A 72,089-nucleotide genomic window follows, 5' to 3' on the forward strand; every position below is an offset into this window, starting at 1 on the left:
CATTTACTTCACAGCCCCAATTTTAGAAATAAGACTTTAAAAGAAGCAATTTCATGAACAGAAGGTAGCATATTGACAATAGTAGTTATACAAGAAGTAAAGCCAAAACAGTACAAGTTGATAATCATCAAAGGGTTGTTGCAAGCCCTTATTTCCTTCATCCCACAGATCTAGGTCTCAAGATCGTGCCTAATGTCTTCAGTGGGACTAGATTTAAGGGTTGGAAAAGATCAGTTTCAATAGCATTATCGGGTAAAAATAAAATGGGATTTGTTGATGGTTCAGTCAAGAAATCCACAAGTAATGCTATGTATGCCAAAGCATGGGACAGGGTCAATGATGTTGTACTAGGTTGGCTTCTTGAGAAAATCTTCAAAAGTGTCTTATGGTTTAAGACTACTAAAGAGGTTTGGGACAATCTTGAAGAAAGATTTGGCTCAACTTCTTCAGCACAACTCTTCTCTGTTGAAGAACAACTTAGCAAGGCCTATCAAACAAATGATATGACCATTAAGGATTTCTTTACAAAATTGAAGGGGCTATGGGATGAAATTGATGCCTTGGATCCGTTACCCATATGTTCATGTACTGCTTGTGAACTTTCACAAAAGACACTAAAAAGTCAGCAAAGAATAAGGTTAATTCAATTCCTCATGAAGCAGGATAGTAGGTACCAACACTCAAGAAGCAACATTCTTATGATGATATGATGAAAGACATGCCCATTGTTGCTGAGGCTAATAGTATCTTAACATAAGAACAAACCCATCAAGAATTCAACAAAGGAAGCATAACAGATTTCCAAGAAGCTCGTGTTGTGTGTAGAACTGAGAAAAGAAAACACCCTAATGATGACAGAAATAAATCCAGGACTGACTTCAAGAAAAAGAAACCTAACACACAACTTTTCTGTGACCATTGTAAGATTCAAGGTCACACTATTGATAAATTCTGGAAAATTCATGGATATCTATCCAATTTTAAGTCCAAATCATGGAAGAGGAATGATTCAGTCATGAGTAGGGCAAATAACACTTCACTTGAGACTAATGTGCAAGAAACTATAGCTGAGCCCAAGTTTACTCAGGAACAATACAATCAATTACTGTCTTTGATCAGTAAGCAGTAGGCTTAAGTGGACAATAAAGATTCCACCACTACCTCAACACACTTTGTAGGTAATTCTTGTTTAAAGTCTCAATGTTTTAATTCTTGGATTTTGGATAGTGGTGCATCAGACCACATTTGTTTTGATAAAGATTTTTTCCATGAATTAAAGAAACCACATGACAAGGAGCACTTCGTTGTTATATCTAATGGTAAAAGAATCAAGGTTAACACTACAAGATCTGTCAAACTTGCAAATGGTTTGACATTAAAAAATGTTCTATATGCTCTAGGTTTTAAATTCAATTTGATATCTGTCAATGAACTTGCTAAAGACATGAAATGCAAAGTTTGGTTTTATGATAACCAATGTTTCATACAGGGGCATTCAATGATGAAGCATTTGGTTCTTGGTAGAGCTAAGAATGCTCTCTACTACCTAGACCCTGTTGGCCTAAATCGAAATACTGATGATAAAGTTAAGCACAAGAGTTTTAGTGCAACTACAATCAACACTCAAAGCATACAAGAGCTCAAGATTTGGCATCTAAGATTAGGGCACTTGCCCTTTGAAAAACTTAAAGTTTTGTTTCCTACAAATAAAGGAACACATGTAAAAAGTCTCTGTTTTTGTACTATATGTCCAATGGCAAAGCAAACAAGAAATAGCTTTTCAAGACATACAATTGATAACCGACTTCTAGCACGTTGTTAATACTAAGAACCAAGTTATACAAACAATATTTATAATCACCCTAATACTACTACAACGAGTGTAATGGTAATTCGAGGGTTGAACCACAAGGACAAGGGATGCTAGACTAAAGACTTGGTGTGGGAAGTTTATATGGAAGGTTGGTTGGTGGGTGAACTTAACTAATAACAAGAATAAAAAGGGAAACTCAACAATGAAAGACAAGCGGGGACAAGATTACGTCCACCCTCGGATGGTCTATTGAAAATAAACATAAGCTAGGTTAAGGGAGCTCGAGCGATAATCAATCAAGACACTCTAAATATCGAGAGGAAGTTGTTGACCCTATAAGCCACACGAACGACCTATAATCGTCCTATATCTCTCTAAGAGTGGCAGGACAAGATTCGAATCAAACATCTATCAACATCAACATCATCAACCTCAAACCTAATCCTAAACATTGAAGACAAGACCAAACCTAGGGTTTCTCTAACCTAAAACCCCTAAAGAAACTACTCTAGCATATTGAAACTAAAAGCAAGAAACATGGAAAGCATTAAAGGAATTGAAGAACATGAAAGCATTAATTCTAAACTAAGAAAGCATTAAATGAAAGCATTAAAGGAAAGCAATAGAGGAAAGCAAAAACGACATCAAAGCATTAAAGAAATAAACTTACATAAATGAAGTGACATGAAAGTAGAAGAAAGCATAAATGAAGAACAATAAATCTACACTAGGGAAAAAAGTAAAGAAAAGCAATGAAAGAATGATGTTCTAGAATGAGGCACAAAGGCACCCACACTAGGCATCTCCTCTTTTACAGAAATGAGGGGTATTTATAAGCTAAGAAACAAAAGGAGTAAAATGCCCTAAAAGCCCTCGGAGTTTGGTTTGTGAAGAAAAGAAATCGCACAGTCTTGGGCTTGAATTCGGCCGAATTGGAGGTACATTCGCCCGAATGGGCACCCATTCGATTGAATGGGGCTCCAATCGGTTTTTCCAGCAAGTCTTTGGCAGATTTCCATGGGGTTTGCAGCCATTCGCCCGAATCAAAGTGTGGTTTGCCCGAATCAATGCCCATTCGCCCGAGTGGTGCATCAATTTGGCCGAATGGTTATCTACATGGCCTTTTTTCGTCTTTTGAAGCTTTGGATGCCTTCCAGACTTTGGGGGGACCTTGAGGAAGACTTAGAATGCTTGGGAAAGCTTCGACACGCGTGTCTAATCTTCGGTCAAAGCATCTAAGTCTCGTACCCAACGTAAAATACCTTGAACTCTCCGAAAATACCTGAAATTACCTCAAAACACCATGGAGACAAGAACAAGGTAAAATCATGCGTAAAGTGTGTAAAAACCATTCTAAAACGCGAGACTCGACACTACAATAAGGAGATAAATGTGCTCTAAAAATGAGCACATCAACAATAAATACATTTGAAAGTTTTCAACTACTTCATGTAGACATATGGGGTTGTCTCAAATATGCATCAAGATTTAAGTGTAATAGCTTTATCACAATTGCTGATGACTATTCAAGATACACTTGGATATTCTTAATAAAAAATAAATCAGATTTTCTGTGTATTTTCACTCAATTCTATGAGTATGTTCTCACACAGTTTGATAAAAGAATAAAATGCATAAGAAGTGATAATGTAAAGGAATTGTCAAGTGGAGATACATTGTCTTTTTTCAATAGTAAAGGGATCATATCCCAAACATCCTGTGTTGACACTCCACAACAGAATGGAGTTGTGGAAAGAAAACACAGACACCTCCTAGAGGTTGCAAGGGCCTTTCATTTTCAATCTAAGTTACCAAACATTATTTGGGCAGATTGCATACAGTGTGCAACACACCTTATAAATAGGATGCCCTTGACAGTCTTATAAAACAAAAGCCCTTATGAGATGTTGTATAAGAAAAAACCAAATTATGATATGCTAAAATGCTATGGATGTCTATCCTTTGCTTCTACACTTAAGATAAATAGAACTAAGTTTGATAGTAGAGCTAATCCTTGTGTTTTCATTGGATATGCAAGTAGGCAACAAAGCTACAAGTTATATAATCTCAAAACAAAGGAAGATTTTTTATCTAGAGATTTGGTTTTTCAAGAATAATTTTTTCCATACCAATATAAATCTGATCCAAAAGCAATACAACAGTTTTTTTTGCCAACTAATAGCTTAGATGAAAGCTATGATATAGATGCCACAGAAAGTATTCATACTGAACATGATACTCAGAATGATCAGGATAAAAAAGGTTTGTTGCCTTCTGTTCAAAATAGTGCTTTCAACAATAATATACACAATGAACTAATGAACATCACTTCTAATAGTACTGATAGCTCAAATGAGGTTAAGAGGACAACCAGAAAAACAAAAACACCATCTTATCTCATTGATTAAAACTGTTATTCAGTTCAAACTCAATTGTGTGATATCATAAAAAGTCATGCATATAATCAAATAGTGGGAACTCTTTCACAATATGTTGAACCATCCTCTTAAGAGGAAGCAAGCAAAGACCCCAGATGGGTTGAGGCTACGAAAAAGAATTAACAGCCTTATCAGATAATCAAACCTGGATTGTTACTAATTTATCTCAAGAAAAAAATGCTATAGGCAATAAATGGGTTTACAAAGTCAAGCTAAGAGCATATGGGACCTTAGAGAGATTCAAGGCAAGATTGGTTGCTAAGGGGTACAGCCAAAAGTATGACATTGACTATGAGTAAACTTTTTCCCTAGTAGTCAAAATGACTAAGTAAGATGTCTTTTAGCCATTGCAATTCACAATAAATAGGATATACACCAACTAGATATTAATAATGCTTTTCTACATGGAAATTTGGATGAAGAAGTGTATATGTTGATGCCCAAAGGGATACATAATCCTAACAACAAAGTTTATTTGCTAAAAAAATCCCTGTATGAACTCAAACAAGCCTTTAGGCAGTGGCACTCAAAATTACTAGAAAATCTTAAATTTTTGGGTTTTTATCAATCAAAAAATGATTATTCCCTTTTTATTAAACGCAATCAAAACCAAATTATTATTGTAGTTGTGTATGTAGATGAGATTCTTGTAACAGGAAGTGATCTACATGAGATCAACAGACTAAAGAAGCATCTTGATACAATCTTTACAATCAAGGATTTAGGAATTTTACATTACTTCCTTGGGATAGAAGTGAATTACATCCCTAAAGGTATAGTCCTTACACAATCTAAATTTGCAAAAGAGTTGTTAAAAGAATCTGGGATAAGCACCTTCAAAAAGGTTGTAACACCACTTCCTATGAATTTTAAGTTATCCACGAGTGAAGGGAATCTGCTTGAAGACCCTAAGCCATATAAATCTCTCATTGGGAATTTAAACTTCTTAACAAATACAAGGCCTGATTTAGCTTTCACTGTCCAAAACCTAAGTGAATTCATGCAATCACCTAGAACATCACACTGGCAAGCCTTAACTCACACTCAAAACTATGTTTACTCTACTTATGGCCAAGGCATTGTCATCAAAGGAGTTGATCATTTGTCTCTTCATGCTTACACTGACTCTGATTGGGCAGTTTTTCCTGATACCAGGAGATCTGTATCAGGATATATTCTTTTGCTTGGACAATCACCAATTAGTTGGAAGTCAAAGAAGCAAAACATCATTTCTAAATCTAGTGCAGAAGCTGAGTACAAAGCCATGTCCAATGCAGCATCTGAAGTGGTCTGGGTAACTAGACTTCTTCATGAACTAGGATTACAAGATTTGAAACCAATAACTCTATTCTGTGACAACAAGTCAGCAATGCATATTGCTAAAAATATGGTGTTTCATGATCGCACCAAACATATTGAGATTTCTTGCCATTATACAAGGGAAAAAAAATCCTTGAAGGGCTTCTTAAATTGGCTTATTTACCTTCTCATCAGCAGCTTGCTGATGTGTTAACTAAAATTCTTCCTTCTACTCATTTTAGAAAGCTTTTGTCTAAACTAGGGCTCTCAGTTGCTTCATCCCCTAGTTTGAAGGGGGGATATTGACAATAGTAGTTATACAAGAAGTAAAGCAAAACAGTTTTAGTTGATAATCATCAAAGGGTTGTTGCAGCTGTCCAAATGGATGATACACCAAGCTTAGGTCAGGACTTCAGTACAAGGGATACTATGTTTTATTTACTAGCTTCATATATATACAAAAGAATTATTGTAATATAGGTGGTTATGCTTTCTGTTAATAGTTAGTTACATGGGTTAGTTACAAGGCTGTTGTAACAACCTGGTTTGCTTAGCTTTTCCTATATATAGGTCCTTTGTATCTTTGATCCATTTTTAACATGAAATAAAATCCTTTATGTTCTGTACTTCTATTGTGCAACTTTTCACATAGCAAGCAACCGAACACAGCAGCGAATAGAATAGGGCAGTAGCGTTTTTTTTGTTCTTCTTTTCCCTTTCTCCTTTTTTACTTTAAACTCAAGATTTCTTCCCTTAATTTTTCTTAGGTTAAATTCAATTTCTTCCATCAACATTTTATTTTTGTTGTTTATTTTGGTTAGATTTTTTTATTTCTATCTTTTGTTGATAATTATTTCAAGATCTCAAGCACTTTTTCATGGAATTTGATGATATTCTATTATGGGTTTTCTCACTTCTCCAATATCTTTCATCTTTTGTGGGTAACTACTTATTCTCATTATTTTTAGTATTTCACTATTTGTTTGTTGATTTTAGTTGATTATGATATTTCATAATTGCTCTTAGTTAGTTGCCCTTGTCTTTGTTCATATTTTGCCATTGGTGTTTGATTAGGATCTTAGTTTATTTGTTACAGTAGCGGCATTCTTGATATAAGATTAACATTTAATAATAATAATAATAATAATAATAATAATAATAATAATCATAATAATAATAATAATAATAATAATAATAATAATAATAATAATAATAATAATATCTAATACAATAATGTAGCGGAAGTCTCAAATGCCGAACTGTTAAAAAACTTCAAATCATACAAACTAAAATTCTTTAAAATAAAATAGTAAAATATTACATTTGATAAGAAATATTGTTTGTTCAAAAAAAAAAAGAGATACATCATAATCAAGTCATGATAAAAGGTACAAAAAGAAGCTAAGTTCTCGATATATATTAATGATGCAGCCTGGATCGAAACCTGAAGCTAAACCTTCGTGCAAAATATTGTCATCCATGACACGGATGACAACCATTTGAATCAGAATCAGCGCCTAATGCCGAGTACAAACTCCTCAACAATATAATAATATGACAATCATAATATATTCATGAGATATGCAAAAGTACATTACAAGCCTTGATTTTAAGTTTCTCGGTTCTCGTTTCTCATTTTCAATTCTGGAATATTTTCAACAATTTTTCACATACATCACACGAATGTAAATAACGTATTGGCTACAATCACCTACACCTGGTAACTATAAGGTTCATCCAATGGTTCTACTTAGACCCAAAAATCACATTTGCACAACACACATAATAATGACTATTTGATATATGTAAGGGTCTGGCTAGAGGAGGAACATGTTCCACACTCTAACTGTGATGGGAGCCGTCACTCCACCAATTTTTATGCTCGAGCTTCTACAGGATGGGACTCTCTCGGACCCCCCTATCTAACCCCGCATTTCTACGTGCCGGGAAACACGAGCGCCGAATTACACGCCGGTCCGTGGTTCGACATTTCCTTAGTATAAGAGTCATTCATCCAAGTACACATAATTTCAAACAAGACTCCATGTTATTTATTTCATATTGCTATAAGTCAACCCTAGTCTAGTCAAACTCCAAGTCAACATCCTTTAAATGAAAAGTCAACATATTTGTTAATTCGATAATTAAGAGATTACCATAAAAAAATTCACAAATTATGAAAAGGTTCTAGGGGCTATATAAGTTCTTTACAAGACTATGTAAACTTATAAAACTTAAGTAAAAATTTTCGTAATATTTAATAAGGAATTTTTATCAATTAAACATATAAATTAATTAAAAATCCATAATAAGCAATAAAAAATATTCAAAAAAATATATTACATGTCCAGAAGCTATATAAGTTAGTTTTGGACCAGAAAGTTCAATAAAAATGAGCCTATGCATTTTAACTAAATTGTTTGGCCAACTTACCGAGAAACCGACAGAAAATTAATAATGTCATTAAATGTCCACGAAAGTTTATCCAAGGGTTCTCATATAATCCCACTGTATATGAGAGTGTCTCATAAAAATTTCAAGTCCAAAATATTCCGTTTAATATTTATTTTATATTTTATCGGTTTTGGATTTACCGTTTTATTTAAAATTCACAAGGATCAATAGATGGTCGTATAAGCTTATCTAATGATCAAATTTCAAACCTACTGTCCATATAAGAGTCTCATAAAAATTTTAAGTCCAACATAGTCCATTTAGTAATTATTTCATATTTTAATATTTTTGCGTTTTTTCGATAAGTAGCCAACACTTAGTAAAAATTCATAAAAAAATAATACCAAAAGTTTATATTCTGGCTCAAACTTTTAGGAGACATAATAATATGATTTTATTAACTAATTTATCAATTAATAATATATTTAACCCCTTTTAATATATTAGAACATATTTTATTACTTGAAATTCCATAAATTGACCATTTTAATGAATTATTTTATGAGAATGAACCTAAATGATTTTCTAACTTTTAACTACTGTAAAGTTCATATAAAATATACTCCTAAAGTTCTTAAGCCCACACAAAATTTATTCACAACAAGAACTTCACAAAAACACCATTTTTACGTATTTTTACATAATAGAAATTCATAAAATTTACATGCATGAACATTAAAGTAAAAATACACATAATAACATATATATCCATCAATAACATTATATAAATGAAAATTTTTCAGATTTATATATTTTTCTTTCGTGACTTTAATTTAATACCGATTTCGGGTAATAATCACAATACTTGAATATTTATAATATAAACATGTAAATAACATTTCTAACATTATTATATATAAAAACATCATAAATTTTCAATTTATAACATGCACATACTTAAACTTATAATAAAAACTTTGTTTTTACTTTTAACACAAAAAAAAAATGTACTATTCTTACTTTGAGTGAACATGCAAGATAAAATTAAATCAATCTAACATATTGGCATATCTTTCACATATTCAAGTAAATATAATATAAATGTCACATAGTAGGAAAGTTAAGAGTGTGTACCATTTTAGCTATCAAGTGGTACTAAAACAAAAATAGAGAATAAAATAAGAAAATACTCCCAAAATAATATATTCTTCAAGAAGCTGCAAGAATGATAATCTCCCAAAATAGTTTTTTGAAAAATAATAATCCAAGCTTGAAAGGGAAAAAAAATACTTCTCAACCTATTTAAACAAAACTGAAGTTAGTAAGGTGATGGGTAAAAATTCATCCCCCTTTTTTTTTAAATGGACAAACCTTACCTTAAGAGAGAAAATTTGATGAACTTGACTTGAAAATGGATGTTGTTAAACTTGTTCTTCAAGGGATTCTTCAACTAAAAACATAAAGAACATAAGGAAAAAAAAAAGAAAGAAAGTTATGAATGTGTTTAAGTGTGTATTAAGGAGGAAGGATGAGTAAAAATCAAATGAACATGGGGAGGGGATATAATCAGCTTGTAGGGGCTGATTTGGAGGGTTTATCATGCTTAAAAATGGACTAATGGTGGTGCATGCAAGTCTAGATAGGCTAGGATAGGTGTAAGAATCTTTTGGTGGCTTGTATATGTGAAGATATAGTGAAATGATGATGTTTTCTTAGGGGAAGATATGGCTGGTTGTAGGGGCTGTTTGGAGCTGATTTTTAGCTTAAATTTATCCTATTTTGGTGCTAGTAGGTGTACATCAAAATAATGGGTAAGTTTGCTTAAGGTTTGGTATTGAAATTTAGATTAGTTTGTATTCAAAATTAGCTAAAATACACTTTAAAGTTGATAATAATATTCATAAATATGATTTGTGTAATGACATATAAATCAAAGTTATAAAGTCGAAAAAAATAATTTAACAAAGTTCGGTTACGAAAAAGAACTTAAAACGCAACGTTTTGACGAAATCGTAAAATAAAAATAAAATTTTTTGTAACATGAAATAATAAATAATTTCTTAGAAGTATAAAATAGATTTTGACGAAAATTAAAGTTGTAAAGTTATTAAAAAAATCGTTATGCAAATTGTTGTGGAAAACGAGTTTAAAACGTAGACGTTAATTAAATAGTAAAAAGATTGTAAAATGTAACAATTCTCATAATATAAAAGATAACTAAGCTTTTTGGGCTATTTGAAAATGATAATAAGGTTTTGGAGATTTTGGCGGTTTGATTTTGGTAATTGGGTAATTAAGAAATTTTAAATCGAAGATAAAGGATAATTAATTGGATAATTGAGGTTACGAAATTGAGTCTGTTACATTATTTGTTATTAATATTTTTGTGTTGATGATGATTATTAATGGTATGATTATGATTATAATTAGTGAGTAGTTGTTTAGGGTTACGGGTTGACTCATCTTGTGCTAATGGATTGATTATGGTGGATAATGGATCAATGTTGGTTCGATTGTGAACCCCAAATGTGGGTAGCTCCACCCATTGATTTGAGGTCACCTGGATCTCCTTCCCGGGCACCAACTAGAGTTGGGTCCGCATGAGAATCGATCTTATTTCAATGGGAGGAGTTGAGTCAGGGGAACGACGAGAGTTGAAACCTGTACTTGCCCCATGAAAAGGGAGTTTTACCCTCTTACTCCGAAAGGAGAAGAAAATTGACGCGGTTTCTGGATTTTTGTTGCCCGTGGGTCTTGTTCTCACTCGCGAGAGAGATGGGAACGTGATTCTCGGAGGCGATCCCAAGCCCGATCCAGGATCAGATCGCTCTTCATATTTGAATCCATACCTTTGCGATTGAGCTAAAGTATACCCTGAACTCACCATATAAGGTCTATTGCACACGAGTTAGCCCTTACCCCGATGTTTCTTTGTTTATTACTTGGCCATAACTTAGACCATCAATCATCTTCCAATACATGATCTCCCAACACCTAAGAGGCCCTAAGTCTCACAACTCATCTCCCTGTAGACCGACCCCCTACTTGCCACTACACTTGGGTAGTTTTAGTTAAGGGTGTTTATATAGTTTGTTTGATTAGAGGCTTTAGCAACGACACTAAAAAATCCTCTGTCAGATGCCCTGTATCGCTGGATTGCAGCCTGCTAATTAATACAAGGTATTGGAAGTGTAACTGCAGCTCGCTCGACCTGGTTAAGTGACCTTCAGGAAGGCTTAATTAAGCTTCTGATCTTAAGTGCAGGTATAGGGTTGGTCGAGGTAGCTTGGCTCGAGCCAGTTTGGTCGAGTGGCTTAAAATGACCTACTTTGGCTCTTGTTTTGGCTTGTTTTCTTGATTTGATCATCGAGGCCTTACTCTCTTGAGCCTCCGGAGTTGGGTGAGCAGCATATGCGTAAAAAATACTTGATTTGTGCTCGGTTTGATGAGTTTTACCTGAAATGCAACAAAAAATAAAATACCAAACTAAGCGTAAAATCCTAAATAAAACAAGCATAACGGTATCAAATCCCAACATAATCGAACTAAACAATGAGGATAAAATATGAATAAAATGCGGCTAACATACCCCATATCAAAATATTTTACCCTAAACTCTGAAAACCCTAAATTTCGGCACAACCCAGTAGTTTCGTCGTGCTCTTGATCTGTGTTTCCAAGATTGTAATTTGTCTTTCATCTCTTTCAAGTAAGTTTTGCATTTGTTTTTCTATATTCTTTTTGTCTTAAATTTCAAAATTTTGTACTATAATTTAGAATGGAATCAAATTTATAGATTAATTACGTTATTTTACTTGTTTTTGTATAATCTTATATTTATATTATTCAATTTTGAATTTGGGTAGTGTTTGCTAATCTCTGTTTTGATGCTATTACTTCATTCTCTATTTTGATTATATTACTGTAAAGCATTCATACCGAGTCATATCAAGTCAGAATTTGGTACTATAAAGATTTCTTACTGAGTTAGAATATCGTACTGTAAAGAATTTCAAGGTGCAATCATCTTGAAGGCTACTTGAAATCTTTTGTTGGTATATTCCCTTGAATTCTTGTTGTAATGTCTTAATTCATGATGATATTTGGTATGAATAAGTTATGAAAGACATGTGATAATTATTTGTGATTTTAAATTGTATTTGGTTAGTTAGTGATTTTAGCTTTTCATAGAACGATGTTGTGCTGAATTTATTAAAAGTATAGACAATCTGTTGTATATAGTGTTGGTTCTTAGCAACTATATATATATATATATATATATATATATATATATATATATATATATATATATATATATATATATATATATATATATATATATATATATATATATATATATATATATTTTTTGGGTTCTTAGCAACTATATTATTTTAAGTTTTAATAGAAGTATTTCACTTCATTAATATTATTTGACGACATGATAATAATTTTATGAACTTCCAGGTTACGACTAATCAAAGACAATGGATACAAGTTGGATTACTATCACTTTAGATCCTACTGTGATAATTTGTCTTTAACTAAATGCCAAGTTGGGAAAAATTCTTGGTTTAATAGAGATATGGTTACACTTACACATTATCTAAAGTTTAATGGGTTTATGTGTAGTTATAAATATTGGGTGTATCACGGAGAAACAATTCACATGCCAACATCTTCCAATCTTAATTCATCTAGAACTAGCACGATCAATGTGAATCGTGAGATTTCCAATCATGTTGATACTACAAAGTTATTGAATGATATTTTTAAGAATGTACAACAACAAAATGTCGAGTATGACGATGTTAGTTATGATTTTGATATGGGAGATCCTATTGAAGGGGAAGACAATGATATTGGTAATGATTCTTATTTTATAAATGGAGTGAGTGAAGGAGATTATTATAAGGATGCTGGATATTCAAGGGTGAAAAAACTAGCTGATGAAGTACTATATTCGGGGTCAAGTTATTCGAAATTGTCTTTCATTTTACACCTTTTTCATTGAAATCCATGTATTGGTGGTCGAATAAGTCATTTGATATGTTACTGACATTGTTAGTTACCGTATTCCCTAATATTATACTGTTTCCTTCAACATGGAACAATTGGAAGCAGTTGAAAGGATTTGGGATTTCAATATGAAAAAATCCATTGTTGTCCAAATGATTGTATTTTATATTGGGATGGAAGAGAAAATCAAGATGAGTCTGACAAGTGTTAAACCTCACAATGCAAGGATAAGGATAAAAAATTACCAAATAAAGTCTACTTTATTTCCCTCTCATACCAAAGCTACGTAGAATGTACAAGTCATTTAGAATAGCTTAGGATATGACTTGGCACCATAAGGATAGAGTTGAGGATGGAATTCTTAGGCATTTGGCAGATGGTAAAGCTTGGAAAGATTTTGATGAGTGATACCCTGATTTTGCATGTGACCCTTGAAATGTAAGGTTAGGGCTTGCAAGTGATGCATATGATCCTTTTCGTGTCATGAGCAGCGCACATAGTACTTGGCCAGTGTTATTGATTCCTTTTAACTTACCCACTTGGCTTTGTATGAGACAATCATCGATCACAACAGCAATGATAAGTCCTGGGGCAAAAGCTCCTGGTAATGAAGTTGAGGATGAGAATAACATCTTTTGGTATATGACTATTAAATTTTTATAGAAATGACAATGGTTCAACCTTTTTTAGCTATTTTGTTGATATATGCGTTGTTTTATTATGTTGGTTGTTGGTTGTTGGTTGTTGGTTTGCTGTGCGTTGTTTCTTAATATGCAATGTTTTTGTCGTGTTCTTAGCATTAAATATGTGATGCTCCTGAAATGCACTTGAAACCTAGTGATTTAGCATGTGCACGTGTTGAGGTGTTGTTCTTAGCATTCAACTGATGAAGCTGTGTTTTGTTGGTGTATTGATGTTGTTGTATACTAATGTTGTTTTCTTTGTTGGTATCTTCGGTGCTTCTTTTTTGCGTTTTCGTTGTGTACTAATGTTGTGTATTGTTGTCTTGCATTGCGTGCTGCGTGTTGCTGTGCGTGTACTGTTGCGTTGCGTTGTGTAGCGCATTGCTGTTGCGTGTTGTTGTTGTGTAAATTAGGTTGCGATTTGCTACTGTTGACTGTTTTTGTTGCGGTTGCGTGCTGTTATGATCTGTTTTTTTTGCCATTGTAGGTTGTTGTTGTGATCCGTTGTTGTTGTTTTGCTGTTGTTGTTTTGATTGATGTTGCGTGCTGTTTTGCCTATTATTGCGTAGTGCTTTGATTGTTTTTGGTTGTTGATTCTAGTCTGAAGGTGCTGATCTGCTGCATTGTTTTCAATATGTTGCTGATGCTGCTCTGATTCGAAGGTGCTACTGATCTGATCTGAAGGTGCTGCTGGTCTGTTGTCACCTGTTGCCTGATCCCCCTGCTGCTGCTGGTATGTCGTTGCCACCTATTGCTGCTCGTCTATTTCGTAAGGTGCCAAGTCCAGCCTGAGATTGAAGCATTGTTCAATTGCTTCTGCTGTTGTTTTTGTCAAGTACATCAAAACAACGCATATACATTGTTGTACATCAAGTTTTAAATTTTATGTTTTTTTGTCAAGTACATCAAGTTTTTTGCTGCTCTATTGATGCATCTATTGACAAATACAAGCAAAACAATTTTTACTATGAGCAAAGTACATCAATGATCTATAAAAGGCAAAGGGAAATGATCTTTATGGGTTGGTTTATTCAATTTCCTGTAATCTATGCACATTCTCCAACCCGTAACTGTTCTAGTGGATACTGACTCACCCTTATCATTCTTGATAACGGTCGTGTCACCCTTTTTGGGCACTACCTGTACGGGGCTAACCCACCTACTACCAGAGATAAGATAGATTATGCCTGCGTCAAGTAATTTCTGAACCTCTTTTCTCACAACACCTTTCATATTAGGATTCAATCTCCTTTGAGGTTCTATAGATGTGGCATGATCATCATCAAGAAATATTCTATGCATGCAAAAAGATGGACTTATACCAGTGATTTCATCTATTGAATACCCTATGACACTCTTGAAATTTTTAATCAATGCAATCAATTGGTCAAGTTGGGTATTATTTATTTCAGCATTAACAATTACTAGATAAGTTTCATTTTCACCTAAATAAGCATATTTTAGTAAAGAGGGAAGGTGTTTAAGATCTACCTGAGGAGGCGTGGATCTATCCTCTTTAACCGATATAAAAGCCTGCAAAACTGTTTTCTTCATTGGTTCCATATAGAAATTTGGCTCATCTAACAGCTTGCTCAAACTTGTGGCCTCTGAGCATCTTCCCTCCTTAACGCCTTCTAAGATTGACTTCAAAGGGTCATTATACTGTGGGTGCATAATCTCAACTCTTGGTACTTCTGCTTTGTACAGTGATTCATCAGCTGACCTTTCATCATTGAGGGAAGATGAAACTCAACGTTCTCCCCCAAGATATTCAATGTGAGCTTGCCATTGAACACTTCAAAAACAACCCGTGCAGTTTTCAGAAAATCTCAGCCAAGAATGATAGGTATGATATGATCTTCAACAATATCCATGATTACAAAATCACAAAGGAAATAGAACTTCCCTATTTGAATTGGCAAATCTTCAACAATTCCGACTGGAAACCTTACTGATCTATCGGCTAGCTGCAAAGACATCCTTGTTGACTTGATCTCAACATTGCATAAAGATAGCGGCATGATACTCACACTAGCTCGCAAATTAGCAAGTGCCTTATTGACAAAAACTTCACCAAATTTGTTTGGAATAGTGAAACTTTCGGGTCTGCTTCTTTCTTCGGCACTCTGCACTCTAGGATAGCGCTTCATTCCCCCTTTAGTGTTTCTACGCCTGTTGCTGGAAGCTTCCTTTTGTTTGATAGCATCTCGTTCAGAAACTTAGCGTAAGAAGGCATCTCCTTGATAGCATCAATGAAAGGAATGTTGATCTTAAGCTTACTCAAAACTTCTAAAAACTTCCCATATTTTTCTTCTAGTTTGTGACACGCTAATCTCTGTGGGAAAGGAACATTGAGGTACATATACAGCAGTGGTGGGCTCCTTCTTCTTCTCCGGTGTAAGTTTTGGTTGTTATTCCTTTTCCCCCTCATTTGGTGATTCGTCCTCTACTACCACCTCTTCTTCTTCATTGTCAACAACAACCATGGGTGGAGGATCATAAGTGGTGCCGCTTCTTAGTGTAACTGCAATTACATGCCCGGAAGAGTTTTTCTCGGTGTTGCTTGGCAGCTGTCTACTAGGTTTGGAAAGGTTGCTCAATTGTTGCGCCATCTGTGCCATCTGATTATCAATGATTTTGTTAAGTGCTTAAATCTGCTGAATGGCACTAGAAGTATCAGCATGAATCTTGGACTGAGTGGAAATGAAGTTCTCTATCATGGACTTCAAATTTGATTTCAGCGGTGGGTTTGGTGGTAGAGGTCTTTGAAACTCTAGGGGTTGTTGGTTATATGTCGGTGGAGGTTGGTGGTATGATGGCGGGTTCAATGATGTTTTTGGGATTTTTATATGAAAAGTTGGGATGATGCTTCCAACCTTCATTGTAGGTGTTGTAGTATGGGCTGAATGGTGACTTCCCTTGGTTGTACATTGTATTAACCTGTTGACTTGATGACGATTCTGCTACTGCACACTCTAACGAGGAATGACCTTGGATTCCACACACTTCACAAGCCTTTAATGTGTTCCCTGCACTTAACTGGTCCATCCTCCTTGCCAATGCTTGGACAAAATTTTGAATGGCAAGTAGTGCATCCACTTCATATTTGTCACCTTTCTTGATATTCTTTTTATCTCTCCAATGAAAATTTGAGGATATTTCCTCGATTATCTGCTTGGCTACCTCAGGGGTTTTAGCCATCAATGTTCCTCCGGCAGCAACATCTACTGAAATCTGTATCTCGTCCCTAAGACCATTGTAAAAATTTTGAATTAAGAGCCAGTCTGGGATTCCACGGTGCGAACACTTCCTTTGCAAACCTTTATATCTTTCCCAAGCCTCATATAATGCTTGACCATCTTCTTGATAGAATGAAGTGATGTCATTTCGTAGTTTAGCAGTTTTGGCTGGTGAAAAGAATCGAGCAAGAAAAACTTTAGATAATGCCTCCTAAGTGCGATACTTGTTTGGCCCTTCAGATCTTAACCAATCTCTTACCTCACCATGGAGTGAGTAGGGGAAACAATTCAGCTTCATTTGTTCATTAGAAATCCCCTGATATTTCACAGTGCCACACTTATTCACGAACTCATCTAGGTGGTTGTTTGGATTCTCCATCTCAGTGCTGGCATATTGATTCTGAGCATTGAATTGAAAGAAAGCTGGTTTGATCTCATAGTTTGCGGCTGTGATGGCTTGCTGAACAATACTCGACCCTAGACTTTCCATCGGGTATGGCATACTCCCGAAGGTATTTTGGGTGTTCTTCTGCCATTTTTTATTGTCTCCTTCTCCTTCTTCTCCAAATTTCAGGATTTATAGGTACAAGGTTTTCTTGTCCTTGAGACCTAGTTTGCATACACTACACAAAAAAATCAGGGTCAAGTGCAAAGTGAAGAGAAAAATTAAAACAACTCAAAATGATAAAAAACAATGAACCAACTAATCAACAAAAACAATTAACGAAGTCATCACTCCCCGGCAACGATGCCAAAAACGTGATCGAGACTTTACATCCTTCAATAGTAATACCGCAAGTGCACGACGTAGCTTAGTTCGACGACAAGTACGGGTTGAATCCACAGGGAGTGGGGGTTATGTCAATAGTTTCTCGATCGATTAGTGTGTTCGAAAATGTATAACATAATGTTTGGTGGTAGAAATAATTAAAGCAAACATAAAATACTTAATGAAAATGAAGCATAAAAGTAAATAAGGATGCAATGAACTAAAGTAAGGATAAAATGATCAATAAGTTAAAGAGGCATAGGCTAGGCTTTCTCACCAAAGTAGTGTTTACTAAACTTTAACCTAAGGTCATGAATGTTTTGTTATGGGGAAGAACGTATCATAAATACTAATGTTCTCTCTCGAGCAACAAAAGCTTCCTAAATCATACTCAACTACCTATTCTCATGGAGTTAAGCATAAATTAAGACATGAAGTACACGTTCAATATTTCCAATCAAAGCATCTACCTATTCTCATGGAGATGACTTAATTTTTAAGCATAGATTATCGTTAAAAATCAACTCTCGCCCTCAATTCAACGACACTACACATGATAGCAGAATCCATCTTAAACCATAAACAACACAACCAAGCCAAAGGTAAAGAAAACAATTTAAACTACATACATAGTGATAATGCCTAGCCTAAGCCAAAATAAACTACTCACTCATACTCATATTGAGATTGTAAATTGCAAACAAGCCAAGAACCATAGATGAATGAAACTAAAAACAATTGATCAAAGATAACTAGGTGACATGAATTGAAAACAATATAAGCAAAAGATAGAATTTACACTTTTGGGTTTAACCTAAGGATGAACAAGATGATTGTTGATGATTCAGAGTAATATCTTTCAAAAGCTTCAATAATAATACATCAATGGATGAAGAATCCAAATTGCAAAATGTTATAATAGAGGATTGAAATAAAGATTGTAATTGGAATTTGAAAGTTCTTAATTGAATTGAAAGAGAAATTATGCTAAACACTAATTTTTAATTGAAATGAAAGCCAAGCTATGAAGAATACATAAAAGTTACTCAAAATGAAGGGTGAAATCTGAGATGATGAGCTCCATCTTCCTCTTCTCTATGTATAGCCTTCAAAACAAGTGGGGATGGTGGTTTCATGATTGCTTCACCAACCCTAGGTTGTAGGAGGGAGGTGCCACCCCTAATGGATTAGGTAGGGTGGCTAAGTAGTCTTGGCAGCAGCAATTAAAAGAAATGAAAATGACTGGACCTCGAATGATATTTAAATAGATCGTAAAAAGTTGTTGCCGCCCACCTCGCTTGATCAGAGCAGAGCCCGCTCGACCAGTCGAACCACTATCAGGTATAATATCAGAAGCTTCAAAAATTGGTTCGAATGTGAAAATCAACTCCGCACGACCCGAGCCGTCTCGCTCGACCCGATTGAGCGGATGTTCTGTACCCTTAAAATGCATCCTGCTAATGATCAGAAGCTACAAGAAGTTTGCTTGCACCTCGCTCGATCGGTTGAGCGACCTTTAGGAATGTGATACTCAGCTTCTGATCTCAAGTACATGGTTCTGTATTTCTCGAGCTACCTTGGCTCAAGCTAATTCTGGTCGAGTGTGCTTCTTTTGGCTTGTTCTTTGAATCCGTTACATGATTAAAAATAAAGATAAAATGTAGCTAACAACAAGTTTGATTCCTCTATAGTTCTCGCATACCTATGCATCGCCTTTGTTCTTATATTGTGGTATAAGTGTGCTAATCCTCCATTCTTGTGGCATCTTACTTGACCTCAAGATGGCATTAAAGAGATACGTCAGCTAACGGATGTCCTCTTCCCCTAAACCCCTCCATACCTCAATCGAAATGTTATCCGGTCCAATTGCTTTTGTTCTCCCCATCATTTTGAGAGCTTTTCCTACTTCCTCTGTGGTAATATCACTAGTCAACCCATGATCAAGAGTTCTTTGGATTTCAAAAGCTTTTCGACCTTTCTCCTTTACTCCCCTAGTCTCATTGAGCAGTTGGGAAAAATACTGATGCCACCGCATTTTGATGTCTTCTTGTCTAAAGAGAAGTCGTTTGCCCTCATCCTTGATGTACTTCATTGTCCCTAAGTCTTGCATCTGCCTAGACCTAGCTTTTGCCAAGTTAAAGATATGCTTCTCCCCCTCTTTGGTATCAAGCTTTTGATAAAAGTCCACATACGCACGACTTTTAGCCTCTATTACCACTTTCTTTGCCGCCCGTTTTTCTTATTTATAGCTCTCTTCCTTATGTATCCTATCCTCTTCCTCTGTGCAAGCCATAAGTTCCTTAGATCTCTTGTTTTTGTCCTTTATCTTTCTTTGCACCTCCTCGTTCCACCACCACGACTCTTTCTGCAACTTTGGTTTTCCCGTCGACACCCCTAAAGTTTTTTTTGCCACTTTTCGGATGGTTTCAGCCATAGACACCCATATTTGATTTGCATCGTCAGGTTTACTCGGGTAGCCCACAGATTTGATCTTGCTTGCCAAGGTTGTGGCCATCTCCTCTTTAAGTCTACCCCCACATGATCGTTTGCCTGGTCTCTATCCTCTTTTCGGCAATTTTCCTTCTCATATGAAATACTAATACTAATAACCTATGTTGGGTGAGCATCTCTGTACCCAATACCACCTTAAAATCCAGGCACGATGTTCGATCACCCTTCCTTACAAACAGTAGTCAATTTGGGTCGCATGCCCACCACTTTTGCTCGTTATCAAGTGTTCATCCTTCTTTCTAAAGATCGAGTTTGTTATCAGCAACTCCTTTGCTAATGCAAACTTAAGCAAGTTCTCTCCACTCTCATTCCTTACACCGTGGCCAAAACCACCGTGAACTAAGCTATAGTTGTATGTCTCCTTGCCTATATGACCAATAAAGTCTCCACCTATAAAAACATTTTCATCTGCAGAGATGGTACCTATTAGATCTCCTAGGTTATCCCAAAACTTTCGCTTTACTTGCTCATCGAGCCCAACTTGGGGCCAATAAGCACTAATGATCGATATGACCTCTTCCCCCACTACTATTCTGTCTAGTATAATCCTTTCATTGCACCTCCTCACTTCTACCACTTGTTTTAGGATATCATTAGCTACAAGAATACCGACCTCACTAGGCCTCCCGTCCAAATCTGCATGCCATAATTTTTAACCATTTGAATCTCTTGCATTTTGTACCTTCCACCTAGCATCCTGAACACATGCCACATGAATGATGTATTTAAAAAGGTACGTCGCCAACTCCAACGACTTGGCTTTGAGGGTGCCTATGTTTCAAGTCCCCACTCTCAGTTCAAGATCCTGCTTATGCTTCCCCCTTTGACCCCCTTCCTTGGACCTGACCTCAGGTTACCATAAGACCTTTGTCCCTCTATACTCGATTACCTGGGGCGAGACCAAAGGTAAAAGAATATTGACACCCTTACCAACGTAAAAACCGCTAACTTAAGCACAACAATAAAAATCCACACTGAACTACCAAACGAGAGAACACAATAAAAAGAAACTAAGAAGCACTTATAAAGCTAACGGACAACAACAACAAAACATAATTAGGCTAACAAAACAAGACACTATCAAATGTCACCCAAAAAACAAAAAACAAAAAAAATTGGAAACAACAAAAGCAAGAAGATAGATCAAAGAAGCAATAACGAACAAGGGACTAACCAAAAAGAATAAAAAACACCACAAATGGACAAATGAAACAGTTGAAAAACAATAAATAAATAAAATAATAATAATAATAATAAAATAAATAAAATAAAATAAAATAAAAATTAAACAAAACCCACACATAAACAACCTAAACAACCTAAACAAAAACTAAACAAAGCAAAACTAAGTTAAAAGAAGCAAAATACACACTAGTAAAGATTGAACCACAACTAAGAGTAAAAAGGAATGGAAAAAAAGTAAAATTAAAGAAAGAGAAAGGGTTAAGGGTGGATATCACCTATGTTGGCGGTTGAAATTCGGCCAACTTTTCTTCCCCATATTGACTGGTTAAGACCACCGGTCGTGGCACAAGGAAGGGGTGAGGATGATGGCGGAAAGGCGATAATATACTTGTGGATTGTGTGAATGCTGACCGAATTTCGCACCTGCAAATGAGAAGGAAGAAAAAGAAGGGGGGTGTGGGAGCCGCAGTGGTAGCAAAAATGACGGAAGTACAGTTACAAGGTTAACCGTTAGAAACAAAGACCTGTGTACTTAGTACTTACAGTTTGCTTTTCTACAGAGATGCATAATAATAATAATAATAATAATAATAATAATAATAATAATAATAAAAAAATATAATATAACAAGTTTAGCCACGCTTATTTTGTGTGGAAACACATGAAGAACAATATAGAGTACTAAAGCATTTAGCCACGCTTATTAATCGAGGAAATGTTGCATTACCTATAAGTGTGGCAAAGGGTAATATCAGCCACGCTTATAATGTACCCACACAAGTTGGAAAGCACGCTTAATTAAGCGTGACTAAATGCATCAACCTCACATATGAACATGCCTAAATGCATTTTTAGCGTGGGCAGAGGCAACATTTTTTGTGATCAATTATAATTTTTTTAAAGCATCAATTTTAACTTTAAATGTATCAAATTTGACCATAAGTTGATCAATTCTTTTCATGATCATGTATTGTAGAAACTTAATTTTAGATTGATTGAACTACTCTTGTATGAATGATCTCACCGTAAAATAATAGCCCATAGGGTTTGAAAAAAAGAAAAAATTGAACTTTCTTGGAATTTCCCTTACTGGATGATTTATGGTTGGGCTTGAGCAGGTAGCAGAACAAAAAACCGTCGACATTTGCGAGCATATTTTTTTCGCTACCCACCCGTTTATTTAAAATACAATATAAATTATAAAGTTAAGTCTTAATAACAATTGTAATAATACAATACATTGTCCAAAATATTCCAAATACATAAAAAAAAATCTCAAAATACTAAAGTTACATAAATACTCCTATAAAATTAGGGGATTGGAAAATTGGAATTGAGTGATGGGAATTGGAAGATGTAGAGAATATGAGAATTGAAAAACGACAATTATTAGAAAGTTGGAGTATTAAAGTAAGTTGGGTAATATAGAGCTAACATAAAAAATAATAGAATTATTATATTAGAAAAATTGTCTAGAATAATATAACTTCTTCATTATTTTCATATAATTATCCCACCTATTGATTAATCATGAATAAAATCTCTGCTCTTGGGGTATTTGCCTAAAGTAAGTTTGGGTAACCCGATGACCTACTATAGTAGGTAAATTATAAAAAAATAAACTGAAAATTAATGCAAAATTCGAGAAAAAATTTAAAAATTTACAAAAAATTTTCTAAATAATAAAAAATATAAGAATTTTCTTTTACTTTTTTCCAATATTTTATTTTAAATTATCTTTTTTATCTTAAAAAATAAAACTTGTTATAGCATGTAATCCGGTTATCGGGTTTATTTTAGGAAAAAATACCCCTAAGTTGGAATTATTCATAGTTAATCAATAGCTAAAATTATTGTAGGAAAATCATCGAGGGTTAGATTATTTTAGGTAATTTTTCCACTATTATTTAGGAATTAAAACTAAGCGGATGGATGGATATACCCGCGGGTTTTTTTGGTGTTGTTACCTGTTTATTTATCTTAGCGGATGAGTATTATCCGTTCAAAATTTTTTAAGAAAAAACATTGTCCAAACCCGATCATTTTTGAGTAGGATGGATGGAACCTGGCGGATAGCCTAGCTCTGAACGGCTATAGGCCTATAGCCCGCAGCACCAATGTCGCGGGATTGCGAGTTTTAAAAATTTCCCCAAATTAGAAACCCTAGTTTTGGTCACCTCTCAATTTCTTCTTCCTCCTTTCTACTATGCTATCTCTCTGTTAATCAATCGGAGAAACCTAGATGAATCCGTTAACGTTAGTGAAAAGGATTCAAAGTATTAATGCGAAGGAAGCTGATTTAGGGATTTCAGATGATGCATCATGGCACGCCAAATACAAAGATTCCGCTTACGTTTTTGTCGGTGGAATTCCTTACGATCTCACTGAAGGAGATCTTCTCGCCGTGTTTGCTCAGTACGTAATTTTTGCTTTTTTTACTTGCATTTTTGCTATAAATTTAACTAATTGCTTGTTATATTATAATGTTTGCTGTAGTTTTAGTCAATTGAATTTAGAAATACAGAGAATTTTTTGATTTTAATTGTTACTTTATTTTTTGTAGCCTGAAATTTTTCTGAGAACTCTTTAGCTTCCACTTGTTGAAATTATTAATTATTTGCGGCTAATTCATCTTTTAATAATTTATCATTTGAATTTGTTGTGACACATGATGTGTCAATTGTAGACTTGGTGAGTTATGTGCCTGAGTTTGAGAGGAATCTTATTTCATTGGGTAGGTTAAAGGCTAATGGATGTTTTCTCAAGGCTAGTGATTGGTCTTTGAAAATCATTAAAGGAGAGCATGATAGTCTTGAAGGGGAGAAGGAGTGAGAGAAATTTATGTGTCACAAGTTGGTGGTGGTTGATTAGGCCACTAGCTTGATGATGATGTTTGTAAGTCACCCAAGAAGGTGACAATTGTTGATGAAGAGAGATTTGGTCTTGAGGGGGAGATTTGTTTTGCCATGTACCAAGAAGTGACTTCACCTTATTGTTCACACAATGACATACACACTAGAGACTATTGTTGGCTGTGCATTTTGGGATGAACAATTGAGGTTTAGATCAATGGATGATGTGAAGTAAAGGATGAATGAAGGATGCGAACGAGGCATAGAGGTGTATTGAAGGAGGCACAAGGTGGGCATTGAATTGAAAGCTATATAGATTTCAGCATTGGTGAAAAGAAGAAGAAATGGGAAAAACCGAGAATAGAGTAGTGAACCAAAACAACACAAGCAATAACACAAGATATGTTTTTGATGGAGTCTTGGACGCCTCCCTCTCAATATAAATTATACTCCCTTCTATTCAACACATTAGTCCTATTTATCCTTTTATCACTATTCACTTATCACTCTTAATTTGTATTTTATTCTTAATCTATAAATTTAAAAATAGTCATGTGAAATCTTGTTTGATTCATTTTTATACAAAAATTATTAATATCAACTTATACTTTTTAAGTAGGAGCAATTAGAGATATTAAGGGTCAAAATGTTACCTCATCAAATGTAAAAAATAAAATGGGACTAATGGGTTGAATAGGAGGTAGTATGTCATTAATGGCTTATAAATATACTCTCTAGTGTGTGTGCCATCGTGTGAGCAATAAGGTGATTAAATCATTTCCCACACTAGATAATTTGGTACTTGGCACACCAATCTTTCCTTCAAGACTAAATCTCTGATCGTCAACAAATACCACTTTCTTGGGTGACTCACAAACATTATTATCAAGCTTGTGGCCTAGGGAACCACCACCAACTTGTAGAACATACAAGTTGCTCTCACTCCTTGAAAGAACATTCCTTACATTCTAACCTACCCAATGGAATGAGGTTTCTCTTAAACTTAGACACATACATCACATCACCAAGTCTCCACTTGACACGATCATGTGTCATAACAACGACTTCACCAATACCTTCCACCTTCAGCTTTCATTATTTGGTAAATTGACAAGGTTTTCATCACACACACTAGACTTAATAGATTTCTTCTTCTCACAACATATGTGAAATGAGCAACTGGAGGAAATCACATATTCCTTTCCATAAGCCACTCCTCTACTCACAAGTACTTCGTAATCAACATCATCCTCAACAAAACCTAGAGCGACCTTCCCCTTGGCCTCAACATCCCTTCTTCCACCATCTTTTAAGCTCTTCATCTTCTTAAGGTTTCCTTCATCTCCTTGCATATCATATGAATGTGCAATTTCTTCTTGCATTAGTAACATTCCTTGTTAGTTGCTACTATATGCACTCCTCCCTTGAGATTTACCACTCCCTTGATAACCATTCTATTTGGTTCTCTCTTTACTAAATACTTCACTGACACTCTTCTTCTTGTCCCCCTCACATCTTATGATGAATCTATCATTCTTTCTCAACATTGCCAATGTATGATCAAGACTAACAACCTCACGTCCAATGAGCAATGTGTTATGACTAGCAATTCCCATCCAAGACTACATAAACTGAAAACAACATATTAGTCATTAGGTTAGGAGAATATCATGAATAAGAATATATAAGCAAACTAATAGGCGTTACCGTTACAAAGTTATAGTTTGTTAGAGTTTAAGGGTGGCCTATAAATAAGAAGGGATGAGAAAGGGTTAGGGAACTACTTTATTATTGAGTTTAAACACTTTAGGAGAGAACATGTCTCTTGGAAGCTTCAGGCCCCAAGGCCCAAAGGGCTACCGCCCATGGCCCCATTTCAAAAATCTGAAAACAAGGATAGGAGGGAGCCTCTAAGCTAATACTTAAAAAAGCTCCAAATTAAGCTTGGGGCCTAAAAATTAGAACAAATCGGAGCCCAAGTTTAGAAAAAAGACTCGCCCCCTTTTATTCTCTTTTTTCTTGGAAAAATAAGACCTTTCACCTTTTCCATCCCGTAATAACTCCTTCAATGGCGTTGGAACCAGTTTCAATGGCGCTATTCGTTTGGAATTCCCCTTTCTCAACCTTTCACCTTCTCTTCACTCTTCATCAATGGTGTTGGCAAAGGTAAGTTTTTTTTTTATTTTTTTTTATTTTTTAATTTTAAATAGATACAATTTTTTTTTTCTCTTCAGTTCGTCACTCGTTACTCTTCAATTCTTCAATACAATGGCGTCTGGGTTTGAAAATTCAATGTTGTAAGTCCAAAATTGTTTTTAACTGAATCTGAAATTTTTTTTTGGTGTTATGTTTCTTGATTTAGTGGTAAAGTATGTAATAGATCCGCCCTGACCCGTTACTAAATCTAGATAGTATGGACACTTCAAGTTTGCCCAATGACCCCCCAAAAGACTATTCACTGATCAAAAAGCTAACTGAACATTACAAAGGTGGCTCTTTATATAGCCTAAATCCCAAAAGACAACCAAAATACAACTATTCTAACTAACAAAACACAAAGATTAATTAATAGTGAAATGTCGATAATGCCCTTGGACCCTTTGACCCAATTTATCACATTACCGACCACCTGAAGCTCCACCTTGCCCTCAAGGTGGATAAAAATTAGCTTTGTGTGTCCATTAGGTTGTCCTCAACTATGAGCCATCCTCCTCAAGAATACGACCTTGTTCACTTAATCCTTGTGGTCGAGTTGATAGCTTGTTGCTCCTTACAATTGAAAATGGAGGAAAAGGGATAGGAATCTTTGTTGGTGGGTGGTTACCATCAACATTTACAGGCCAGGCCGGTGCCTTTGTTGGAGCATCTAGTAGTTGTAGAATTTCTTCATCTACCTTCATGACAGTAATTGATAATCCTGCCATGTCAAGAGAAGCCATAAAAGAGCCTGTATACACTTGATCAATGGCTAAATCATGCTCCAACTGCTATCTAGGAATAGCTTTTCCAGTAGCAATCATCAGTTTTATCTTTCCAGGACTCACTAATTCCAACTCTAGTCTTTAGAGGTTTTGTAGAGGTGGATTACAGTGAGTGGATTGAAAAGAAATGGATTGAAAATTATTTAAATAGGTTGAAAGTTTTTAGAATTCAATGGCTTATGATGTCTTGGGTTAGTCTCCAAATGAAAATAAGGAATACCTCAGATGCCCAGTACTTTTCAAGGGCCATGGCATCATCAATGATGCCACCAATGGGTTCAAAAGTAAATCCTAGCTGAACTTCCTTTACATGCATCTTATCCCACCTCCCTCCTTCAATTTCAAAAACATTAAAGAAATCAGACTCTTTTTCCAACTTCTTCTCCCCGCAGCCAGCAACCCTCCGCTAGTTCTCGGTGAGCCGAACAATTTCTCTGACCTCTTTTATAACCTTCACATTGCTAGCGAGCCAACTAACTTTTCCAATTGTCTCCTTACTCCCCTTTCTCTCTCCTTCAAGCTCAGACTTCCATAGGGGATATGGCGTTAGTTGTCTGTATTTTTCCGTCGGCCAACCACTCTCTGTTTTTGCCGTCGCCACCTCTAGCTGGTGAGCAGTTCCCCATTGATTTCGACCCCTCCTTGTTATTCTTGTGCGACTCTACTCTACTCCCTTTGGTCGCTGCACACTTTCCCATTGTAACTCTCCCTTCTCAGATCCACCACCTTGACCGCCTATCCTCATGTTTTCAGCCGTCAAGATCACCACCTCGTCAGCAAAGACACCCAACAAACTAGGGTTCCATTGCGGAACTAGATTAGGGATCTTTCCTTTATTGAATTTTGTGGACTTGCCTGGATTTAGCTTTTTGATTATCAGAATAGACAAACAACTCCTTTTATTGCGTTTCTTCCAAGGTACGTCTTTACATGCGCTACTCACCATCCTTTTCCACGTGCCTTCACACGCGCCTCCACACGTGCTGTCCCACACGCCTCCACACACGACTCTCCATTTTCTTTCTTTGCCTTGTTTACTCTGTACCCCCTTTTTCTTCTTTTTTTCCCTGTCTTTTTGTGTTCTAGGTTTCCCTTTCTTCATTTTCTTTATTTCTTGATGCTCTTTTGTTTTTTTTTGTTGAAACCCTGATTTCTTCCACATTCTGACTTTTCCAATTAAGACTTGGCCACTACCGTTGAGGATTTTCACACTTTTATCCTTAGTCTCTTCTTTAGACCACCCTAAATCTTCTTCAATGACGTTTTCTTTACAATAGGGAACAGGTTCTTGGCATTCTTGAAATTTGTTCTTGACATTTTCTTTCGTACTCCTATACTCTTCAATAACTTCCCTTATGCGTTTGTGCAAGGCTATAGTTAACTAGTTGTATTGCTTCTACAACTTCAAATAGTCTGTCTCCCATATTATGCTGTTGTCGGCGAGTTTTTTGTCACTGGAATCGTACCACTCTGATACCATTGTAACAGATCAGCCCCGACCCGTTACCCAAACTATGTATGGACACTTCGAGTCTGCCCAATGACTCCCAAAAGGACTTTTCCTTGTTATTCACTAATCAAAAAGCTAACTAAACATTACAAGGGTGGCTCTATATATAGCCTAAGCCCCAAACAACTAAAATGCAACTACTCTAACTAACAGAACACAAAGACTAATTAATAGTGAAATGTCGATAATTCCCTTGGACCCTTTGACCCAATTCATCACACAGTATTGAAGTTTTAGTTTTAGTTTTTAATATTTAATGAAATTGGAGATGTAACTTGTCAAAATATTTTGTGCTTCAATGAATAAATTTTTTTTATATCTACTATTGTTCTTCAAGGGCCCATTATACTGTTTCGGCTATGGCCTCTAAAATATCAGAGACGGTCCTCAAAGCCTGTATTACACATTTCATGTGTTGACTTTAATATCATTACAATTACTCCATTCTATTTTTTCCAGTTTGTTCTTAACTATGGCCAATTTAGGTCATATCATTCGGTATAGAGCAGTCCATTTCTCGATGACTGAAGACATCTTGAAGGTCGTACGATTGAGAATTTGGAGTTTGATGAGGTCGACGGTTTGATAGTGGAGATTTAGGGTCATTCGGAAGCAAAATACCTCCAAGAAGCAAAATGCCTTGTTAAACCAACAAGTCCTCAACATGACTTTCCTACATTGAAAAGTTCATATTTCCATTAAAGAGTGGAATAACTTTGTCCCTTTACTCTTCTTTCTTCGCAAAATCCAAACTTTTACTCACTTAATAGGCCAAGAATCTCTCTAAGCTTTGATACCAATTAAAATAAAACTTCTATGGATCTCATCAATGGCGAAAAAGAAGAAAAAAATAATAAGAAAAACAGAGTACAACAATGGAGCAAGCAAATTAATTTTAAGAGGCGCCCAAGACGCAAAAGGTCTTTTTACCAGAGGCGCGAGGTGCAAGGCGAAGGTGCGAGGTTTTCATTTGCGAGGCTCACAATTTCACTAAAAGGCTCAAAAGTCAATTTTAAAACATATTTATTAGTTAAAACATGAAATTCATATTATTGCAACATACTAGGTAGATGAACACTACTTTTGCATATTAAGTCAAAAGATGATATAGTTCCGAGTTGACCATATTCTCAAGTGCGCTTTTTTAAAACCAAGGCAAGCAAAAACACAAGATATGTTTTATTGGTGTCTTGGACATAGTTACCTGGAACGCAATTTGGTTTAGAACGTGCTACGAGAACGGGAACGCGGGACGTCACCTAAAGTGACTTCGGAATGATGGGAACGCTTTTTATAATTTATAATTAATTATGAGAGATAGAAAAATAATGAATAAAATAGAAATATAAGAAGATTAAATAAAATAAAGAAAAGGGAAATAAGAAAAGAATAAGAGAAAAAGCTAATGTACCACATGTGACATGACTGCCAAGTGCCGATTGACGAAATAAAAAGAAGGGGAGTAGGAGTAATATTATACAATAAAGCTGAAAAAGATATGGGCCCGCCCATGACTTTTGACCTACCCATATTATAATTTAAAATTAATGTACGTTGCGTTCTGCGTTTTGGGTGGTTGTGCTCGATTGGAAAACGGTTCACTATCCCATGTTCCGGATAACTATGGTCTTGGATACTTCCCCTCAATATAGATTTCATTAGTCTGATTAAGACATAATGAAATATCCCTCCCAAAATTTCAACAAACACTATCAAGCTCAAAGTTCCGATATTTAAGGGAAACACTCACACTAATACATGAAAACACACTAGAGCTTTCAAACCCTATTACTCCCTATTGTATTAGCCTCCATACACTTTTAAAATACGTGCCCACCAAGTATTCCACAGAACAGAATATTGCAAAATTGGGCTTGCACTAGGCTGCTCGAATGACCGCACTATGTGTTCGAATGAGCAGCTACTGTCCTTGTGCTTCGTTTAAGGACTCCTTTAGGTTTCCTCTGTCTCGTTCAAGGCATCTTTCATCTGTCCCTTTCTTCACATCATCCAATGATTTAAACCTCGATTGTTCGTCCCTAAATGCACCACACAATGCTACTATTTAGTGTGTATGCCATTGTGTGAGCCTAGGTGATTTGGTTCTTGGCACAACAAAATTCGTTGCAGATATGTCAAAATTTTTAAATGTTAATATTTCTTTTGATTGTTTTTACTTGCATTTTCTATGTTATTTGCCTTTTAAACTCAGATTAGCTTTAAAATATGTGAATCACTATTTATATTTTTGGGATCCATTCTATTAAAGTTATCCTCTTCTTTGTAGATATGGTGAAATCGTCGATGTTAATTTAGTTAGAGACAAAGCCACTGGAAAATCAAAAGGTTTTGCTTTTATTGCATATGAGGATCAAAGAAGTACTACATTAGCTGTAGGTGAGATTCTCTTTTCTTTTTGTTTGTAATTTCTCTCTAGTTCATGTGACATTGTTTTTGAGTGGTTGAGTGTTGGTATTGTATTTGTTAATTGAACTAGTTCTGTGTCTATGCAGATAATTTGAATGGTGCATCCTTAGGCGGTAGAATCATTAGGGTTGACCATGTTGCCAAGTATAAAAAGAAAGAAGAGGAGGATGAAGAGACGGAGAGGCAGAAGAGGGAAGAACGAGGCGTTTGTCGTGCGTTCCAGAGAGGCGATTGTAAATATGGTGATTCATGCAAATTTTCTCATGATGAGCAAGTATGATTTTTCTCCCATATATGTTAGTTTGTTCTGCTGGTATTTTTGCTACAATTTGTTAATATACCTTAACTGTCATTTGTCATTGTTTGTATTTGTTTCTGCAATTTTACAGAGATGTGATATCTCAAAATTTCATCCATTTTTGAAGAATCGCTACAATACATGGGCTGTTAATATAATCTCTTTTTGATTTCTTACTCTCAGGTGTATAGAACATGTGTTTTCTCTGTTTGTTTAGCCTGGATTAAGTGGAAAATGTAATGTTTATTTTCTTGCTGCTATTCTTTTTGCTAGTTAAAAGGAAGTTATTGAATGGTACTTCTCTGTCCCTTGTAGATTGCCACATTTGACCCAAAAAGCTCAGATATTGGGGTCAACTGGGGCAAACTCTTGGAGAAAAAGGGAGTATCTAGGAAGGTGTAGTGATGAATTTTTCTGCTGTTTATTTGGGAATATGCTTATGCTGTGTTTGGAAATGATGGTTTCATTTGAAAATATAGATTTGACTCAAATTTAGTGTTTTGACAGATTAAAAAAATTCAAATTTGAATTTGAATCAAATCCAATTGTAAAACTGGTTAAAGATGAGAATTTAAGAATGACTTATCAAACCTTGTAATTCTCAAATTCTTCATTAATGATTTCACAATTGAAATCTACAATTTGAAATGAAATGTTTGTTCCCAAACACAACCTTAACACTTTGCATGTAAAAAATTTGTGGGATTTTCATTAAAGCTTTATACTAATAAATATAGGTGAAATTTGTAAAGTAAAATCCACTTCCTACATCTTTATTATATCCTTGAGCTTATCACTCCCATTGGTTACCACTAAAAAAACTTGGGAGTTTTGTTCTTGGCAACTTGGAGTTCGGGTTTATGGTTTAGGATTCTTTCAAAGGGCTGCCTGTTTGCATAGTAGTGTGGCACCGTGGCTGCTGGCAAAGAGGTGGTAGGAGATTGAATTGAGGACTGCGCAGACATTTTACCAATTTCTGAAATAGGATATATACTGAATAGGAGATTCCAGAACACTACGGTCCCACATGTAGGTTGATGAGGAGGCTTAATAGTGGCACATTCATTTAAATTAGATTATGATCTAGGTGATCTTTTCCCTCTTATGTGTTCATATTTCATTGCCAATAAGCAATTCCTTTGTTGGGTTCTTACATCCTAACGAACTGCCTCTTGTTTATTGACATTTGTTTGAATTTCTGTATTTTAATAGAGAGCTGCCGATACTGGGTGGGGTCCAGAGCAGGATAGAAGTGCCAAGTGGGCAAATGATAAATTTGACAATTCAATGGACAACAAAAGACAACGTGCAATTCCATCTAGTCATGGTCCAGACCGGAAACAGTATGATGCTTATGGAGGAAGAAGTTCTAGAGGAACGGATAACATTGAAACCGCCCAAAAGCAAAATAAAGATGGTTCTAGTGATCTTCAGGATACCAGACACAAGGGCAAACGATCAGAATATACAGAAGGTCGTGACAGGCGGACAGTTGAAAGAAGTTCATCAAGGTTTGAATCTGAATCAAAATCGAGAGATGGTCCTGACAGGCAGGAAGATAAAAGGTCAAGGAGGACTGATTCACAACCTTTTTTGAGGGAAACTCGAGATGAAAAAGAAAAAGACAAGGACAGGAACAGAGACACAGGAAGAAGCAGAGACACAGACACAGACAGAAGCAGGGACAGAGACACAGACAGAAGCAGAGACCGAGACACTGGCAGAAGCAGAGACCGAGACGCTGATAGAAGCAAAGACATAGACAAAGTCAGGGATAGGGATAGGGATAAGCGATCATCCTACACGAGGGATGCCTCTTCTAAACATTATAGAGATGATGAGCACTGTCGAGCCAAACGTGATGAGGACTATAGATCTCGTAGATGATGAAGCGCTTTTAGCTGTGTGGGCTCCTAAAAACCATTAGTTTCTACTCCAGCTTGCCGCTTTACTACCAAGCAAGTTTCCAAAAGGCAAATATCTGCTCAAAACCATACCTGTCCTGTAATGAGAGAAGATCATGTCTGTTAATACTTGATCTACATATTGTACTGTTGATTGATTAGCTTTTTCCCTAACATGTTGGGATAGCAGTCGCATATTCATAGCAACTGACTCTTTAAAATGTTTTCTTCTCTTAGTCCCATCTCTATTCTCAAGTGATTTCCTTTTCATAGAAGTGATTTTAGTCTTCTTATGGCCCGTTTGGTAGGCGGTATTAAATGGTGGTAATGAGAATGATTTGTAGTGTAAAATTTCATTAAAAGGTCCATATCGTTCCCATGATAATGAAACTTTGATCACAAAAAGTTTTTTGTTTACAAATTTTCATTTATACCTAATACCACTTCTTCCAATGGTAATGTATTGGAATGAATTTAATGAAGAAAATGAGATTGCAGCTTGACAAACATGGCTGCCAAGGTAGACGAGATTTTTCAACTCAAATTACATTAGTTTTTTATTTTCATTATCACCGTTTATAACCATCTACCAAACGGGCTGTTAATCCCATCTGAATATTGTGTGCTTTAAAATAATTATTTATTTTTGTTGTGATAATATGGAAAATTTGAAACAAATATAAAAAAATTCGAATTATAGTAAAATTTTGAAAGTATTTTCCAAGATAAGCAGTTTTTTTCCCAAACCTAAGGTTTGGAATGTTTGCACTTATTAACAGTGAACAAAGGCAGAGGGTTTAAAAAGGCAAAGAGTCTGTTCGCTGTTACTAACAGCAAATAAAGCTAAAACCTAGTCAAATAGGGTCAAAGCTCTGTTCGTTGTTAGTAACAGCGAACAAAGCTTTGACCTTGTTTGACCAGGTCTACTTTGTTTATTGTTATTAACAGCGAACAGGTCCTTGACCTTTTTTTTTTTTTTTGACTTTGTTGGTTGTTTTTGTTCAAAATAGCCGTTGTAGCTTTGAAATATAGCCGTTGTAGCCTTGAAATATAGCTGTTGAGTGAAGATCTATAAATACATCACCCTTGTTAATTCTTTTCTATCCATCCTATTACTTTTGAAGTTAGGTTGAGGTATGTTCTTGTAAATTATGTTTATTTTGATATGTTCATTTATAATCTTTATATTAAGTTATTCATTAATATCAAATCAATGTTTTTATTTAAATTTAGTTATATATGTCAAAGCATCATTCAATGGAAGAGTACTGTCATTGTGGTTATGAAGTTGAATACGGTCGCGATTGGAGCGATTTTGATCCTGGACGTTAATATGTTGCATGTCCATTATTCGAAAATGAAGGTTTGGGATGCACCTACTTTAGGTGGGTTGATCCGGAGGGCACCAAATGGATAAAAGACATCATTATTAAGCTCGACAAAGAGAATGAGGCGCTTAGAACCGAGATACATAACTTGAGAAGGGAAGCAATTGATAAGGCGTGTTAGGAGTGAAGAAGCCAAGAGGATATTGAAAAAGTTTAATAAGCATTCTTAAGTTTTAATGGTTATATTTCATGAATGAACGATGTATTTGTAATCATTATTAATGAAACTATGTTGAATTATCGACATTGTCTACTTGAAATGAAGTCATCAACACAAGTCATAACAAGTCTAAGCAAGGATGATTGTTTGCCAAAAGTCCGAGCATGGATGAAACTATGTATAAATGAGGCTTATCAACTTCAAAATATGATAAAAACCATAAACATATATACATACATTACAAACTATGTACACATGTCAAAATGTCGAAATCCTACAAATTTAATATACACAAATGTTCAATGTATTACAAAATATATACTAATCCTCATCCTCCTCCTGCACCCTCTCCAACTGTGATGGCCTTTTACGCCTCCTACGATAGTAGGAGGCGTTTTTGTGTCGCTCGGGGAGTGGAGGTGATTGGTATTGCGATGGCCTAGCCTGCAAGGTCCCAGAACCATGTTCGGGGTAGGACAAGTCCACCTCCTCCAAATGAATGTCCTGAGGAGGAGACAAGACTTGGACCTCGTCGGCAGCAGGTGAAGCCTCTTCGGCCACTTCTGGTATGAAGTGTTGGAACTGCGTGCCAAGGAGCATGCCCTGCGTAATCTCTCGTACGGGCTGCTCGTGGCTCGATTGGATCACCGCTGACACACCTTGTGCTTGGAATTAAATATTAGTCAAGTTAATATCATATTATGAAAGTTGTATCTGTAACCCATTAAACATGAAAGGATACTTACCAATTGGGTTATCACTAGCGCCAGTAAGAGCATATTGGGACGCAGTACAAAACCTCGTGGTGTCATCAACCGCTAAGTGATGGAGAGGAACCACGGCATGTAATCAGCACTGGTTGATGCGCCAACAGCATCAATCGGTGCACCTTTAGCTAGTAGCTCAAGTCTGTGATCCCAACGGGCGATGTGGCGCCCGTTGATCTCGCTCCAGTCCTTGGGAGCTTAACCCTTATGCGACGTGGGGTGCAACTGTACCTTAGTGTCGCAAGGTGGTGGGATGTCTTGTACCATCCCGAATTGGCGCATTACGCGCTCGGGTAGATGTACTTCAACTAAGTCGAAGCATATCAGTTGCATAGAAGCCCTCCACACCCCTGTCCGTATCCCTGAGTGTTGAGGCAAGGTAGCATATGCCTTAGCGGGATACGGGTCCCAACAAAACAAAAAGTTAATAAGACGTTAGTAAATGACTTTACTTAGTGATAAAAATAAGCGTATAGAGTGAAGCAGTTACCTGGTCCGAGAATGTACGTGCCAGCCAGGTGCACTTCAAACCGCTCCCTCGGACTGCATCATTAGGGGGTCGCACCCTTAGAACTCTCTCTACTATAGTTGGCCAGCTAGAAAGCTGGCGTCCGCTAGTGGACACGACAACACCCTCAATGGGAAGCTGTGTCAGGACTGCTACATCTAATAGGGTGGCAGTGGCCTCACCCAACGGAAGATGGAAGGTGTGTGTCTCTTGACGCCAGCGCTCTAGTAAAGCTATGACCATCGCACGATCAACTCTACCATATGCGACGAGGTGGAAGTCATACAACCTCGCTTGTTGCAAAAATGGAATGATTCGTGCGTCTATCTCCCACGGAGAAGAGTCGGGATGCCTAGTGTATATAGTGTCTGTGTCTGAGACCTGTAACCGGAAAAGTTTCATTAAAAACAAAACATGAAATCAAATCAATCAATTCATCGTATCAAACTAACCTGGAGCTGCTGGATCCATCTGTAGCACTGTTGCAATGAAGAATAGTAAGTAACGATGTAAGTGTATGTCTATGTCTGTGTCTATGTTTATGTTTATTTTAATGTTTATAATAATAATAATAATAATAATAATAATAATAATAATAACAATAATAATAATAATAATAATAATAATAATAAGAATAATAATAAGAATAATAATAATAATAATAATAATAATAGTATAGTGTTACCTGGATGTGCAAGTTCTAGTGTTGTGACCTTGGACTCCACAACGCCGACAAGTGATACGTTTCCTTCTTCCTTTATTCGTTTCGTTAGCAATCCTCATAGACTTAAGCCTTTCTTAACCATAAATTTGATCCGGGTCGTGTCTGATCTCCACATCGGAGTACTGAGGCCATGACCTCTTATCGATCATTGGCATAAAACATGGTTCATATGTGTTTTCGTAACTCTGTGAGGTGTAGGAAGGGTCTACGAAACGCTCATAAGATAGGTGGCTTTTGATGCATACGGCAAGGACATGTGAACAAGGTAAGTGGTATATTTTCAATTTGTTACATGTGCATTTCCTTTGATTCAAGTCAACTGTTTGAATCTTTTCCCCCTTTGATGATCCTTTTTTTCCCCGCCCAGTCTTAACCTCGAATATTCCTCTTGTGTAATTGAAAGCAACAATTTCATGGAAGTTCACCTTCTCGGTGTTTCTAGTGATAATCCTCGTGGCATGAGTGGTGTACATGTTTCCTCCAATCATCCATGCACTGGAACGTTCGCGTCTTTTCACAAAGTAGTCGTTGACGAGATAGAAGGTGAATTCGACTAATGTAGTTAATGGCAAGAACCTTACACCCTTCATCACAAAGTTGGTGTTAGTCACACAATACCTATGACCCCCATCATGAAACAATGACCACTTAAACATATTATCTACTTCATCAATTCAAAAAAGAGCCTCTCGTTCCGCAACCCCAATTGCCCTCAAGCCCTCAGAGACCTTAGTGTGTTGTCTTTGCTCAGCAGTCCTACCAAACAACTTCTTAAGTTGAACATTACCTATAGCACAGATAAAGTTACTAAGCAAATGAAGTAAGCATAACCTATGATGGGCATATGGTGGTTGCCATTCCATCTCCTCCATGGTTGCTAAAATGCCTGCATGTCTATCAGAGATAATACACAATCCCATCTCCTGTGTTACATGCTTAGGAATACACACCATAAACCAAGACCATGTAGCAATGTATTCCTTCTCAACCAAGGCAAATGCAAGTGGAAAGATACCCTTATCACCATCCTGCGCAATCACAGTCAATAAGGTATGACGGTACTTACGATACAAGTGTGTACCGTCAATGGCGATAAGAGGTTTACAAAAGTTAAAGGCGCAAAAGACACGTTAAAAGGTTCTAATATTAAGACGTACATACACACCCGCGTCATTGTCTTCCTTAAAGAACCACTCAACTACTGTGCCCAGGTTAGATTGTTGCAACGCTTTCAAAAAGCGTGGAAGAAGAGAATATGAATCCTCCCATGTACCATAAATGGACAATAGGGCTTGTTTCTTAGCGCACCATGCTAGCTTGTAAGTGACCTCTATCCCAAATCAATCTTTCACCATTTGTCGAACGACAGACACCTTAATGGAAGGGTCTTTGGAAACACAATTCCTAATTATATTGTTAATCATAGATGACGTCAAGTGAATATGTCCAACTGACACAGTGTCACTACCCAACACACAATTCCCATGCCTTCCATTGTACTTTAAAATAAACCATGAGGTTGAATAAGGATTTAGCCTAGCCCTTAGTTTCCAAGAACATCCCCTCTTACACTTCAATGATAAAGAAGTTTGGTTAGAAGTCTCTGTTTTATACTTTACATTCCTACGAATATGATAGACACTAACAGCTTCCAAAAAAGCTTTCTTACTATCAAATATCATATCCTTTTCAAACTCCCCATCTTCGGTGTAGGTGGTATCACAAACCCAAATCCTCCAAGAGTTGTCCTCTACATATTCATCCAGAGGTAGACATAGGGCATAAGGTGTAGGAGCAACGATTGTAGGAATGTTGCCTAGGGTCATGTCATTAGTTACGACATCCTCATCCACATCCACATATCCTCAGAAGGATCGTCGACAAGCTCATTAGTCTCATTACCATCATCCCAAGGTAAGAACTCAGTACTTTCTCCTTAATTAACAGTCGCATCATTTGAGACTTGAGTTTGAGGGGATTCTGAAGAAGTAGAAGATGGGGAAGGAACAAAGGGATTTTGAGTTTCTTGAGTTAAAATAGGCATAGGCGTCGGAGAAGGACTGGAAGTAACATTCACAACTTGATTGCCTAGGGGTACCACTTCTACGTATAACTCTAAAGAGGGAATAGATCTAGCCTTTGAATGCTCCCACATAGCATCTATAGAATCATTATCCTCAACAAGAAAAGCTAACAATTGATCATTCATATCCTTTTAAAACTTAAATTAACAGTACTTCGTGTGGTGTCAATTCCAATCTTAGAACATACAAGAAGCTTAAACTCATTCAAATCCATGTTCGAGTTGCATGCAAACAACTTACGTTTACCCCCAACATACGTAACCTTGTTACCACTTGTACGAATGGAAACATTCCAAAAACATGCAATAGTCTCACGAAATGATGCCCTTTCTACATGAATACATACAAAATCAACTTCATCACCAAGTACATTCACGAATATACATAATAAATTAACTATGTTTACGTAACTATTTAACTACATTTACATAAACTAATTTACTTATTCAAATAAAATAAATATACTCAATATACAAAACAAAATACAAAACTAAATCAATATTATCACCAAGTAACTAAGTACATAATTGTTAATTCAAAATAGTTGTGATTACATAACTAAGTAAAAAATCCAAAAAGTACATTGAATACATTATCCACATCAAAAAACTAAGGTTTTTTACTTACAATTTAAATCAATGCAAAATATGTAATCAACAAAGAATCATATTTTTCTTTATTTATTTCATATTATTTTACTTATGTGGTCCCTAAATGTTTTCACGTAAATTAAAATCAATGTAAAAAATTTCTACTATCCACTTAATTATTATTAGTTTTATCGCAAATATTTCATTTTTTTTAATTCTCGTGAACATTTTTAATGAGGGCAACATTAAAGAAGGAAGGGAGTATGAAATACTTTGTATCCTTTTGCTTTTGTTACATTTGTATTATTACTAGTAATCAAGTTTTAATAGATAGGTTAGGGATTGTACCATTTTCTACAAAGATGCGTGAAAGTAAATTAAGATGGTTCGAACATGTGCAAATGAAAACCACCAATGTAAATGAGAGAAAGGTGGAAACATACCAATTGCTGGAAAAGAAGTCGTGGTAGGCCTAAGAAAGTGTGGGAGTAGCAAATTCAGTGTGACATGAGTAAAGTTTCACCTCTCTAAAGAACTTTACTACGACAAAAGTAATTGGAAATGCCGATATTGTGTGTTAAACCATCGGTAGAAACCATATTTATTGTTTGCACCTTTATGATTGTTATTTTATATATTTTGGAATAAGTTACAAGCCTTGCTATTTGTCCTACTTATGAGTTACGGCGTGGTTTGGGACACTTGTTTTCATTTGTAGGTCATTCTCGAGTTGAAGGTCTCACTAGCTGCAACCTTTTTATCTCTTTTAATAAGGGTGTGGTTTGTTTTTACCCGATCCTTCTCAGATCCTGATCATAACTTTATGAGCTGATGTATGATGATAAAGTAACTTTTCTTCTCTCTAGTCACTACAAATATATATAATTTCTCTATAGTAGCAAAATTAAAGCGACAGAGGGAGGGAGTATCAGTGTACAAAGCCACATCTCCAGCACTCCCACTTCCCCATATATGAATCAACAAGACATTACTGGTTTATGTGATTAGTGTGAATCATGTAACAAGCAGGCAGATATGGATCTATGTTCATGCTTCAAAAGATGATATCTTAAAGATGAAAAGCCTTTGACTCTTTGAGTTTCTACTTACAGTGCATCATAACAATAAAATAAGTCACATACATATGGTTATAAAGCTGTTATTTTTCTGGTTTCTAGAATTCTAGGTGCACCAGAACTCAATGTATATTGAAATGGGTGGACTTCTGATTTCCATTAGCGAAATCATCTTCAGAAGATGACACTGGCAGACTCAAGCCCGGTACAAGAACAGGACCTTCATCAGCGATAACAAAGTTCCCTTCCTTTGTGTCGGCTTTGCCCTTTTGCTCGTTACTCTTTCTAAACGCGCTTACCTTTCTTTGTGTACTTCTAACTGAGTTACTTCCATTCTTGACTGTATGTGAGGATGAATTCTGTTTCAGGTGAACCTCAGTTTTATCTTCAGCGCCAGAAAAGTTGTCTTTAGGTACGCGATCTAGTTTATCATTCTTGGATGAGTCTAAAATAGATGCCAACACCAATGATCTATTCGTTACTTCCTCATTTTCGTCACTAATCTGTTCATCTTCACTTATCTGTTGTGCTTCTGCAGTATCCCAATCTTCGGTCACAGTTATAACATTCTCGGTGTCCCATGTTTGGATACTTCTGTCTGAACCAGGTTGCCACAATATTTCACCTGTTTGTTTCTTAAGCAAGATTTTGTATTGGATTGACTTGCCCACAGGCAATTCCTATGAACAATTCGAGGAGCAGAAACGAAGTTGCATCAGTTGGAAATTTTCAGAAGAATACTCTAACGGGTCATAATTTACATTACAAATCATTCTCATTACTAATGTTTAGTACCAATAACCAAACAGGTCGTAATTCCTTTTCATAGAAAATCTTACCAGTAAAAGACTCCAGATGTGGCCTTCTGACCAGTTAAGTGGTATGGCATGAGATGGGTTCCATGATCCAAGAATGGGGTCATCTCCTACTATCAGAAAGCTATCACCAAACTGGCACTCTTTCTTCAGCTCAACTTTCATACGAACTGTCTGACTACACCCTGCTTTTTCTATTTCCATCTCAACCTGAATATGATTTGAAAAGTCACATTCTTTCACAGTTGTTAAATTGAATTAAACTTATTGTGAATGCCAGCATATTATTAGGGAAACACGAAGTGCATACATTTCATAAGTCAATGATATATACCATTCCAAAACCACATGGCTATGAGAACAAAGTCTCCAATAACTTATAAAGTGCGCACATCATTTTTAATTTGTCAATGTGGGATAAACCATCCCAACAACACTCTTTCAGACAACTCCCTCCTATTCAAATCAATTGTCCCACAATCCCACATGTTTTTTTACATTATTTACTAATCACTCTTAGTTTGTATTTCATTCAATCTATAAGTTTAATGTAGTCAAGTGGATTTTGTTTGATTGATCTCAATGTCAATTGTATTAGTATTTGATTATAATAGATTATAGTTAAATGACTCGTTAATACATGTATATTTATTATTTATGTAAAGTTGAAGATATTTTTATTACCAAAAAGCAATGGGAAACAACATCCATTTTACACTAACAAGAGCAAAATAATAAAGGTAAGATTAGTGAGTGAGAGCCAAAAAATCACATTATACAATGGAAATTTATTTGTGTATGTTAGAAAATGGACAACTCTGACAACATAGGCCAGATATCTGTCTGTAAACTAGTATCAGGATTGTTCCATGGGATGCCCAATTTGAGTCTTTCCTTAAATTCCAGATTAATACTCAAAGAAGAAATGAGCTTGAGTACTTTACTCTTTATTATTGTGCCTAAACATGGTTTAAATAATTCCCTTTCTGATTAATTTTGGACCCAAAATATTTAAATAAATAACGTTTGATTTTTTTTTTCCATATACATCATATAATTTCTTTCTTTTTCATTACCTTAATGTAAAATAAATGTAATGTACAAATTTTAAGATCCTATAATAATAAGGTACTTACGCACAAACTAACTTCTATTTAAAAGGAATTACTCAATTTCAGCCCCTTTATAAAATAAGTCCTAAATGGTTGCACCTTAAAATTATCCTTAGAAACACCTTTTGATTTAAGTTCATGTTGATCTGACATCTGAGCAAATACCAAATACAGTACCTATTCCCCATCAATTAGGGGGTGAATCTGAGCATACGTAAGATATCCAACTGTATAGGACGTTCTAAATCAAATAAATGAGAATGAAAGAATAAATTGGAAAAGCATAACTGACCTCAGAGTTTGAGGATGGAAGGCAGTGGCCCACTTTTTTACGTACTTCCTCCGTCTTATTGAATTTGCACTACTTATCATTTTAATCTATTCCACTTAATTTGCATTTACTTAAATGGTGTTTTGGACACATCTCCTTAAATAGAATTATATTTCATTAACTAATCAACACTACATTAATAAAATGCCACTTAGAATGCTTGATCACACATTATTAAGCTAAACCTTCAACTTTGATGGTGCACACTCATCTAATCCCCGAGATTTTATGACGTCTTTATTTAATATATTTTAATAACTTTTGATGATTTTATAATTATACTAAATTATTTTTGAATTAGTTTTAGTAAATTTCTTTCATACATGAATTTAAATATAAATACAATTATATTAGAAAAAAATAAATATCGAATTGCGATTATTAAAATAAGAGGTTCGAATTATAATTATTATTTATTAAATTTGTGAGCACACAAAGGTCCATCGTAAGAAGACGGATCTAGATAAATAAGTAAATAAATAAATGAACGAACGAATAAACAAAATAAAAAGAGGTGTTAGGGTTTTAAGTAGTAACACTCATTACCTCACTAGCCCTCACTCCCTCTTCCCTCCTTCTCCTCCTTATTTCTCTCCTCTCTTTCTCACTGCTGAGTACCAAAACCCCCAAAAGCAGCAGCCGGTAACCTTCTAGAAGCAGCACTGGCCTTCCTCCTCACTTCCACGTGTAGCCCCACCAGCAGGCGGCTGCGATTGCACATCACAGCAGCAGTAGGCTGCGGGTTTGCTTCCCCATCGACTCCAAACAACCCTCCTCCACCACCAACACCTTGGGTCACGCCACCACCACAAGAACCACCAACCTCTTGACCTATTTCCTAGTTTCACCCATTGTAAGCGATCTCTCAGTTTTCAAATTGATTAATTTATTATTTATAATTAAAATTTACCATGTTTATGAGTTATGTGTTGATTGTGTATTAATTTCTTTGAATTTTAGTATGGGTAATGGTTAAAAGTATTATCTTTGAACATGAAATGATTAGGGTTTTATTTAGAGATGTGATTACTAGTAATGTGTGTGTGTGTTTGTATGCTACTTTGGTGGTGTAGTGATTAATTCAATAATCTTATAAGCTGTTTTAAGACTTAGTTGATTATTGTTGTGGTAATTATTAATGATTTTAATTATCGTTGACTATAGAAATGGTTTTGGTTGTTAATTGGGAGTAGTAGTTGCTAATTTTAGTGATTTAATTGTTCAGAGTTACTAATACCTCATTAGGTTGTTATTGAATCATAAATACATAATTTATTAAGTCATGAGCATAGTGTTTAACTTATTGTTGAAAGTTGCTAAAGTTACTTGTTGTGATGTTTCATTGTAGTTTTTCTGGCTTCGGAGAATATAACATATGATATTGCGATGTGGTAACTTTGAGATTTGTCATTGTCGTCATATAATTAGCACTATATTAACATCATAAGATTCAAGTGTGATTTGTTATTTTTTTAAGGTAACGTGAACCAATATAACTCAAATTTGGTCGATGTAAAGGAACGATTCACATAATCCTTTTATTCTTAAATTGATGGAAAAGATTTATGTTGTTGTTGAGTCAATGATTAGGATTGGTGTGAATAAGATGTGTGTGTGTGCTAGAGCAATTGGAAACTTATCTCGAGCGGATGATAGTGGTTACTTAGGCATTTAGTTGGTATGATAAAGTAGTTAAGGGAACTTATTAATTTTATTCCTAACTTGTATAGGTTCCCAGTTTAAAAGAGGAAAGTAGACCCTTAGTTGGGTGACTTTTGTAACTTTTGGTCATGCAGTGATGCTTACAGGTACGTACACGCAGTAATTAATTATCATATTTATCGTTTCAAGGTATTATCAATATTTCATGATTATATGCATCGGATTAGAATTATAGAGCGCCAGAAAGTAAACTCTGCTATCGAATAATCATAATATTGGTATAGGCAAGTAGAATGAAAGCATTAGGAGACTATGAGAACGAACTCCTAAATAGTAGAGAACGCACATTGGTTGTGTGTGGTATTGGAGTTGTAATACCCCTGAATTTCCGACCCCTAAACCAAAACCGTAAAGGACAGGAGGAAATTCGGGTGTTACATAAAAGAAAAAGGAAAAGAATTTGAATAAATATTAAATATTAACTTTAAAAAGGTGAGTGGAAATTTTGTCAGCATCTCTTATATAAATCGAATATGTGGTAGAGCAGTTAGCAAAATAAAAACATTAAACTAATCTAAGGCATCATTGCCTTTAAAATCTCACACCACGCGGAATGATTCGTCGCCAGCTTCTGAAATCGACATGCCAAGCATGGATCATGGTTCCAGTGTCGACGTTTGCGTTTTAAAATGACTTAACTCCTTAAAACCATACAGAGTCATAAACTACGCAGCAGAAATACAAATATACAAGGGAGGACACAAGGCCTCATAACAAAACATATATAACCAAAGTTTACAAAAGATAACAAGAACTACAAGATCGAAAGATAACGGTATGACACAGGTTATTCTTCGCCCTCACCACTCTCCCCCAATGCAATGCAATGCAAACGAAGGTCCAATACCTGCTACGCTTGTCTATGATCCTCCTGCTGCTCGACATTAGACCAGAGGCCAATGTGTCATAGTAGGACAATCATAGAAAGTCATCAACAATCAAACATAAACAAAAACACGTACACGTCAGTAACTAGCATCAAATATAATAAGGCCAACTACTAGATAACATTATATTGTAAAACAATATAAGATGATTTCATAAAACACAAGCACAGATAGTAACCGTTTATCGTCCACTTGCACAGATAGTAACCGTTTATCGTCCACTTATACTTCTTGCACTTATACTTCTTGATCTCATTACGTCTTTTCCAACCCGCACCATGTGTTCTTTGGTAGAATGCAGGTCTTCACGCTCCTCTTTTCAAATCAAAAACTCTTGCAAAACATGCATATATAGTATCAACTCAACCAAGGCATTAACAGAATACCTAACACATGACCTTATAGAGCTTGTCTATCTTAAGGAAAGTGTGATCATAGTCTGTAATACCCTTGAGGTAACTTAACTTAGGCACACTTCTCACTAGCATAAACTATTCTATCAATGAGTAGATATTCTATCAATGAGTAAACATTCTATCAATGTGTAAACTTTCGATCAAGGAATGAACCATCTATCCTTAAATAACTTTTGATCAATGAATAAACATTCTATTACTGAATAACTTTCTATCAGTTGATCTTTTCTCTACTTCCTGGCATAGTGACACGGCCAAGGGCGTTATCGGCCACCTGGCAAAGTATGAGCTCATGCCCCCTCCAGCTAACCCTCTTGGGTCCTACCTTCGGGAAAAACTAACACACTGGGGTACTAAACCAGTGAAGAGGCCACAATATTTGAGTTTGCAACGCCCGCATGGTAGCACCTCGGTCAAGGGACGATACCGGCCACCCGGCGCCCAATGACACAAGCATACTCATACCCCCCTTACGGTGATCCCGTCGGATCTTACCTAGGGAACTACTAAATCAACCGAACATAATCCAGTTGAGTCACGCCAGCTAATGATAATCTAATACTTTATCAGATGGGAATAAATCCCACTTTTGACTATTAATGAGCGCCCTGGGATAGCAGCACGTCAAAACCCACTGAGCCACTCAAACAAATATGAAATTCACCTATAAAGGAGTCATTCTAACTCCAAGTAAGGCATAATCCAATTCTTAAATAAATAAGGGGGTGGTCCCCGCCTCCTACTAACACTCTCATTCTCTAAAAATATTCTAAGCGCAAGGATTTCATAGTCGATAGCTTTTCGTATAAAGTGTACTCACTAGTATCTCATAATTTTGATGCAATGCATATTATTACAATAAATAATAATTTCATAAATAAAATTGCATATAAGGATTCGTTACTGCGCGTACGTACCTGTAAGCGTCACTACACGATCAAAAGTCACAAAATCACCCAACTAAGGCTCTACTTTCCTCTTACGAAATGGGTACCTATATAAGTTAAGAATAAAACTAATAAATCCTCTTAACTACTTTGTCATACCAACTAGATACCAAAGTAACCATTATCACCTATTCAACAAGAGTTCTTCGATTACTCTAGCACGTACACAACTCATTCAATACAAGTCAAAATCATTAACTCAACACAACATAAGTCTTTTCACCAATTTAAAAGCAAAAGCATATATGAATCGTTCCTTTTCATCAACTAATTTTGAGTATATCGGTTCGCGTTACCTAGAAATAACTAATCACAACTAAGCCTTACAATTTTAATATAACACTTATACAACAATAAGGCAAATTTTAGAGTTATCGAATCATGATATCATTTGTCACATTCTCCAAAGCTAGAAAGAATTATAATCAAAACATGACAAGTAAAATTAGCAACCATCGACGATAAGTTTACATTAAGCTCTTGGCTTACAAACATCATGCATCATGACTTCAATAACAACCTAATAAGAGTACTTGTAATTCGCAACAATCAAACCACAACAATTAGTAACTATTATTCCCAATTTAACAACCAAAAATCACTTCCATAGTCAACTAAAATCATCACCATTTCTAATTATCACAACAATAACCAATCAACTAAGTTTTAAAACAACTTTTAAAGTTATTTAATCAATTATCACCAAAATATAGCATATAACACACATCATTAGTAATTTCATTTCTAAATCCAAACCTTAGTCATTTCATATTCAAAGATAATACTTTTAACCATTAACCATAGCAAGAATCACTAAATAATACACCACCATAATGTACATGAAAGCCCACACTATAATAAATTTCAAAGATAACACCTTTAATTGTTCCTCATAATAAAATTCAAAGAAACTAACACACAATCAACACAACCCATAATTTCTAATCACACTTCAAACCCTAAATCATAAATATATTCAATTCATCAATCACACTCTTACCCACAAAAAGATTCAATGAAAATAACACAAAAATCAACATCACACTCATAAACTTCATGAAACTTTAAATTGAAAACAAGAAGAATCAAATGGGAGAAGAAGTGATGGCTTACAAAGTTAAAACTAGTAAAAATGGTGAAGAGGTGGATAAGGTTGTGGTGGTGGTGAACCAGGGCTGTGTGGGATGGTGGAGAACCACCACGCGGCTGCTCCTTCTGGCGGCACAAAGCAGCCCGACTGCTGATGGGAGGAGAACACGCAACCTGCCTCTGTTGTGAGGAGGCAACGCAGGCTGCTGCTACTTGTGGCTGCTCGTGGGGTGGCCGGTGCTGCTCGTGGAGGAGAAAAATGAGCAAGGCTGTTGAGGAGGGAGACACGGCCGTGGGGAAGAGGGTGAGGAAGTGAGGCGTGTTGTTTTTGAATGTGAGGGCAAGGAGTGTTCTCACTTAAAACCCTAACCCATGCCTTTTATATTATTTACCTATTTATTTATCTAGATTCATTTTCTTGCGAGGCCCAATTAAGAACTCACCTCTGTATGCTCACACATTTTAATAAAATAACGATTTTGATTCGAACCTCTTTATTTAAAAATCATAATTGTATTTTTAATATAAATATATGTTAATATTTAAATTCGTATATGAAGGAAATTTATTAAAACTACTACAAAATTAATTTAATATAAAATACCCAAAAGTTATTAAAATATTAATTAATGACGTTAGAAAATCTCAAGGTAATACATAAGTGATTTCCTAGTTATTGAGCCTTGATTATGATTAGTTGGCGTGACTCAACTGGATTATGCCCGGTTGATTTAGTACTCCTCTAGGTGAGATCCGACGGGATCACCGTAAGGGGGGTATGAGCATACTTTTGTCATTGGGCGCTGGTGGCCGATACTGCCCCTTGATCAAGGTGTTACCATGCGGGCCTTTCAAACCCCAATATGGTGGAGGGGATATGAGCTCATACTTTGCCATGGGCGTCAGGTGACCGATAACACCCTTGGCCGTGTCACTATACCATGAATAGAGAAAAGATCCACTACCTTTGAATATACTTCGAGGGATTAGTAGTTTGAAAGAGAAACCATGAGTAAATTGAGGTGTTTAGACATATGAGTTGATTCGTTATTGCTATGCTATATCGTTGTCTATCGTTTTGTTCAATGACTCTAATTGTTATAAGTTCATTGATTACTGACGTGTATGTGTTTGTTGTTGTTTGTTCAAGAATTCTTATGATGTTCCTGCTATGACACATTTGACTATGGTCATTATGTTGAGCAGCAGGAGGATCATACCTTGGCATAACATGTATAGGAACTTCTTTTGCTTAGCATTGGGGAAAGAGTGGAGGGCGATTATAGCAAATACTATACGATTAGCCTGACGTTGTAGCTCTTATATTAATTGTTAAGTTTTAGGTTGTATAATCACTTTTATTTTTTTTTTGCAACCATGTGATTCGTTGTAAAGTTATAGTCTGCTGCGTGGTTTTTTGATATATGATCGTAAGAATAGTTCTTTTGTATCCGTTAAACCGAAGCGTTAACACTGGAACCACGATCTGTGTTGGAATCAGTGAATTGATGAGCCGACGATGATTCATCCTGTCGTGACATCTTTTGGAGGGCTTTGATACCTTCGATTAGTTTAGTTGAATTACTCCATTTATCGATCTACATTATATCTTAATTTCAGTATAGATGTTGCCGAAATTTCCACTCACTCACCTATTTAAAATTAATCTTTAACGTTTATTTAAAATTCTTTTCCTTTTCTTTTTATGTAACACCCGAATTCCCCCGTATTTCACGATTTTGGTTTTGTTTAAGGAGTTGGAAATTCAGGGGTGTTATAGAAGGTGCTTCTAAAACTACTTCCAAATTGCCTTTGATAGCTACATAAGACACTAAATTGCTGAAAGATGGTCACACACCATGTGATTCTACATCTACATCACCTTTGGTTGCTGCTGTGGACAGTGAAATATTACAAGAAGTTGTCACACCGTCTACAGCTACACCATTTTTCACACCACAGATGATGAAAGAAAGTGCTTCTAATGTGTGGCCTTCTAAGGTACATCGTAGTTCGATTTTCAAAAACTACAGATAACTAGAATGCTTTTACCCATCTACTTCTACTACTTAAAGGTTGTATTTTGGTAACTTAGTGTACCAAAATCAATCCTTTTTGGTATTTAGAGTAGCAACAAGAATGCTTATTTTAATTAGGAAAAATTATAAGAAACTATCTTATCTATAGGTCTATTTGCAAAAAGCTACCTTATGTATTTTTTTTTTTTGCAAAAAATTATCTAATGTAATATATTTCTCTACAAATGACTACCTCTTAACGGAAAACATTAATTGACCGTTAAGTTTGAGGGTTTGACCAATTTGATAAGTAAGTTGTCTATGTGGCAATTCTCATATTTTTAAATAATTAAAAATTAAAACACATAAATTAACAAAAAAAAAGATATTTGATGTCATTTTTACCCTTTATAACAATATTTTTTCAAAAAAAGACGTCGCGATTATCCTTATGGGATAACTCTTTCAAAAATCCAGTTAGAACAAGTACTTATTTTCGAAAGAGTGACCCGATAAGGATGATCGTGACGTCCATTTTTTGAAAATATATCATTATGATGGGTAAAAATGAAGATAAAAATCTTTTTCGGTTTAAGTGTTGAAAAATAGGCAGATAAGTACTTGTTTCGATCAGATTTCTACAGAATTATCCCATAAGGATATTGCGACGTCCGGTTTTTGAAAAATCATCGTTATGATGGGTAAAAAAGATGTTAAATACCTTTTTCGATTTACGTATCGGAAAACATGCGACTTGTTTCGATCGGATGTTCAAAAGTTACCCCATAAGGTTAATTGTGACGTCCATTTTTTGAAAAAATATCGTTTTGATGGGTAAAAAAGACGTCAAATATCTTTTCAATTTTTTTTTGTTAATTTATGTATTTTAATTTTTAATTATTTAAAAATACAAGAACCAATGAGATACTGATACATAGACAACCTAACCTTTTAAATTGGTCAAACCCTCAAACTTAATGGTCAATAGACCTATAGATAAGATAATTACTTATTATTTTTCCTTTTAATTAAGTATATGCAAATCAAATCTGGAATATCAATATATATGTATTACACACGTATACAAATTTAGTATTTGAGACTTTAGTTGGTTTTGGAGATTTATGTGAAATATATATGAAATTTTTTTTTGCTTTTCTAGGAACCGCGCGTGCCAAGCACTCGCCGAGAGTAGTATACTACAAGTCTACACTACAATTTATACTGAATTTAGAAGCCCACAAGCCCATTAATTATTGCCCCTCATCATGAGACGGCTCATACAAAAAAGATCATACAATCAGTCTATTTCTTTGATCGATCACTTTAAGATAATTGTAAGTGATCATTTTAAGGTAATAAGCAATTATTTTAAGACTATAAAAGTTATCACTTTAAAAGTGTAAAGGACCACTCTAATGTTATGATTAGTCACCTTAAGATTGTTAGTAATCCCTTTAAGATTATAAAAAATATCAATTTAAGATTATAAAAAATTACTATAAGGTTTTAAGGGATTGTCTTAAGATTTTAAGTGATCAGTGTAAGGTTTTAAGTGATTAATTTAACACTATAAAAAGTGATCACTTTAAGTTAATTATTGATCACTTTAAGATTGTTAATGATCATTTTAAGATTATACGTGATTATTTTATGGTTATAAATGATTCCTTTAATAAGTGTAAGTGTACATTGAATCCGCCTTATAGAGATAATCTCACCGTTAGATTGTTTCATTTGAAAATGTGTATTTATTTTTATTCTTGTAATTTATCTTAAATATACTATTAATAAGTGTAACTGTCAAAACGATGAATTCTTGTGGAATATTGCCCAATGTAATTTTTTGTGTTGAAAATTTAAATTGGGTTTTTTATAATAGGAAAAATTATTAAAAATAATCTTAGTTATTGTCTATTAGTTTAAAATTAAACTTACTATTAAATAACTCACAATAACTCCAACTATTATATGGTTCTTCTCAAAATATATATGGATAAATTATGACTTCATAAACTATTGTCATAAAATATATTTTTTATTTTTAAAAATCAAAACAAAGGAAAGAAGAAAAAATTATTTTTTCCATTGAAAAAAACTTATCATTATATGATCAATATTCACATACACATATATATTCATCGATGTTTAAGAGAGCAAAATTTAAAAGTTAAAAGTTTGTCAAAAGTTGAAGGCCTGCAAAATTGTTTTCATTATGTTGCAATTTCCACTCTAGTGTCAAGACCTTCGCAAAAGATGATTTGTTGGTCATAATATGAACATCAGCTGCAAAAATCTGCAACAAATCAAACAAAATGCACCAACTTTAGCCAAAATACATACTCCCCGTTTGTGATTCAAGGCCAACAATTATTTTCAAATATGGGATTACCTTAATTACCAAACTCCCCTTGAATATAAAAAATTTTATATAAGTCATTATCATATCTACTTCATCCAACTGCAAGCAAAATTGCACATAACATAAAAAAAATAGAAACTACACTTCTACGATAAGCATTAAAAAGTAATATGAAAAAGATTCGATGGATGATAAAAATAATAATGATTCTTACTTGTCCTTTGATTTTGTTGTAATTGATCTAGGACTAATGCAAGCTGAGTGAGAATTTTTTGATTTTGAGCTCTTAGTTCTTCAACTTCTTCATTTTTTTTTTTCAAAAGTTGGGAAGTAACCTCATCGTTTCTTTTTTATAATTGGGAAATAATCTCATCATTTTTTCTCATAACCTGATCATTTTTTCTCATAACCTCATCACTTTTTCTCTCAACAGACAATAGGTACGATTTAAGCCCCATAACATCACTCAGGACAAGCATTATAACCCTTAGTACTCCATGCTGATAACATGGCGTAAGCTAGAAAGTCGTTAATTGTCCATATTAAAGCTGCTTTAAGTTTGAAATTAACATTAGTGTACGAATCAAAAGCATTGACACCTTTCCACAATAATTTCAACTCATGTATCAAAGGACGCATATAAATGTCTGTAGACTCAATTAGGAACGGGAACAGCAACAAGAGGGGGGGGGGGGGTGAATTGTTGTTGTTACTAGTTTAAGCGTTTTTGCCCTGTTTTTGCGGGATTGAATAAAATAAATACAACTTAAACTTAGAGCGAAATAATTAAAAGAGACAAACGATTTTTACGTGGAAACCTTCCGGGCCTAAACAGAAGGAAAAACCACGACCCCTTGGGATTTCTAAATTCACCACTATGTTTAAGGCAACTCGTTACAATTACAATAAACATCTTACTTCACTCGAAGCGAATCAACTAGGCCAACTCTTCTCTCTCAAATTGCTTCACTCAAAGCAACAAATTTAGCTTCACTAAAAGCTAATTCTCACCACTAGCTTCACTAGAAGCTTTCTCCTTAACTTTACTCAAAGCTAATCTCTTCTCTAGCTTCATTAAAAGCTATCTAATTTCCCCCTTAGACTCACCCGAGTCTAATTACAAATTCTCTCAAAACCCTTACAAAAGGATAAAAATTCTCTAAAAATAAAATCAATGAGTTGCACAAGAAACTATTATAAATTAATTGGCATTTTTAAAAACAAAATTTTCTTGTAAAAATTCTCCCAAAATTACGTATGATTTAATGGCTCATACTAAGGCAAGTTTTTATGAATAACCGAGTCCACTATTTATAGAGCTAAAATCCCTAATAAAAAGGAATATTCCAATCCATTATTCCTTAGCAAAAGATCATGGGGAAAATGTGGATTACACTATCAAACGGTTATTTCCATAAGCCTTGAATAAATCAAACATACGGTTAAAACAATAGTAACCGTTGTTCCCTAATAATAACCGTTGTTCCCTTAAGCAGCAGTTTCTTCAGCAGTTCCTGTTCCAGTACTAACTGCTGGAACGTTTTTGCTATTAATAGAAACGGTTATACTTAAAAGGAATGGTTATTTGCTAACCTATAGGTATAAAGACCGGTTAAGAATGATAGCTAAGACCCATTCAACAACCACTATTTCTATTTTTAGCAAATCCAATATTTACTAAAAATACATCCTAAAATAAAGGATCTTTATTTAGAGGCTCATACGTAAAGTAATTTTAAGAAAACTTTTTGCCAATTAATTATAATAATTAATAAATGCAACAAATTAACTTTATTTAATACATTAACTAAAAATAATAATTATAAATAAATAACCCGAATTTCCAGTTAACGTAGGCTGACTCCAGTTCAGGAACAGTGCGCTGTCTCCAATTTCCAGTTTTGTTAGAACATCCAACTTAGGAACAGTAGACCTGCTGTCTCCATTTTACATCCCAAGCGATATACTTCTTCTAACATCTTTCGGATCCTTTTCACACGTACATTTCCATGAACCAAGTCATAGGTACTATCAACGATCATAATTATAATCGGATATCGACCTGCACACAATCTCTAAAAAAAAAAACATATTTGTTTAAATAAAGTGTAGTCATCATCAAAACTCAAGAGGTCCAACAAATTTCCCCTTTTTGATGATGACAAACTTTTAAACAAACTTAAAACAAAATTAGAGTAAAATCAATATTGAAGAGCATGTCAACTCTTCTTAACTTAGTAAATATAATTCACCAAGCATATCTTGAATCAAATTACTCTAAAAATAAACATAACGAAAACTCATACAATTTCAGCATAAAACATAAACAATGATGTAAAATGATCAGAGCTTAAACGAAACTTAAAAACAGAACAAATACATCCAAAACAAGCATCATGTATAATCAAATCATAATCAGAGCTTCAATGTATAAACAATAAAATCAGAGCTCAGCAATGAATCAATGAATCATAACCTTAATCCTTATGCCCAACATAATAGATTTAATCAGAGCTAAACATATTCAAGCATTATTTAAGTTTGTGTCAAATATTCCCCCTTTTGACATCATTCAAAAAGAATTGGAGCAATCAAACCACAGCACTAAGCATATAGTCATAGTCAAAGAGAGAATAAGGATGCACAAAGTAAAAAGCAGTAACAATGAATGAAAACAAGATCAGCTATGATTAATCGTCACAGATAGTTAGTAGCATAAATGAAAATGTAGGTCATAGTATGAATTAATACAAACAGTACCCCAGCTGGTACAATTCAAAAGCAAGAAAAGATTGTTTGATAATAGTGATGGTTGCAAAAAAAATATGATGATTATCAGGAGAAATTAATATGCAGGAGCTTCTTCATCTATATATTCTGTTTCCACCTCTACTGTGTCGAGCTTGGCCCCCAAACGTGCTTCCATTTGGTCCATTTGAGCAGAGAGTGAGGCTATGGAGACACGAATTTCATCCTTAAAAACAAGGAAGCTTGTCTGCAATTCTGTGAGTTTTAGGAGAATGGAGGATAAAGGGGCTGTAGGAATTGTAGTGTCACCTAAACCTTGATTTTGTGATGTGTGTACTGGTGGTGGTGATGATGGTATAGGTGACTGTGGTGGTGAAGATGGTTGTATTGGTGATTGTGTGGTAGGTTTAGGTGAGGAAGGATGGCTTGGTTCAGCTGTTGTGTATGAGGCTGAGTCATCATTAATAATAACAACAGGTTTCTTTCCTTTGGAAGCTAGCCTACGAATTTTCCTAAGGTTTGAACCAGGTAAGGAACTCTCCTCATCTTTTTCTTCTTCTACCTCCAGAGCATTCTTCACAGGTTCCTTCTCAACTTCCCCCTTACATGAATTTTCCTCTTGTTCCTCTTCAGAATGCCCCTCTGCCTTCTCAGTGGCAGAGGGAACAGGCTCCTGTTCCTCCTTATTTAATTCCTCCTCCTCAACGTTTTCTTCATTTTCTTCTTCACTGGTGCCCTCAGATTGTTCAAAAATATTCTCAAGAGTCCCATTTTCATTTACCTACTTTGTTGTTTGGACCCATGGGATAATTTGGACCATCAAGAGGAACACCCAACTTCATAAATATCCATGTTAACAATCCACCATATCCTAACACATTACCCTTAAAAATACAATCATTTAAGTGACAAATCATCAAAGAGGGAAAATTAATCTTGATGTTATTAGCCATACAATATATTAACGTAGCATCCCTTAAACTAACCTCACTTCTTTTAGATGTGCGAGGCAGAATAAATCGTCTTGCTATATTGTATAACAGCTTGTGCATTGGTGACAGCACATTGTGACCAACCTTTCCTCTTTTTTCTTTTATACCTAAAAACTTCCAAACTACCTTCTCATTTATCCCAGAAAAATTGATTTTTGACCCAACAACGTATATATCAAATCCAGTGGAGGGAACACCTAACCATCCTCCTAAAATCAAACTATTAAATTCAATTTTAATCCCCTTAACAACACTAGTACAAACGCCATGGTCAAAAGAAAAGTTTGAAACAAACTCGCGCATCAAGTTGGGGTACATTGGGTTACAGCAGTGTTCTGCCATTAAAGATTCCCAAAATTGATTTTGCAAAATGGCGTGAAATTGAGGAAAGAAATTGGATTCATACCATTGTTTGTCTAGCCCGAAACCAACAATCATTTCTTTGGATATCTCCTCAGCACTAACTGGAACAACAACTTTTGCCCGTTTTGAAGACGATTTCTTTACTGTAGAGTCCCTCTTTCTCTTTTTGCTTTCATGCACTCCAGAAACATCCGGGGTTTCCTGTTGCTTTCTTGATGAGGACTCAGTTCCGGTAATGAGAGGTGTTGGATGAATGATTTGTAGAGGTTTGGGTTGCTTCATCTTTGGTGTTTGGTTCTGGGTTTTCATGGTGGTTTGAAGAATTGATGGAGCGAGATTTTTCAGGAAATGTGAGAGGATGAAGATGATTTTGGAATTCAGAGTTGATTGCGTTTGAGGATGAGGGTTTAGGGCTTGGCGTGTGAGAATGATTATAATGAGTATGAAGGGACGTTTGCTTTACTTGATTAGGTGTTTCATGTTCCTTATTTAATTCATGCATATGGACACAGAATGTGAAATGGAAACAGACGAATTTAGTGAAGAACTATGATGATTTAACTCCCGCTATTTTAATGGAAATTGCTGGGTAAATATATATATATATATATATATTAAATATTATGAAATTTTTTATGAAAATGAAAAATAAATGGAAATTTTATGCTACTATAATCTGATCAAATTAAACAAGCAATCATATGAGCATTCACAGTATATACTTTTAAATGGTGCGTACCTAATCCTTTCGATAATCGATTTTTCAATCAAGATTTTGTGGTTGATCGACCTTTTCAATTTTCATTCTGACTTTAGGGATCACATATGTCACTCACTTCAATGCAACTTGATCATGCCAAGTTCCAATCTCATTTTTTCATGTTTTTCCCTTGGAAGCGGTTTAGTCATGATATCTGCTATTTGCTCGTTGGTGTTTACATGCTTTAAAATAATATTTTTATTTTCAACATTATCCTTAAGAAAATGATGCCTAATGTGGATGTGATTTACTCGTGAATGATGCACTAGATCTTTAGATATACATATGGCACTGGTATTATCACAATAAATAGGAACACATTTAATTTTAATACCAAAATCTCTTAGCTGCTGCTTTATCCAAAGTATTTGGGAACAGCAAGCTGCTGCTGCTACGTATTCAGCTTCTGCAGTTGATAATGCAACAGTGTTTTGTTTCTTGGAACTCCATGAAACTAAACATGAGCCAAGAAATTGTACCATACCTGATGTGCTTTTTCTATCAACTAGATCACCTGCATAATCTGCATCACTAAAACCTTTCAAATCATAGACATCACTTTTAGGATAAAATAAGGATAAGTCGTCAGTTCCCTTCAGATATCTTAAAATACGTTTTACTGCAGTGAGATGTAATTCTATAGGATTGGATTGAAATCTAGCACATAAACCAACACTGAAAGCAATATCGGGTCTACTAGCAGTTAGATATAATAAAGAGCCAATCATGCCTCTATACATAGTTTGATCAATATTTGTTCCATTTGGGTCTTCATCTAATCTAACATTTGTAGCCATAGGTGTGTTGTTGGTTTTAGCATTATTCAAGCCATATTTCTTGAGAAGTTCTTTTATATATTTTTTTTGGTGAATAAAGATACCATTAGCTGTTTGTTTAATTTGTAACCCAAGGAAGAAGTTTAATTCCCTATCATGCTCATTTCAAATTCAATGCTCATTAGGTTAGCAAATTCTTTACACAACAGTTCATTGGTGGCTCCAAAGATAATATCATCAACATATATTTGAACAATTAAAATATCCGAACCTCTATTCTTAAAGAATAAGGTTTTGTCAATTTTGCCTCTTACAAAGTCATTTTGAATCAAAAACTTTGATAGTCTTTCATACCATTGCCTAGGAGCTTGTTTCAAGCGATAAAGAGCTTTATCAAGCTTGTAGACATGATCAAGACAAGAGGTAATTTCAAAGCCTGGGGTTGTTCAACAAAAACTTCTTCATCAAGAAAACCGTTTAAGAAAGCACATTTCACATCCATTTGATATAATTTAAAGTTCATGAATGCAGCAAAAGAAATTAAGATTCTTATAGCCTCTAACCTTGCTACCGGAGCAAATGTCTCGGTATAATCAATACCTTCTTGTTGATTGTATCCTTTGACCACGAGCATTGCTTTGTTTCTAACAATTATTCCATGCTCATCTAGCTTATTCCGAAATACCCATTTCAAACCAATTACCTTCTTGTGTTTTGGTTTGGGTTCTAAGTGCCATACCTTATTTCTTTCAAATTCATTTAATTCATCTTGCATGGCTACGATCCATTCGGAATCCTTTAGAGCTTCTTCATGATTCTTGGGCTCGAGTGATGATAGGAACGCAAAGTGTGCACAAAAGTTTCTCATTTGAGATCTAGTTTGTGTTCCTTTATTCAAATCACTTATAATCAAATCAAGAGGATGATAACTTTTATATTTCCAAGGTTTGGGCAAAAATTCTCTTGTGGGAACAATAGCATGTTCTGGTTCATCAGCTTGATCAATATTTTGTTCAGCTACTGGATCGTTTTGCTCTTCTGTGGGAACAGCTGTATTGGGAACAGTTTGTTGGTTCTGAAGTACCGGCTGTTCCTGATCAAGATCGTTCCTTTCTGCTTCTTCTGGGATCAGCTGTTCACCTGCTGTTCCTTGATCTTGCATTTTCATTTCTTCTTCATCATTCTCTAGATTTGCAAGACCTATCTTAAAATTATTTGTATCCTGTTCACTAGACAAAAAGTTAGTTTCATCGAAAATTATGTGAACGGATTCTTCCACGCTCATTGTTCTTTTGTTATAAACTCTGTAAGCCTTACTATGTGATGAGTAGCCAAGAAATACTGCTTCATCACTTCTTTCATCAAACTTCCCTATATTTCGTTTTCCATTTACATGAACAAAACATTTGCATCCAAACACACGAAAATAGGAGATATTTGGTTTAACACTTTAAGCAATTCATAGGGTGTCTTTGAAGTGATTGGTTTTATTAATACACGATTCAAAATATAACATGCAGTATTAACAGCTTCGGCCCAAAAATTTCTAGGTAGACCACTAGCAATTAACATGGTTCTAGCCATTTCCTCTAAAGTCCTATTTTTCCTTTCTACTACACCATTTTGTTGTGGTGTTCGTGGTGCCGAAAAATTATGACTTAATCTATGTTCATTGCAATAATTCATGAAACTTGAATTTTCGAATTCTCTTCCATGATCTGAGACCTTATGTGTATAATTTGATTATTGGTAGATTTTTGTATTTTGTTAGCGAAAGAAACAAACTCATTAAAGGCTTCATCTTTGCTAACTAAAAATAAAATCCAAGTAATCTACTATAATTATCAACAATAACAAACACATATCTTTTGCCACTACGGCTTTGTGTTCTCAAAGGTCCACATAGATCCATATGTAATAATTCAAGTGGTTTAGTGGTGGTCACAATATTCTTTGATTTAAAAGATGACATCACTTGTTTTCCTTTGGCACAAGGATCACAAATTTCATCCTTAAGGAATTTTATAGCTGGTAATCCTCTAACTAGGTCTTTTGATCTTAATGTATTAATCAATGTATAACTAGCATGACCTAGACGCTTATGCCAAAGAAGTGGGTCGTCTTCTATAACACTTTAACACATTAGACTAGTTTTGGGAACAGTGTCCAGGTTCACTACATAAGTGTTCCCTTTTCTGATTCTCTCAAGAACGATGTCTCCTGTGTCATTCCTAGAAATAATGCACTTTTCAGAAGTAAAGTTCACAGAGTTACCTTTATCGAAAAATTGAGAAATGCTAAGTAAGTTATGTTTCAAATTCTCGACTAAAAACACATTATCGATAGCATGGGAACATGACCTTCCAACTTTTCCTTTGGCGATTATCTCACCCTTCATATTGTCACCGAAGGTTACTGTTCCCCCATCATAGGCTTCAAGTGAGAGAAATTTAGATTTGTCACCCGTCATGTGCTTGGAACACCCACTGTCGAGATACCATGAGCTGTTCCCCCTCACTTGGACGTGAAAAAAATTAATGGTTAGTTACAGGAACCCAGGCTGTCTTGGGTTCCTTGTCGATTTTACAAGAATCTGTTTTCTTCGTCCAAACGTTATCGACATAGTTTCTGTTAGAGACAGTGTACTGTTCCCTTTAGGTGCACTGGTCCTTCAAATGGCCAGTTCCTCCACAGAAGGAACAGATTCTGTCACTAGGGAGATCAACGTATACCTTTTTCTTCTTGCTATTCTTAAAGTGATCTAGGCGTTTTGAATTTTTACTTTTAGCTTCTTGAGTCCATTTGGGAACACTTTTGATTTTCCCTTTTTCTCTTGAATTTAATTCAAGCTCAATTTTATCACTGTTGGAGCGTTTGAATTCGAAGCTACTGTCCAGATTTTGAAAATCTGTACACAAGTTCTTAATAGATGCGTCGTTTAATTTCTTATTCAAGCCTAGCAATTTGTATTGCGATAACTCAATATTAAGAATAACATTTTCCTTTTTAATTCTCTCCATATTTTCCTTTAAAATTATGTTTTGGTCCAACAAACCGAATATTCTGTTTTGGACATCGGATCTAAAGGTGTTTATATAGGAGACATGGTCTTTACTTACTTTGAGCTCCTTTTCCAATTGGAGACACTTATCATTACAATTTTCAAGTTTAATTTGTGTCTCCTTTAGCAACTCTATAAATTTATTTTTACTCAATTTGGATGGATGGATAGAAAATGAGTTAGAAGAACATACCTGCTTTATGGCAAGGACATTAATTTCCATCTTCTAAAAATCTTCTTTTTCAAATTTGGTTATAGATTTGGGAACAATTTCATGATTGGAGTTAGTAGTGATTACCTCAAAGTCTCCAATTTTGATGACTCTCCAAACTTGATAATTTTCCGCTTTGATGAAGATCTCCATCCTATTCTTCCATTAAGTATAGAATTTTCCATCAAACATGGGTGGTCTTTGAGTAGAATACCCTTCTTCCATTCGCTCGTTCATAATTGACATTTTCGGGAACACCAGGATTCTGCCCTCAGAGTTTCCTGATCTACTGGGAACAGGGCTCTGATACCAATTGTATACTCAATTAGGAACGGGAACAGCAACAAGAGGGGGGGTGAATTGTTGTTGTTACTAGTTTAAGCGTTTTTGCCCTGTTTTTGCGGAATTGAATAAAATAAATACAACTTAAACTTAGAGCGAAATAATTAAAAGAGACAAACGATTTTTACGTGGAAACCTTCCGGGCCTAAACAGAAGGAAAAACCACGACCCCTTGGGATTTCTAAATTCTCCACTATGTTTAAGGCAACTCGTTACAATTACAATAAACATCTTACTTCACTCGAAGTGAATCAACTAGGCCAACTCTTCTCTCTCAAATTGCTTCACTCAAAGCAACAAATTTAGCTTCACTAAAAGCTAATTCTCACCACTAGCTTCACTAGAAGCTTTCTCCTTAGCTTTACTCAAAGCTAATCTCTTCTCTAGCTTCATTAAAAGCTATCTAATTTCCCCCTTAGACTCACCCGAGTCTAATTACAAATTCTCTCAAAACCCTTACAAAAGGATAAAAATTCTCTAAAAATAAAATCAATGAGTTGCACAAGAAACTATTATAAATTAATTGGCATTTTTAAAAACAAAATTTTCTTGTAAAAATTCTCCCAAAATTACGTATGATTAAATGGCTCATACTAAGGCAAGTTTTTATGAATAACCGAGTCCACTATTTATAGAGCTAAAATCCCTAATAAAAAGGAATATTCCAATCCATTATTCCTTAGCAAAAGATCATGGGGAAAATGTGGATTACACTATCAAACGGTTATTTCCATAAGCCTTGAATAAATCAAACATACGGTTAAAACAATAGTAATCGTTGTTCCCTAATAATAACCGCTGTTCCCTTAAGCAGCAGTTTCTTCAGCAGTTCCTGTTCCAGTACTAACTGCTGGAACGTTTTTGCTATTAATAGAAACGGTTATACTTAATAGGAATGGTTATTTGCTAACCTATAGGTATAAAGACTGGTTAAGAATGATAGCTAAGACCCATTCAACAACCACTATTTCTATTTTTAGCAAATCAAATATTTACAAAAAATAGATCCTAAAATAAAGGATCTTTATTTAGAGGCTCATACGTAAAGTAATTTTAAGAAAACTTTTTGCCAATTAATTATAATAATTAATAAATGCAACAAATTAACTTTATTTAATACATTAACTAAAAATAATAATTATAAATAAATAACCAGAATTTCCAGTTAACGTAGGCTGACTCCAGTTCAGGAACAGTGCGCTGTCTCCAATTTCCAGTTTTGTTAGAACATCCAACTTAGGAACAGTAGACCTGCTGTCTCCATTTTACATCCCAAGCGATATACTTCTTCTAACATCTTTCGGATCCTTTTGACACGTACATTTCCATGAACCAAGTCATAGGTACTATCAATGATCATAATTATAATCGGATATCGACCTGCACACAATCTCTAAACAAAAAAACATATTTGTTTAAATAAAGTGTAGTCATCATCAAAACTCAAGATGTCCAACAATGTCAATATTATTCTCTGCCCCTTCCTTGCCAGGAATAATCATCGACAAAATAAATGAAGATGGCTTCATACACGACCATGGAGGTAGGTTATAAGGAATTAAAATTATTGGCCATGTACTATAGGTTGTGTTCATTAGACGATAAGGATTGAAACGATCACTAGCAAGACCAAGTCTTACACTACAAGCATCATTGGAAAACCCTGGATATCGGACATTAAATTCTTTCCATGCTTGTTAATCAGTCGGGTGTCTAAGAACTCCATCATCATGTCTACATTCATCATGCTATCTCATGTCCTTATATATCTTAGATGACATATACATCCTTCGTAATCTAGGAATCAAAGGAAAATATCTCATCACCTTTGCTGGAACCTTGTCCTTATCTGTTTCACTCTTCCATCTTGAACAAGAATATTTAGGGCAAGAATCCTTTCTAGCCATCTCACCCCAATATAATGTGTAATCATTAGGACATGCATGGATCTTTTCATATCCTAAACTTAAATCCATGATCAATTTTTTGGCTTGGTAGTATGAGGAAGGAAAATTTTTTATTTGTGGAAATGCATCAAGTAAAAGATCAATCAACATTGAGAATGATTTATCTGGCCACTTGAACAAGCACTTAAGATGAAAAAGGTGCAAGATGAATGATAGCTTTGAAAAGGAAGTACAACCTTCATAAAGAGGTTCTTTAGAAGCTTCATAAAGGTTGCTAAATTTGACTTCTTCAAAAGAAGAGTTCACATTAGGTTGTTGTGAAGGAAATTCATTGGATTCATATTGCAAATTAGATTCCTGTATAATCTCATTAGCTAACCCCTCCTCATTTAGTTCACTACCAAACTTAGGAGCACCTAAAATGTTTAACCTAAAAGCATCTCGAAGTAACCCCGATATATCATCTTGACCTAAGTTTTCTGATTCATTGGAAGCTATAAATGGAATCCCTATTTGATTACACACATTCTCCGCAACAGTCATAGGTCCATGAAATATCCAATCCTTGTATTCTTTATAAAACCCTTTAAACAAAATGTGTCTTTCAACCTCCTCTAGTGGTAATTTTGACACTTGCAACAAGGGCATCTAATGAAACCATTTTGTGTCCCTTTCTTTGCAAATTCCATAAAGTCACTAACCCCCTTTATATAAGCTTCTATATTTCTTGGTTTATTTATCCAACTCTTATCAATATATTGAGACATCCTATACATATTGTATAATAATAAGATTAAAAAATTCCATATGCATACAACATGTAACAATAACTAGTTTTATTAATGTCATTCTATTTATTGAGATTTGCAATTTTGTCATTCTGATTTCTGAGTTTCCATGGTATTTGAATGTTACACCTACCCTTTCTTAATCAAGAAGATAACAATGACATATTAAAACAATCAAAATCTAACAACCCATTCACATTTTTCTTTTGTATATATATTATCTTACACTTGTATTTGAATGACATATAGAACAAACACATAGTGTTGTTCATTAAAGCCAATGTCCTTCAATATATTTTTTTATTCCACGCAAAATCATTTACAATAGCTTGTTCAATAATAAAGTCTTCTAATCCTTGGTCAAAATATAAAATAAAATCAAAGGATAAACAATGCACATTTCTTCAATGATTCTAAGAAATAGATAAGGGTTTGGGATCTTCATCGAATTTCCCCAAAGCCATCGAGAAATAAATTAATCAACAATGCCACCACAAATACTCTCACTAATCAAAATCAAAATCAAAAGTATGTCAAATGGACCCCCTGTTTTCAATCTCTTAATGACGATCTCAACCCTTCCACACAAACATTCTCACTAACTAATCAAAATCAAAATCAAAGTCCAAAGCACATATAAAAAACAGAAAATAAGAGGATGTAACAAAGAAATTCAAAAAATAGAGGGATAATTTATTCAAACAAAACGACATTATAGAGGACATGAAAAAGACCGGTACACTTGAGAGTACCTGATAGTGCAATTGAGAGATTGAAGAAGACTGGTACGGGGTGGTACGGCTGCCGGAGAAAACGCTCAATACTTCTGCCGGATGAAGACTGGAAGTCTTGCGTTCTGCCGGATGAGGAAGAACAAAAACTTACCTGATAATAATCTGGATGAGGAAGAACGAATGAAGAGAATGAGATACTGAAGAGGACAGGCGTGCTTATGAAGGAAGAAGAACTTACCTGATTTGAGGATGATGAAGATTGCTGCGCGTGGGAGGCGAATTGAAGAATAGGGTTTCTCCTTCTCCGTTGTTCTTAACTGATGTGAGGAATTGAAGAGACGCAGGTTTAGTTTGTCTGAAATTTCCAGACGCACGTTTTGATACAATTTTTTTTAGAATTTTAAGTCAGTTTCACTCTTTATTTTTTAAAATTTTTTGGACGCTTTTTCTTTGTTAAATTTCAACCTATTTAAGCGTCGAAAATCTCCGTTTTTTTTAGACGGTTGTTCTAGTGTCTAAAACCAAGCGTCTATAAACTCCATGTTTTTTAGTAGTGTTAATGTATTTTGTTGTATACTTAATTAATCTAATTGTTAGTCGGTTTTAAGATAAAGAAACTCATCAAAATAAATTATAGAATAATATTTAGAGGGTCAAATCGTAAATGTTATTATTTTTAATATAGTTAATTTATAAATGTTTTAATAAATTTTTTATATCTACTAATCTCTCCTTTTCTTTTCAAATGTCTTATATTCTTTTGGGTTATTATTCATCAATCACCTTCAATTTGTATTTTATTCTTAATCCATGCATCAAAGCATAGTTTAATGAGATCTTGTTTAATTCGTCTCAGCTAGTGATGGCAACGGTCCGGGTTGGGCCGGTTCCACCCGGTTCCGGTTCCATTTGGAACCTGATTCGAACGTTCCGATTTCGGTTCCGGTTCCGGGCGGTTCCAAACGGTTCCTTGGCAGTTCATGAGGCGGTTCCGCCGGTTCCAACTCGCGGGTCGGACCATCGATTCCATTTTTTATTTTAAATATAATATAAAAATACTATAATAATACGGACGTACCTTTGATGATTACTTGATTATTAGCGAAATTCATTGCTTGTCATCGTTGTTAAAATATTTACTAAAAAGAATGAAAAAAATAAATTAATAAGAAACGATAAAGATGATTAATAAAAAAAGAGGGAAAAAATGGACTTAAACCTAGTACCCGAAGGAATACTAAGCTGCCTACGTATCCCGAAGGAATCAAAGCCCACGTAGTTCTCTGTCATACCTTTTATTTGTAGTTGTTGAATGTTGATTGATCGTTGTCCGATTGATCCTATTCGTCTTCATCATCATCATCTAGTTGGTTAGATGCTTCCGCTGACTCTCCTCCTGACGATGATGCAGATGTATCCATCATCATCCATGGATCATCATCGCCTTGATCATCATCGTTCTTTAGTCCGTGTGTTTGAAGCTCCACTTGATCCCAATCTTTCTTGCAAACACATATTTGAATACTATGTGGAGCAAGACGAGATCTCTTTTCGTCTAAAACTCTTCTACCTGCACTAAAAGCAGACTCCGACGCAGTCATAGAAGCAGGAATTGCAAGGATATCCTTTGCAATTCTCGATAATATGGGAAATTTTATTGATTTTTCTTTCCACCATTCTAAAATATTATAGCTACCTTGGTCAATTTCAAAGTGATGTTTAAGATAATTATCTAATTCTAAATATGAAGTGGAGGGTGAAAGAAGATGATCCTACAAAACTATCATCTTGGCTTATTATGTTAGCTATTACGTAATTAAAATAAGTGGGACGTGTCGAGACGCTAGCACGCGTAGACGTATCGCGAATTGGGTTGTATACACTAGCATAGTAATCATAAAGTTCTACTAAAAGTTTTTTAAAAGTTCCAACATAATTAGGTACATCACTAGGTGGGCGATCTAATGATTGGTAGTAAAATCCAATTACTTTGGTAAGGACTTCTGTCTTAAAACATGGGTCTAAAATTGTCGCAATTCTATAAATAAAAGGAAAATCAGTAAAATATGTCTTCCACTTGTCCATCATATCTGCAAGAATCGGCTTTAAATATGTGTTACTATCATCATGCGAATGTTTAAGAACATGATAAAAAATAGTGATACATTCACTATTACTAAGTGGACGTTTGGTTCGCAAACATATGAAAAAATCTTAGTTGCGTGGTCATACGCTTCTAATATTTTCTGTACACCTATAGCTAGTTCCCATGTGTCATCACTTATATAGCTATCTGTACACTCACTATAAAGTTGTGTTATAACTGCACGATAAGCAATCGCTTTTTTTTAATAAATCGTGGGTTGAGCCCCAACGTGTAGGAGTATCTAATGACCAATACACTTTTTTTAGTTGATAATGGTCACATAATTGCTTATACCTTCTCTTTATCTGTCCAACTCTAAGCCACTTCACTATGTTTCTAATAGGATCTAATAAATCACTTAATTGTTTTATACCTGATTGGCAAGATAAGTTTACTATATGAGCACAACAACGTACATGTAATAATTTACCCCCAAGGATAAAACTAAATGCAGGTTCGTTATACAAAAGTTCGATGCATTTAATGTTTCCATTCTTTACATATCTCTATTAATCTGTATTTTATGTTTTCACCCGTATGTCTTTCGAGCATTACCTCAAAAGCAATTATTCTTTTTTGAATAATCCAATTTTGATCTATCCAATGTGCTGTTACACACATATAAGCTTCTAAATGTGGGGGAGCAGACCAAATATCAGTTGTTATACTAACCCTACCATTAAAAGATTTAAACATTTCTACTAATTCATAGCGCATTGATTCATATAATTTAATTGTGCGTCGTTTAAGAGTGTTCCTAGGGATTGCTCTATTTTATGGTTGCAAAGTTTTTCTAGTGCAATGATCGTATGCCCTACTTTCACCATGGTTAAATGGGAATTCATCACAAATTACATATTTAGAAAATTCATCAATCATATCATTACGATTATTTTTAAAAGGCATACCTCCACTGAGGATGTCCCACTGTTGGCTTCCACTTGTGGTCCCGCTGCCGCTTGCTGCATGAGTTTCTTTTGTGATTCCATGCTTCTTTGCCAAATGTTTGTTAAAAGATCCCATACCACTACCTAACACGTATTCACAAAACACAATAAATGAATTTTTAATACATTCTTGATTTATAAAATATGAATATCATGTATCATGTATGTATAAAAAAACTTAAAAGGTATTTACCTCTGGTGAAATTGTATGATACTAAGGGATTTACTCCTTGACTTTCACAAATTTGACAAGTGCATAAGAAAACATCTTGATTGTTTGTTGTTTCTTTTGTAAATACGACCACACATGTGAAACAGCTCTACCACTAGCAGGTGGCATTACCGGAAAAGGTTGTCTTACTGGTTCATCTTTATCTAATTTAAATATAAAGAGATACTCAAATACCACAATATATAAATAAATAATAATTTAAAATTTAATCAATTTGAAGAATAAAATTATAAAACTAACCGATAGTTTGGAAATTGACTCGTTTACCACGAGTTTGTCTTTCTTGTTATTGTTGTAGTTGTTCTTCATGTATTCTTGTTGATGACTGTCGAGATCTATGTATCCCAATAGGGGTCGTTGGCTCCTCTTCTTGTTCTTCTTCCTCATCAATTGTATTTCTCTTTCCACTTCTTCTGCGTAATCGTGTAATTTTTGGTCGTACCCTTCTGGATAATTTGGTTCATAATTATAATTACTAATAGAAGGTGTTGTTGATACCGACAGAGTTGAAGTGGCCTTTCTTTTGGAGTTAGAACCTCCCAATGATTTTGCCACTTTAGTAACTTTTTTAGAGGGTTTTTCAAAAAAGAAGACATGATAATATTAAAATAATAATGGAATTAAGAAATAAATAAATGATTAATTGACTAATTATGTAATTAACTAAATTAAAAAATAATTAAAAGACTAATTATGTAATTAAGAGAATAATTGTGTAATTAAGTAATTAAGTAATTAAGAAAAGAGAGTAAGTAGAGAGAGTCGGAGAAGAGATGAGTTGAGAATGAAAATGATTGAAAGTGATGTGTATTTATAGTAAAAATCACAATGGCTAGTTAACGGCTATTTTTCGGACGGTTCCAAAGAACCGCTGGGCCGATTCACCTGGCCGGTTCCGGTTCTGGTTCCAAGGAACTTGTGGTCCGAATGAACCTGTCGCGGTTTTTTCCAGCGGTTTCACGGTTCCCCGGTTCGAAACCTATCGCGAACGGTTCTGGTTTCGAGACGGTTTCAAGCGGTTCGAGAGCGGTTCGGTTCCGGGTAACCCCCTCTGTGGCCATCACTAGTCTCAGCTAAGGTTTATTAATATCTAGTTTTTATAATTTTAATTATACACAATTATCACTATTAAGTATTAGTTGTATTTCGTAACTTTAATTATCAATCAAACTTATAAAATAAAGTTACATAAACTTAGTAGGTTACGAAAACATATGACAAGTTCAAACCTTTGCTTAACATACACCAAATGCAAACTGTTCACACAAATTTATCTCAATGAGTGAGTTACCGCAAGTGCACGGTGTTGTAGCACATAGGGGTCGAACACAACGAGCAAGGGTATACAATTTTTCTTTGCGTATTAGTCGGATAAAAAGGGGGTTGTTGAATACAATAAAAAAAAAGACATGCAAAATAAATAAGGGGTTAACAATCAATGAAAAACAGGGGGTAGGGTTAACTCATTTATGATGACTTTTTGACTGCGATACACTAGCTTCTGAAGGTTCATTAAAGGGTATCGAATCGCACTAAGAAGAGCAATCCGATCCTTGATCGGGCTTGGAATTGCCTCCAAGCTATTCACTATCCTCACTCTCATGAATGAAGATGAAGGGCTTGGGCTATAAATCGTCCGCTACTTGCTTATCCTTCCTACTCTCATAGGTGAAGGATAAAGCCCTTAGATAAGAGGGTGGATGCAAGGTTCAATCCTCATTGATCCTTCACACTCGATTCCATCCATTGATCAAAGATTAGATTACCTAAAATCCAACTCTCATTGGTATATTAGAAGCAATCATGACAATCCTTAACCAATGGGTAGAATAACCCCTTATCTAAGCACTTAATCAACCCAAAATCAACTAGAGTTTAATCATCATCAAGTCATCACAAAGGTTGAGTTAACCCAACCCTAGTAAACTACTCACTATTCATTCTATTGCTTAAAAACATCACAATGGATAACATAATAAGATATTGAATAATCACTAAACATAAAAATCCAAATAATAAAGCTATTGAGAAACAATGGTGAAAATCACAAACAAGTATAAAAACAAAAAAAAACTATCGATAATAACAAAGAAGACGTATTAGAAGATACCTACAAAAGATGAAAACAATTGAAGAACAAAGATAAAAAAAAAGCCACAAAAATATTAAATCTTAAACCTTCAACAATGGAGATTGATGAAGAAGAGAAGCCCCAACTTGCAACAAACAAATAGATTGAACAACTATATAACTAAATTAAACTTTGATTTAAGTATTTTTGTGATTTTCAATGTTGATTGTAAAAGATAAAACCTAGGGTTTAAGAACAATGATGAAGAAAGAAACTAAGCATAAGATGATTCTTGAAACTAGGCTAGAACAAGTAATGTAAAGTAGTGTAAAAGATAATGTGTTCTCATATTACAAAACCTCTCCCTTATATAGTAGTGCTCAAGGATGAAGTGACATAGATCTTTCAAACAGAGAATAATCCTTCAAAATGATGTAAAAGGGCCGTCAAGAGAGCAGCTAAGTAAAAAAGCCCATCTTTGAAGAGGGAACGATCGATCGTTCCCATGGGAACGACCATGGTCATTCAACTTTCTGATCTCCTCCTTTCAAGTTGTTGGTCAAGGTTTAGGGAACGAGTGGTCGTTCTATTGGGAACGACCATGGTCGTTCAACTTTCTGATCTTCACTTTTCAAGTTGTTCAAGGTTGAGGGAATGGGTGGTCATTCCCTTGGGAATGATCGATCGTTCTCTTGGGAACGGGTGGTCGTTCCCTTTTCTACTCTTCATTCTACAACTTGTGGCTCAAGGTTAGGGAACGATTGGTCGTTCCCTTTGGAACGGGTGGTTGTTCTCTTGCTGAAATCTTGTTTTCTTCCTTGTCTTGGCTTGGATTCTATCTTTTTATGCTCGACTCGATCTTATTCCTCCCTCGAGACCTTCGGGGTTTAGGAACCACCATCCCTAGCTAGCATTCTTTTGGCTCGAAAATATGTGCAAAACTAGCAAAGACACGGGCAAACACATGCTACCCTAAATCCAACAAAAAAACATATATATGAATGAAAATCGAGTGCAAACAAGCCATTATAAGCTACAAGGCAAGGAAAAATTAAGGGTTTATCACGAACTTCATCTTCGACAATCACCATATATCAAACATAGTAACAAGAAGATTTTGAATTGGACTTGATATTAATTATAACACCCCAGCCCCTCGGACCGTTGGTGACTACTCATGGAGACTGTAGACTGGCCCCACAGACCAACACAAGTCTTTCCAGCGCATTTTGGCCTCACTCGTGCGCGCCCGGAAAAACTTTCCAAGAGGTCACCTATCCTAAGATTGTCCCCACCAAGCATGCTTAACTGTGGACTTCTTAGCAAATGGGCTTCCATGAAAAGAAGATGCACTTTGTTGATATGAGTAGTCTATCAATCCTTTTTAATGTTAAATCTAGGGTGTCACACTCACCCCCCACTAAGGAATACAACGTTCTTGTTGGACCGTAGTTTCAGGATCATTTCCCCCGCTAGATGAACTGAACACACAATCAGTCACGATCACAGAGTTGCTCTGATGCCATTTGTAACACCTTGGCCCCTCGGACCGCTGGTGACTACTCTTGGAGACTGTAGACTGGTCCCACAGACCAACACAAGTCTTTCACTAGTGGAAAAAAACGTATTTGCTGCGGTTTTCCTTAGACGCAGCATTAAATAGCAAATATAATATAATATATATATATATATA

General features: G+C 35.2%; 3 protein-coding genes across 3 annotated transcripts; 2 read left to right on the plus strand and 1 right to left on the minus strand.

The window, feature by feature from the left end:
* The first annotated feature begins 263 nt into the window (after positions 1-263).
* Positions 264-1,822, plus strand: LOC130813454 (uncharacterized). Its single transcript, XM_057679288.1, has 3 exons — positions 264-666; positions 759-1,125; positions 1,228-1,822. Exons 1-3 carry the CDS (start codon positions 264-266, stop codon positions 1,820-1,822), a joined length of 1,365 nt encoding a protein of 454 aa, XP_057535271.1.
* A 21,492-nt stretch (positions 1,823-23,314) lies between these two features.
* LOC130814266 (zinc finger CCCH domain-containing protein 25) lies at positions 23,315-33,594 on the plus strand. The gene is made up of 4 exons (XM_057680363.1): positions 23,315-23,765; positions 30,981-31,090; positions 31,207-31,394; positions 32,631-33,594. Exons 1-4 carry the CDS (start codon positions 23,593-23,595, stop codon positions 33,303-33,305), a joined length of 1,146 nt encoding a protein of 381 aa, XP_057536346.1. The 5' UTR covers positions 23,315-23,592; the 3' UTR covers positions 33,306-33,594.
* A 7,147-nt stretch (positions 33,595-40,741) lies between these two features.
* On the minus strand, positions 40,742-42,145 carry LOC130813455 (uncharacterized). The gene is made up of 3 exons (XM_057679290.1): positions 42,119-42,145; positions 41,459-41,644; positions 40,742-41,299 (listed from the first exon to the last, which is right to left on the minus strand). The coding sequence occupies exons 1-3, from the start codon at positions 42,143-42,145 to the stop codon at positions 40,742-40,744; spliced, it is 771 nt and encodes a 256-aa protein (XP_057535273.1).
* Between the last annotated feature and the right edge of the window lie 29,944 nt (positions 42,146-72,089).

Source organism: Amaranthus tricolor, chromosome 5, assembly GCF_026212465.1.
Source record: "Amaranthus tricolor cultivar Red isolate AtriRed21 chromosome 5, ASM2621246v1, whole genome shotgun sequence".
Classification (NCBI taxonomy): Eukaryota; Viridiplantae; Streptophyta; class Magnoliopsida; order Caryophyllales; family Amaranthaceae; genus Amaranthus; species Amaranthus tricolor.

Excerpts from the sequence above, each read along its gene's own strand:
- LOC130813454 (XM_057679288.1), top strand. The coding sequence starts at position 264 with ATGGGATTTGTTGATGGTTCAGTCAAGAAATCCACAAGTAATGCTATG. Across the intron at positions 667-758 it reads ATTCCTCATGAAGCAGGATA|AACAAACCCATCAAGAATTC; the intron begins GTAGGTACCAAC and ends TCTTAACATAAG. Across the intron at positions 1,126-1,227 it reads CTGTCTTTGATCAGTAAGCA|TGGTGCATCAGACCACATTT; the intron begins GTAGGCTTAAGT and ends GATTTTGGATAG.
- LOC130814266 (XM_057680363.1), top strand. The coding sequence starts at position 23,593 with ATGAATCCGTTAACGTTAGTGAAAAGGATTCAAAGTATTAATGCGAAG. Across the intron at positions 23,766-30,980 it reads CTTCTCGCCGTGTTTGCTCA|ATATGGTGAAATCGTCGATG; the intron begins GTACGTAATTTT and ends TCTTCTTTGTAG. Across the intron at positions 31,091-31,206 it reads AAGTACTACATTAGCTGTAG|ATAATTTGAATGGTGCATCC; the intron begins GTGAGATTCTCT and ends GTGTCTATGCAG.
- LOC130813455 (XM_057679290.1), bottom strand. The coding sequence starts at position 42,145 with ATGGATGTTGTTTCCCATTGCTTTTTG. Across the intron at positions 41,645-42,118 it reads TTGTTTCCCATTGCTTTTTG|GTTGAGATGGAAATAGAAAA; the intron begins GTAATAAAAATA and ends AATCATATTCAG. Across the intron at positions 41,300-41,458 it reads ACATCTGGAGTCTTTTACTG|GAATTGCCTGTGGGCAAGTC; the intron begins GTAAGATTTTCT and ends AATTGTTCATAG.